Source organism: Camellia sinensis, chromosome 5, assembly GCF_055761805.1.
Source record: "Camellia sinensis isolate YWXY chromosome 5, ASM5576180v1, whole genome shotgun sequence".
NCBI classification, from domain to species: domain Eukaryota; kingdom Viridiplantae; phylum Streptophyta; class Magnoliopsida; order Ericales; family Theaceae; genus Camellia; species Camellia sinensis.
Genome location: NC_138965.1, coordinates 118,164,733 through 118,236,177, shown reverse-complemented (window position 1 = coordinate 118,236,177; position 71,445 = coordinate 118,164,733). Strand labels below are relative to the sequence as shown.

At 36.3% G+C, this 71,445-nt stretch overlaps 6 protein-coding genes across 8 annotated transcripts; 4 read left to right on the top strand and 2 right to left on the bottom strand.

The window, feature by feature from the left end:
• Positions 1-7,114: 7,114 nt before the first annotated feature.
• Positions 7,115-11,298, top strand: LOC145790825 (uncharacterized). The gene is made up of 2 exons (XM_082869660.1): positions 7,115-10,034; positions 10,116-11,298. The coding sequence occupies exons 1-2, from the start codon at positions 9,555-9,557 to the stop codon at positions 10,950-10,952; spliced, it is 1,317 nt and encodes a 438-aa protein (XP_082725786.1). The 5' UTR covers positions 7,115-9,554; the 3' UTR covers positions 10,953-11,298.
• Positions 11,299-20,241: 8,943 nt separating this feature from the next.
• LOC114270043 (RING-H2 finger protein ATL64) lies at positions 20,242-24,129 on the top strand. The gene is made up of 3 exons (XM_082869664.1): positions 20,242-21,416; positions 22,777-22,874; positions 23,616-24,129. The coding sequence occupies exons 1-3, from the start codon at positions 21,258-21,260 to the stop codon at positions 23,902-23,904; spliced, it is 546 nt and encodes a 181-aa protein (XP_082725790.1). The 5' UTR covers positions 20,242-21,257; the 3' UTR covers positions 23,905-24,129.
• A 7,482-nt stretch (positions 24,130-31,611) lies between these two features.
• LOC145791639 (uncharacterized) lies at positions 31,612-33,753 on the bottom strand. The gene is made up of 7 exons (XM_082872024.1): positions 33,648-33,753; positions 33,469-33,557; positions 33,166-33,409; positions 32,825-32,957; positions 32,679-32,730; positions 31,924-32,601; positions 31,612-31,881 (listed from the first exon to the last, which is right to left on the bottom strand). The coding sequence occupies exons 1-7, from the start codon at positions 33,751-33,753 to the stop codon at positions 31,612-31,614; spliced, it is 1,572 nt and encodes a 523-aa protein (XP_082728150.1).
• Positions 33,754-36,229: 2,476 nt separating this feature from the next.
• Positions 36,230-36,712, top strand: LOC114270042 (AP2-like ethylene-responsive transcription factor SNZ). Its single transcript, XM_028211432.2, has one exon. It carries the CDS (start codon positions 36,230-36,232, stop codon positions 36,710-36,712), a length of 483 nt encoding a protein of 160 aa, XP_028067233.2.
• A 1,224-nt stretch (positions 36,713-37,936) lies between these two features.
• Positions 37,937-50,474, bottom strand: PFC1 (Ribosomal RNA adenine dimethylase family protein). Its single transcript, XM_028211430.2, has 11 exons — positions 50,038-50,474; positions 49,204-49,353; positions 48,675-48,731; positions 47,402-47,500; positions 45,539-45,634; positions 41,544-41,628; positions 40,666-40,718; positions 39,091-39,174; positions 38,413-38,523; positions 38,263-38,322; positions 37,937-38,156 (listed from the first exon to the last, which is right to left on the bottom strand). The coding sequence occupies exons 1-11, from the start codon at positions 50,263-50,265 to the stop codon at positions 38,043-38,045; spliced, it is 1,137 nt and encodes a 378-aa protein (XP_028067231.2). The 5' UTR covers positions 50,266-50,474; the 3' UTR covers positions 37,937-38,042.
• Positions 50,475-52,374: 1,900 nt separating this feature from the next.
• LOC114270040 (5'-3' exonuclease family protein) lies at positions 52,375-60,601 on the top strand. Of its 3 annotated transcripts, XM_082869661.1 has the most exons (9): positions 52,375-52,440; positions 52,471-52,701; positions 52,923-53,099; positions 54,904-55,074; positions 56,375-56,556; positions 56,668-56,914; positions 57,038-57,173; positions 57,831-58,297; positions 60,024-60,601. In XM_082869661.1, the coding sequence occupies exons 2-9, from the start codon at positions 52,507-52,509 to the stop codon at positions 60,285-60,287; spliced, it is 1,839 nt and encodes a 612-aa protein (XP_082725787.1). In that variant the 5' UTR covers positions 52,375-52,440; positions 52,471-52,506; the 3' UTR covers positions 60,288-60,601. The 3 variants fall into 3 exon arrangements, with proteins under 3 accessions (XP_082725787.1, XP_028067228.2, XP_028067226.2); XM_028211427.2 differs by having other exon boundaries at positions 52,378-52,701; positions 57,834-58,297; XM_028211425.2 differs by having other exon boundaries at positions 52,378-52,701.
• The last annotated feature ends 10,844 nt before the right edge of the window (positions 60,602-71,445 follow it).

The following is a 71,445-nucleotide window of genomic DNA, read 5'->3' as shown; positions in this document are numbered from 1 at the left end:
CCATTAAGAAGTCTGTTATTCTGGCTTTACATCGGCTGCTGTATCTGTACGTCGGTTCAAAATTCAGCAGCTTGGCCCAACGTCTTTCTGGATATCGTAGTGCGGCGCGAAGTGTGTTTAGATTGGGGTAGCTGTACAGTGACTTGAGGTGGGCTGAATCTGCATAAAGAAGACAACTGTCAGTTCGGTTCAAGAACAGGAAACCAAAATAAAGGGAGGCATACAAAGAAGCCGAGGTAATTATACCGGGGGTTCCTTTCTTCCAGTTTATACTGTGGCCTGGAATCTGGGCTTGGTGGTCTTCAAAATTACCAGATACTTAGAAAAAATCGTTATCGTTTAAGTCTTTGTCCGGTTTGTCCTTTATTATTTTCTCATGCCGGCATCGTATTCTTAAATAATAAACCCACTCGTCTTCTTTTGAGCCTATAGAATATTGGTGAAAGAGTTCGGCTAAGCCGAGGTTAATACCAGCTCGGCGGTTTAGTTCGGCTATACCATTAATTATGCGGTATGAATTTGTGGAAAGTTGGGTGGGGCATATCCTAGTTTGCCTAAGGAATTCACAAAGTAAAGGCTGTACAGGGAATCTCAGTCGGTTTCTATAATGGACAGGAGGGTAAAAGGTACAAAACCTTGGTTTCCTCATGGTGTGATATCTTGTTCGACTAGGGTGAGATGAACATCGTCAGGAATGTTATACTCCCTTCGAAATTCGGCCAAGCCACCAGGTGTTTCTATTAAAAACCTATATTTACCCATTTACTCTTATGTATAATTTAACTGTGTTAGCTCAGTTAAAAAATGACGCTGAGTAGCTCGGTTGAGCGTGCGAAGGAGTGCCTGGCAGCCTAAGTCTGCAAAGTGAGAAAAGAAAGGGGTTATGCACAGATCGATGGACCGTGCTAAAAAGAAATCAAGGTAACATAAATGAAGTCCTATCTCAGTTATGTGAGGAACTACGGGTGTTAGCTCGGTTTCAGCAAGGGGTCTGTTAGCTTGGTTTCAGCAAGGCGTTTGTTAGCCCGGCTGAGCCTCAAGGGGCAGCCTTCTTAGTTCGGTCTGAACCTGGAAGGTTGGTTTAGCTCCTAGATGTAGCTCAGTCATAGTTAAGGTTTTCAAGATTTGACTTGTTAGAACTACAAACGTAGCAATAGAGAGTTAGTCGGTTGGTTGGTCCGGCTAGACTGACATCCACTACAAACAACTTCCTAGTTCAATTATATTGTGATTTTGGATCAAAACTAGTGTTTTTCATGTTATTTCTTAACTCAGAGGGGTTCTATTACTAAGTTTTTGCAGAAGATGCAAGACAAGGCAAAAAATGGAAGTAAAAAATGTTTTGCAAAAACACATAAAGCAAGTGTTATGGACTAAAAAAGTGCAAAAACCAGAAAAATAGAATAGATTTGTGTTACTCACCAAGGTAAGAAGAAGGAAAGGGAAGTAGAAAACAGCCACAAACGCAAGCTTCGCAGATGCAAAACAATGGAGACGTAGGCAAGAGAGAGAACAAGAGGAAGAAAAGGTGAGTAGTGTAGGAAGTGATTCGGAAAAAATGGGTTTCTACTTTGTGTAAGGCTTTTTTGGCGGGACTGTTCAAAGTGGTGAGGTACGAAGAACGGCGTGACAGCTGTGCTGGGCCAATAAGAGTCTGCCACGTGTCCATTGGGGATAAGAAGCGATTCAGTTGCTGTGATTGAAGAGACGTTTTGACCGAACAGGTGCAGCTCGGTATGGATTTAGTTCGGTTGGAAAAGCTGAAGAGTTTTAGCTCAACTGGAAAGGCTTAAGGATTTAGCTCGGTCATCAGGCTAAAATTGTTAGCTCGGCCGATAAACGGATAATCCTAATCATGCTACGCAGATGGAATTATGGGGCACTTGAGAGGGTAATTTATAAGAAAATTAGGCCAAGCTGGGCAATGGGCCGTTATGGGCCACAGTACGAAGGACTGAGTAAAATGGCCATGAAGTTATTCCGATCCAAATGAGGCTTGAAGTTATTCCGGTCCCAAAGAGCTACGGTTAGCTCGGTCACCATACTAAAAGTTATACCGGTCATAGCGCAGTGGTATTAGATCGGTCGGAACCATGCTAATTGTTAGTTCGGTCCAATCATGCTGTGGTTTGTACAGGAGGAACTGAGGTAGAGTTATCCCGGTCTGATTTGCGGCTTAGCATAGCTATGCTTACCTCGGTCATATTGGAGTCCGACCATGGAAAAACCATCTCACTTGGTTTAAGCAGTGAGGGGGGGTGTTGAAGGATAAGCATTATCTTTCAGGAGTGTGAATCCAATGAGGACTCTATATGGAGGAGTAAGAGTCCTACTAGGATTATGCCACGCGGAACCTATAAAAGCTCACAACATCACCTTTGGAGGGGTAACACACGACTTTGACTCCCGAATTCACAGAGTTTTTTGTCTGTTTGTCTATTTTGCTGACTTAGGCATTGGAGAGGTATCCGGCACACACCTGCCAGTTAGCTCATGCTTGTATTTTCAAGGAGTAAAGCGACGACGTACGGAGGAGCGCACACTTGATCAACAGGATTATACGGGAAGAATATTTCGTACCCGTACAGATCTAAACCCTTGATTCAAAATGTATCTCTCATACATTTTAAGACATTTTCAAAAAGCCTCTTGCCTTATTATATAGATATATAACTTTTTACTATTTTACTCTGACCAAACTCGACTTAAATTTTACCAAACATGACAACTAGGTTGTTAGGTGCGGTTTATTTGAACAGTTTACAACTTATTTTATTATAGGCGTTTGTATAAGATTATTTTGTATAGTTCCTGCTTCTAATTTATTAGGTAGAAATAGGGGGTTGTTTGTTATAACTTGAACGATTTACTTATAATTTATTTTAATTTGAGAGTATGTACCAAAGTATTTGGTATAATTTCTACTTATAATGTATTAGGCAAAAATAACTTAAATAAGTTTAAAAAATATATATTATCCAAAAGCTAGGGAGGTGTGCTTTTTGTTTTTGTTCTCTGACTATTAATTTTTAACTTAAAATAAACTAAAAATAATAATTATTTAAAAGCTGGAGAATGAGTGTTTTTGCTTTTATTTTTTAATTATCAATAAACTACACCAAATAAGCCCAATATTGGATGTAAAACATTCACAATATATACTATTATGAATAGGGATAGCAATGGCGGTTAATGGGGTGGATATTAATTCTCTATCCCCATTCCCCTATAATAAATTTTCTCCATTCTCCATTCTCCATTCTCCATTCTCCATGGGTACCACCCTCCGCATTTCTTAATGGGTTTGGATTTTCCTCAACCCACTTTAATCCCCATTTTTATTTATTTTTTATTTTTTATATTTAATGTTAACAACCACTTTTTTTTTTTTTTTTAAGGTTCACAACAAAAGCTAAATATACATTCAATCTTTTTTCTTTCTTTTTTAATATATTTAATGTTAACAACTTTTTTTTTTTTTTTAAAAGGTTTACAACAAATGCTAAATATACCTTCAATCTTTTTTCTTTCTTTTTTAATATATTTAATGTTAACAACTTTTCTTTTTTTCTTTTTTTTTTGTTCTTTTTTTTTTTTTAGCTAAATATACCTTAAATCTTTTTTCTTTCTTTTCTAATATATTTAATGTTAACAACTTATTATTTTATTTTATTTATTATTATTTTTTTTAAGGTTCACAACAAAAGCTAAATATACATTCAATCTTATTTTATTTTATTTGGTTCAACAACAAAATCAAATACACATTAATTAATTAATTAAAAAGTTTGTTTTATAATAATCAAATATATAATTTTGAGACAATCAAATAAGTTTTAGTAATTGAAAAAAAAATGTGGAAAAACGTGGAAGATTAAAAAAAAAAAATTACAACCATCTCTCTCTCTCTCACTCTCACTCTTTCCCCTACATGTTATAAGAACCTGTTTATAATATTATAAGAGCCTGTTTGAAGAAATAAAATGTGAAAGAACCTGTCTGAAGAAAGTGTTATAAGACCCATATTAAATTGCATCAGGGCATAAATTAGGAATTGTTTGTTGATCTCTTAGCCACGGACATTTTAGACGTTAAACCATCTTTCTCTTAGCAAATTTGAACCATTCATTTTAATTTATCCAAAATCTAATTATACCTTTTAACAAATCTGAACCACTCATTTTAAGACATCTATGCCTTACCACACCCAATCCATCCTCCATCTTCTTCCTTTAGTCCTCTACGAATTTTGTTGTTTGTTACTTTTAAAAAACAAAAAATATTTTTTCAATTAAATTTTTACTAATTTCACAACACCATCACCACTATTATCACCTTCACTATCACACTACCATCACTATAACCACTACCATCATCACTGCCGCCATCACCCTACCACTATGTCACAATCTCTACTTTCACTTTCGTTCCATCACCACCACCACCAAATATAAAAATATATATTTTTAATTTTTTTTATAAAAAATATTTTTCATTAAAAAATATTTTCTATCTAAATAAATGAATCATAGCATTGGGAAACAAGCTGATTTCAGTTAAATCTGTTCATAACTAAGAAAAATTCTTTTATTTTAAAAAAAATTATTTAGTAAGACTTTGTATTCCCTTTTTGTTTTTCTAGCAAATAAATCTTTATACCCATGCTTTCTAACCAATCACGACTCATGCTTATGTCGATTCTCTACAATTTCCTTATTTTCAAATACATTCATATATATATATATATATACTAGCGGTAATCCGTGCTATGCACGGGCTAGTAACAAAAAATGGTAAATAATGTTGAACATGTTAAAAATTAACAATTAAATATTATGATATTTATTTAGATGGGTATTGAAATAATATATTTAGTGATCTTACTATATTTAATTAAATAAATTTTAGAAGAAAAAAAAGTTGAACTGAAAATTAAGAGTAAGAGTGGATTCTGTAAATATAAGATATAGATAAAAACAAATTAAGTTTAAATTTGAAGATAAACTATAAATATATATATATATATATATATATATATATAAGAAAATTAGACAAATCCTAGAAAAATGAGGTAGAGAGAAATTCAGTAATTGAAAAAAAAAAAAAACAACAAAGTTGAAATTTAAAATTAAAAAATAAGATAAGACAAACTTGAAAAGAAAAATAAAATCTAATATAACTCTAATAACAGAAGAAATGGAGAGGGTAATAATTAAAAAATTAGATAAGAGTGAAATGCCACTTATAATTTTTTAAAATTTGTAAAAAAAAACTAAAATAAAATCGAGGTAGTATGTTAAAAATCAGATAAGATTAAAGTGCCAATTATAATTTTTTAAAATTTAAATTTTGTGTAGTTAAAAAATAAGCAATTATGTTATCTTATTATACAAATTTTAACTCTATTTTGTGTCTACTACCTATAATTTAATCAAATTTTGTCTTCTAAAGCTACTTAATTGAAATAAGAAAGAATAAAAAATTATAAGAATATAGAAAGTGAAAATCAGATAAAAATAGAATAAACTTAATTAAAAATCAAAAGTAAGAATCGATCCTGTAAATATAAGATAAAGATTTTTAAAAAAAATCAAATGCAAATTTGAAGATAAATTATACGAATATAGAAAGAGAAACTTAGATAAATTGCAAAAGTAAAAGAGAGCAAAAAACACAATATGAGATTTAAAACATGTGCTTCTTTTCACATAAGATGCTAAAAATCTTGCATAATTGGTTAAATCACCCGTTTAATTTCTTTAGAACGTTATTTTTGTTCTCCAATCTTTTTGCCTAATTTCATATTGTCATAGAAGTTAGGTTTTGAGATTTATAAATATTTATTTATTTATTTCAAATATCCTTGGGTAAGACATAAATTGATGAAGAAATTTGAATTAGAGTCAAACTCATCTTTTATTTTTAAATATTTTGAAAATCTTTTTTCTTTAAATATTTTGAAAATCTTTTATATCCATGCCATAAGTAATTAAAAAGTGAAATAAAAAATATAAAAAAGATAAGAAAAAAATAGGAAAATAGAATGAGAGAAGAATGGATGTGCCACGTAGGAAAGAGGGTCATGAGATGTTAGGATTGAGAGTTTTGATGAAGAAATTTGAATTAGAGTCAAACTCATCTTCTATTTTTAAATATTTTGAAAATCTTTTATCTTTAAATATTTTGAAAATCTTTTATATCCATGCCATAAGTATTTAAAAAGTGAAATAAAAAATATAAAAAAAGATAAGAAAAAATAGGAAAATAGAATGAGAGAAGAATGGATGTGCCACGTAGGAAAGAGGTTCATGAGATGTTAGGATTAAGAGTTTTGAATTTTTTAAGAGATCACTACATTTGCTTATATATATAGTATAGATATATATATATATATATATATATATATATATATGTTGTATAAATTGTATGATAATATAAAACAAATAGATTCATACTCGTTAATTGAAATTTCAAAACAAGCAAACCATTCTGAAAATTACAATACATAACAAAATAAAATAGCATAGAAAAGCAAATCGAAACCTGCACTAGACAGTGTCCTTAATTTTTTTAAATAAATTTAAAAAATTCTAGATATGTCTAAAATTTGACAAGAATAATGTGACAATGCTAATTAATGTGTATTTGATTTTATTGTTGAGCCAAATAAAATAAAATAAGATTGAATGTATATTTAGCTTTGGTTGTGAATCCTTAAAATAAAAAAAAAATAAAAAAAGGTTGTGAACCTTAAAAAACAAAATCAAAAGAAAAAAGATTAAACGTATATTTAGCTTTGGTTGTGAATCTTAAAAATTAAAAAAAAAATGATTGTGAACCTTAAAAATAAAAAATAAAAAAAAGATTGGATGTATATTTAGCTTTGGTTGTGGATCTTAAAAAAAAAAAAAAAAAGTTGGTTGTGAACCTGAATAAATAAATAAATAAATAAAAGAAAAAAGATTGAATGTATATTTAGTTTTGGTTGTGAATCCTTAAAAAAAAAAATAAATAAAATAAAGTAAAAAAACATATGGGGAAATTAATGGGTACCATCCCCAACCCATTCCCTGTGAATATTTAAAGAATATCACTTACCCTATCCAAATGATAAGAAAATGTGTGGGTAAAAATCTGACCACACTGCCCGTTTAGTGATCAGCAGCTAAGCACCGGCAGAATAGATGGCTCCAGCAACCTGTAACAGAAAAGAAAAGCTCCGGCGGTGGTTCTTCCACCCGGGGGCACTCCGACGATCAAGTCAGTATGATTCTCAAGGATAATCAAGTATTAAACTGAATACTCAAAGTATGAATTACATACCTTAGACCCACGGGGGTGCCTTTCTTTTATAATGTACTCAATCCAAGTCCAACTAGAAGTATGACTTCTATGAACTCCAATCTTAGTGCTTACTCTGGACTCTTTAAGAGATAGAGATAAACTCCCTAAGAGCTTTATCCTTATCTTAACTAAGTCCCCTCTTTGCCTTAGGACTCTTGTCCCTTATCTTCGGACTCCGACATCTTCGGAGATGACCTCGGCTTCTCCGAGATTACCTCGGCTTCTCCGAGATTACCTCGGCTTAACTACCAGGGCACGTGGCACCTCGGCTGACACGTCGGCGTCACCATGCCACGTGTTGGTATTCAAAAAATACGTCCCCACAACTGCCCCCTAGGTTCTATTACCTCGGCATTCTGAGGTGATGGAACCTATTCCGAATTCTTTGTCACTTCCTTTCTGAATAATGGCTCAAGAAGACTGCTTTCGCCAAGATTATCTTCTTTCAGCCGACGTGTTCTCTTCGGAGAACGTGGCTTCGGTCGTACTCCCCTATGCACATGAGCTGTCATTCATGTCTAACTGTTCCTTCCACGTGTTTCGTCTTTATTGGAGCGTGTTAGTGACGCGCCTGGAAGCTGTCTGTTCGTTTCGTCTGCGCCGTCTGACGCGTGCGTTACCCTAGGCGCAATAATTGCCCTATTTTTGCCGCCGTTTCAAAATTTTTGACAAAACTTCTTTTGCCTCTATCTTTTCTTCACTTTTTCTTTTCATCTTCTTTACTCTTTCTCTTCCGAAAGCTCGTTCTTCCTCTTCAAATCTACCATTGCTTCAATTTCTTCTCTGGAACTGTTCTTAGTCCCGTATTTCTTGCAAAGCCTTTTTTGCTGTCGCAACTGGTTTCTGGGTTCGACGAGTATTGCCTTGGCTTCACTTCTCCTGGTAAATCCCCTTCCTTTAATTTCTTTCATTCTCTTTATGCGCTATTGTCAGTCTGTTGCCATTACTGATCTCACTCGAGGTCTGGGATTTATTTGTATTTTGAATTTTGTGGCTATATTTTGAACCTCTGTGCTTTTCCATCATTCTTTTCGCCGCTGTTCTTGATTTTTTCCTGTACCTCTATTGTTTCTGAAAATTATACCTCTGTTCTTGAATCTGAAACCTCGTTTTTGTTTTCTCTTTTTTGTATCTGCCCCAGATCTGTGGCCTCGATCTTTATGTTAATAGTTCGTAGATTTGGGATTTGTCTGTAGAACCCTTAATCTTTAGGGAAACCTGAAAAACGCTCGTCTTTTGAAACACATTCCTCTTAATTTAGGCCGACACAATGGGTATGTGGAGGCACAGGGTAAATACCCCAACAAGTCTTGAATACTTTAGGCAAGAATTCTCTATCCCAGCCGACGTTCATCTTAAGCTGGCTGGGGATAATGACACTATCGTGCCTACAGACCATACAATGCCTTTTCCAGTAGTTGTTTTTATCGAATGTGGACTTCGGCTTCCACTTGATCCCCTTTTTCGTCAAGTTCTCTATTTCTATAAGCTAAACCCCATGCAACTTACTATCAATTCCTATAGGATAATTAATGGTATTATAGCCTTAGCTAGGCAAGAAAACCTCAGAATCACCCTCGCCGACCTTCAATATTGTTATACCATGTGCCCTCTTGATCTGAAGGATAGGGGTTTTGTATATTACCTTAAGCCGAGATCCACTCAGTACAAGATTATAGCCGACCTTCCAGACTCCAACAAGGGGGCTGGAGATGACTATCTTATTGCCTCTGGAAATTGGGAATTTGGCCCAGATGAAGATGTCCACCTTTACCCTCTTCCTCGAACACTTACAGAGGGCAAGAGTAAGAGCCCTGAGTCAACACTTAGTTGTTTTCATTCAACACTTAAATACTTTTGTTGTTTCTGACGTCTGATTCTTTGCAGATCTTCATCAACCTCCGAAAAATTTTCGTCAATCCTTCTTCCCAGGACCAGATCTGAGAACACTTCTTGGTCTTCCAATCCTTAAACGAAAAGCCCCAGTATTATTAAACTTTGTCCCCACACACAGATCCATTTTACCCGACGTCCCTCGAAAAAGGAAGAAGAGTCTCTCTCCACCAACAGCCACAACCTTAACTGCTTCTACATCTCGGACAGATCAAGAGTCCACATCTGACCCAGCCGATCTTCCATCAACTTCGGCCCCCTTCTTAATACCAATTCCTGAACGTAAACGCCGACGAAGGCTAGTAAAGACTGCCGAGATGGTTCGCCCGAGGCCTGTCGTCCAAGACCTTCTCGCCGATATTCCAACTGATGCCGAAGCCGCACCGGCGCAATCAACGCTCCCTCCCAAACAAAAGAGAGTAAAAAAGGCTCAGCCTAAGGCCAAGGCTACAAACGCCGAGGCTGAGGATGCTCTGCCGATTTCGAAGCTAGCTGAAAGCAAAAAATCAACCTCTACTGCAACCAAAAGGTCTGCTGAGGGCCAACCCTCAGGATCTACACAAACAAAGAGGCCAAGGTCATCGTCTGCGACGACCTCGGCTTCAAAGAAGCCTGACATCCCATGGGCCCCTGATCTTTCTCTGGAGGACAGGCCTATCATGGCTAGTGAAAGTGCTGATGATATCAACGTTGCTGTTGCCCTTAGCACTGCTCTTCTTCTACCGAATGACTTGGAGCGAAATGCCAAGTTCAGTGAGTATGAAAATTACGCTCTGATGCTCCAACACTCTGCTCAAGTAAGTATTTCTATTTGTATTTATGTTTCTTCCTTCTTTTTCTTTCTGAGAAATTTTTCTGATACTTCTGTTTGCATTCAGGCTATCCAACATGCCCACTCATTTTCAATGCAATCCTTTGAGAATCGTCAAAGATTGGTTGATATGAAGAGGGAAGCGACCTCAATGAAGAGAGAATTAAGGGCTCTTGAGGTAAAAATGAAGAAACTAGAGGATCAAGCCGAGGCTGCGACGAAGAACCAAACCTTAGCTCTTGAGAAGGCCGAAGCTGCTGAGGCCGTTAAAAAAGTAGCTGAGGCCGAGAAAAGGGAGGCCGAGGCTCAGAAGGTCCAAGCGCAAAAAGAACTTCAACAAGCTCTGGCCACCAAGGAGGCCGAAGTCAAGGAGGCCGATGAAAAGGCCTATGCTCAAGGCATGGCCGATGTTGCAGAAGAATACAAACTTCAAGTCAGGCAGGCATGCAACAGGGGATTTTCCCTTGGTTGGATGTCTCTGATAAAGAAGCTTGATCTCCCTGCTGACTCGCCATTGCGCCAGGTTGATGCTAATCTTTTACCATTTCTTCCTCCAAGTCAAGCTGAGGATGAATCAGAGACCGAGGTAGAAGCTGAGGGTGAAGACGAAGATGAAGGTGAAGCCTTGGTGAGAAAACCCAAGGGCGCTACTGAGGCCAAGTCCTTTCCAGCTGAGCAAATTTTAGACTTAACTCAAGATGAAGTGGGTGATGAGGCTGAGGAAGTGCCCAGGGAACCTGTTCAGGGGTGTCCATCATCTGATCTTCTTCTGACTGACAGAAGTCTTGACACAACTTTAGCAGAGATAGATGCCGAAATACGAGCGGAGAGGGTGGCCGAGGATATTCCAGCTGAATCATCCGAGGTTCCAGTTTCTGCTGCTGCTGATGTTCAAGAGTCTTGATTTTCCCTTCTTTCTTTTCTGGATTTTGGACTTTGTTCTTTCTTTTAATTCCCGAACAATGTACATTCCTTCTTATGGCCGATGTGCCTTTTTTCAGTATGTAATTGCAACTGTTCTTGCAAAGGATATTTTTGATCTTGTGATGTTCTGTTGCTTGCTTCTGCACAGTTCTATACTTAGAAATTTTTGCATGCTTTCTTTGTGCAGTCTTCTCGGGGTTACATACCTTGGGTATAACTGCAAGGCTTTTACTTCGGCAGGATACTGACCTGCAAACCTTGTATAAATTCTGTCAAGAAAACACATACTACTCAATGTATACTTTTGCCATCTTTTTTGTTTTTAATAAGTACTTAAACAATGATTTCGTTCTAACCTACTTGTAAATTGCTACAAATTTCAACAAGTGTTTAAATAATATACTTAACCTTTGCATCGACCCGTTAATTTTCTGTATACCTCAGTGGGTGATCATACGTCGGCTTAACATAACCTTGTAAATGGCTACAACTTTCAACAAGTGTTAAGCATCTTCTTCTAGGGTTCAGACAACCCACATATTGCTATGAGAACTTACGCAATAATCTCGGCCTATCTTCGACTTGTAAATTGCTACAAATTTCAACAAGTGAAGGTAGGGAATCAGCTTGATTCCAACTTGTAAATTGCTACAAATTTCAACAAGTGGATCAAGGAATAACATCGGCTTAACTTCAACTTGTAAATTGCTACAAATTTCAACAAGTGAAGATAAGGAATCAGCTTGATTCCAACTTGTAAATTGCTACAAATTTCAACAAGTGGATCAAGGAATTATATCGGCTTAACTTCAACTTGTAAATTGCTACAAATTTCAACAAGTGAAGATAAGGAATCAGCTTGATTCCAACTTGTAAATTGCTACAAATTTCAACAAGTGGATCAAGGAATTATATCGGCTTAACTTCAACTTGTAAATTGCTACAAATTTCAACAAGTGAAGATAAGGAATCAGCTTGATTCCAACTTGTAAATTGCTACAAATTTCAACAAGTGGATCAAGGAATTATATCGGCTTAACTTCAACTTGTAAATTGCTACAAATTTCAACAAGTGAAGATAAGGAATCAGCTTGATTCCAACTTGTAAATTGCTACAAATTTCAACAAGTGGATCAAGGAATTATATCGGCTTAGTTTGCCTGAGTTTGATATGTCTTCAATAACCATTAATCATACGTGTTGAGAGAATTCTGAAAAGACTTTATTGATAATATCGGCCAAACAATGATGTTTATCTAATGATAGAAGAATTTCAAGTTACAAGTATTCCAAGGTCTGGGTAGTGCTTTGCCCTCATTGTCTTCAAGCCGATATGCTCCATTGCCCAATACTGAAGTAACTCTGTAGGGTCCTTCCCAGTTCGGGCCAAGCTTGCCTTCCCTGGGATCCTTCTTGTTTCCGACGACTTTTCTTAGGACTAAGTCGCCAACTTGAAAATCCCTTGGATTAACCTTCTTGTTGTAAGCTCTGGCAAGCTGTTGCTGGTATACTGCAAGCTGAATTGCAGCCTTCTCTCTTCGTTCTTCCAGTAGATCCAGGTCTCGGGCTAAGAGTATGTCATTGGTGCCATTCTCTACTCCCTGGGTTCTGATCCCTGGGATGCCGATCTCCAATGGGATGACTGCTTCTGTGCCATAGGCCATGGCAAAAGGGGATTCTCCCGTTGATCTTCTCGGCGTGGTCCGATATGCCCAAAGTACGTTGGGCAGCTCGTCTACCCACTTTCCCTTTGCTGCTTGGAGCCTCTTCTTTATCCCATCCAGAATTACTTTGTTGGACGCCTCTGCTTGCCCATTACTTTGAGGAAAACTTGGAGTTGAGAAATAGTTTTTGATCTTGAATTTCGCACAGAAGTTTTTGATAAGTTTGCTGTCGAACTGTGTTCCGTTGTCGGCAACTATTGCTCTTGGAATCCCAAATCTGGTGATTATGTTTCGCCAAATAAAATTCTTGACATCCACATCTCGGATTTTGGCAAGAGGTTCTGCCTCTATCCATTTTGTGAAGTAGTCCGTTGCTACCAGTAAATATTTTCTTTGCCCAGTTGCCTGGGGAAGTTGTCCCACCAGATCCATGCCCCATTGGGCAAACGGCCAGGGGCTGGATACTGGGTTTAGGTCGGCAGCTGGCTGATGTATCAAAGGTGCAAACCTTTGACATTGCTCACATCTCTTTACATAGGCTTCGGCATCCTTTTGCATATAGGGCCACCAATACCCCTGGGTAATGGCCCTATGGGCTAACGATCTGCCCCCAGCATGGCTTCCACAAATTCCTTCATGGATCTCATAAAGAAAATCTTCAACCTGCAAAGGGTGTACGCACCTTAAAAGTGGTCCAGTGAAGGACCTCCTGTAAAGATGGCCTTCTGCTGTTAGGCTGAATCTGGCGGATTTCAGCCTAATTTTATGTGCTTCTTTGTGGTCTTCTGGCAGCTTCCCTTCTTTTAGGAACGCAATGATTGCATCCATCCAGCTTGGTCCAAGGCCCACGCACATTGTTTCTTGTTCGGTGCTCTGTTTATCTATACTCGGGGCCGACATGTAGTCGATCATAATTGTCCTTGTTTTTCCAGTTTGAATTGAACTGGCCAGGTTGGCTAATGCGTCGGCATGGGTGTTGTCATCTCGGCTGACTTGGAGTAATCTGCAGTTCTGAAATAGGGCCGCCAGTCGGATGACTTCCTTTGCATATGCCGACATTCTTTCGTCTCTGGCTGCAAATTCTCCTGTTGACTGGTTAACAATTAATTGCGAATCACAAAAAACAATTACCTCGTCTGCCTCTGCTGCTGCTGCTAGCTTTAGTCCTGCAATTAATGCCTCGTATTCTGCTTCGTTATTGGAGGCTTTGAACCCCAGTCGGATGGATTGTTCTACAATCTCTCCATCTGGAGATATCAGCAGTACTCCTGCTCCTGCTCCCTGGCGGTTTGAACTTCCATCGACATATAGTCTGAACGAATCGCCGATGTAGATGCTGCATGGTCTGAGCCTTTCTTTCTCTTGCTGTTTTGTCTTTGACTGGGTTTCTTTTTGTTTGTCGGGGTGATGCTCATCTCGGCTCGACGGAGCCTGAGGTGCGATGGCTTCAGGTGTGAGTTCTGCGACGAAGTCGGCCAAAACTTGGCCCTTTATTGCTGTTCTTGGCCTGAATTCTAGGTCAAACTGTCCCAGTGTTACTGCCCATTTTGCTATCCTTCCTGTTAAGTCTCCTTGATGTAATAAGGACTTCAATGGGTGCTCTGTTAGAACCACAATCTTGTGTGCCTGGAAGTAATGGCTTAGTTTCTTTGAGGCCATTACCAAGGCTAGCATTAATTTTTCCAGTGGTAGGTACCTTGTTTCTGCGTTAGCCAAAGTCTTGCTTACATAATAGACAGCTTTCTGCTCCCCTTTTTCCTCGCGGATTAGCACTGCACTGACTGCGTGTTCAGAGACTGCTAAGTACAAAAATAATTCTTCTCCTGGAACAGGGTTAGAAAGGACCGGGGTTGTGGTCAGGTACTTTTTCAGATCGGCTAAGGCTGCTTCACATTCTTCGGTCCACAGGAAGTCTGTGGATTTTTTTACCAGGTTAAAGAAGGGTCTGCACTTGTCCGAGCTTCTGCTGATGAATCGGTTCAGGGCTGCGGCCCTTCCAGTGAGCATTTGGACTTGCTTTGCCGATGTTGGGCTCTGTAGCTCCAGGATGGCTTTGATTTGGTCTGGGCTGGCCTCTATGCCCTTTCTTGTTACCAGATAGCCTAGGAATTTACCTGACCCAACTCCGAAGGCACACTTTGCGGCGTTGAGTCGGAGCCGATATCTTTTGAGTATGTCAAAGACCTCTTTTAGGTCGGCAAGATGACCTTTTGACTCCTTGGTCTTTACGACCATGTCATCAATGTAAACTTCTACTGTTTTGCCGATCAGATGTTTAAACATCTTTGTTACTAACCTCTGATAGGTTGCTCCTGCGTTTTTCAGCCCAAAAGGCATTACCTTATAACAGTACAGGCCTTTCGGGGTGATGAACGCGGTCTTCTCCTCATCTGGAGGGTACATAGCAATCTGGTGGTACCCTCTGTATGCGTCTAAAAAACTCATCCTTTCGTGTCCCGAAGTGGCGTCAACCAGTTGGTCGATTTTGGGCAGAGGGAAACTGTCCTTGGGGCAAGCTTTGTTGAGGCTGGTAAAATCCACACAAACCCTCCACTTGCCATTTTTCTTTTTTACTACTACTGTGTTGGACAGCCACGTTGGGTACTGGACTTCTCGGATTGCCCTGGCTTCAAGGAGTTTGTCTACCTCTTCCTCCACTGCTTCGACGTGTAATAACGTCGGCCTTCTGGCTCGTTGAATCACTGGTTTTGCCGATCTGTCGACATTCAAACTGTGGCAAGTGACCTCGGGGTCAATGCCAGGCATTTCATAGGGTGTCCAGGCAAATGCCTCTATGTTTGCCCTTAAAAAATCTTCTAGTTCTTTTTCTTCTTCTTTGGCTAGGCCGGAGCCGAGAAGAAAAAATCGTTCTTCGTCGCCCTCCTGGACGAAGATTTTCTTTAGTGCTTCTTCGCTTTTCTCGGTCGGTTCTTTCCCGACGTCTTCCAGGACTTCCATGTCTCCATCTTCAACTTCTGCTTTCTTTGGCTCCTGTATACTACAGGTGGACTTTATTGCTGCCATGGAGCAATTTTTGGCTTGTAGTTGATCCCCTCTGACTTCTTCAATCCCATGCTCCGTTGGGAACCGGAGTAGTTGATGCAACGTCGAGGGAACTGCCCCCATTGCATGCAACCACGGTCTTCCAAGGATGATGTTGTATGGTGAGGGTGTGTCAATGACCAGGAATTCTGTCCTGATCTTCTTAGTGCCGGCTTGTACCTCTAAGCTTGTTGCACCCAGTGGCCATGTTGGCGTTCCATTAAAGCCGACCATCGGGCCGCTGGATTGCTCTAGGTCATCGGGGTGAAGGCCTAGCTCTCTGTAACATCTGACGTACATGATGTCACAGGAGCTGCCTTGGTCTATTAGGATGCGTTTTACTTGGCATTCCCCAACCTGGAGGGATACTACCAAGGCATCATTATGCGGATGTTGGACCAGTTCTAGGTCGGCTTCGGTAAAGGCTATCATTGGCCCTTGGCATTCTTCTGGCCGATGTCTCTTGTCCCCAATTTGGTGGATATGCTGTAAATGTCTTACCCTCTGGGTTTCTCCTCTGACCTCGTTTTCGTTGACCCTTGAGTGGATCACATTGACCACCCTTGGTTCTCCTGCCTGTGGTCGCTGTGCTGGGGGAGGGGGTGCTGCTGGTGCTTGAGGCAACCTTGCCTGTTCTTCCCTTGTTCTGGCCTCATCGACCAGGTCCCTCAGAAGGCCTTGCCTTACTAGGTCCTCCAAGTGTGCTTTTAAGGCCCTGCAACCTTGAGTTGGATGCCCTCCTTCATTGTGGTAGGCACAACGTCTGCCGACGTTTTTTCCCATGAATTCCCCTGGTGCTCTTTCTGGAGCCCTGAAATATGGTTGATTCCGAATCCGATCCAAGATTTTATGGATGGGGATCCGGAATACCGTGGTTACCGCCTGTTTATTTCTTAATTCTATTTCTTGCCTGGTGAGTCCGTTGTTGACTCGGCCTCGCTTTGGCGAGCCGTTTCCCTTTTCTTGCTTCACCTCTTTGTTTCCCGACGTATCTTCCTCGGCCCTGGCGTATTTCTCAATTCGTGCCATGAGTTCTTCCATGCTCTTTGGCAGTGTTTTTGCCAAAGACTTCCGTAGTGGGCAGTCATCTTTCAGGCCGTTCTTGAAAGACACGACTGCTACTTCCTGGTTGCATTCAGGTATTCGGTTGAACACCTCGTAGTATCTCTTCGCATAGGCCCTAAGGCCTTCTTCCTTGGTTATTCTTAGAGCCATCAAAGCATCAACCCTCAGGGGTTGCAGCTTGTTGGTCACGAACCTGGCCACAAACATCTCGGCCAGGCCTTCCCATGTCTTTATACTTCCTTTCGGTAACTTGTGGAACCAATCAGATGCAATTTCCCCAAAGGATGAGGGGAATACCTTGCAGAGCAATGGTTCGTTCCCGCTATATAGTGCCATTGAATTTAGGTATAGCCCAACATGAAAGTTTGGATCTGATTTACCGTCATAGATTTGGAACCTCGGCATACTGAACCTCTTGGGTGGTTCGAATTTGTCCAGTTCTACCGAGAAGGCTGTCTTCGGTTTTACTGGGGAGTTTACCTCGGCCTCTGCATTTTGCTGCCTCCTCTTGAGGTAGTCCCTTAAGTCTTCTTTGCTCCTCCCTGGAGCTCGGCTGTCTTTTGATTTTAGTCTTTTTGGTATACTGCTCTCGGCCTCGAGGTGGGTCCGTTTGGGTCTCTCTTCATGGGTTGTGTCAAAGTGGAGTACTTGCCCCTGAACATGTCGATGTTCTTTGGGGTCTGGATTCTTCATGTGTTGCGTCCTTCGGGACTCTTCTTGCCTCGGCCTTTCTCGTCCGACTTCCCTGGAAGGCCGGTGAGAATGCCTTCCGCTCCTGGTATGTTGAGGGGCCTCGGGGATTGTTTTTCCTCCACCCTTCTGGGTGTTGGTTGCTGGCATTGGTGTATCTTGCAGCGGGTATGGTGGTTGCATAACATTGTTCTGCATCATGAAGTTGACGACCGACTGGAGGTCCGCCAACTTGTTTGCTAATTCCTTTACTTCCTCGTCTCTGCGTAGGCACCTGTCCCTCCATACCTGGAGGTTGTCTTCATTGTAGTATTTTCCTTGGTTTGATCTTTTTGTTGTGTCATCTTCCTGGATATCGTTGTTCTCCCTGTGACCCTGGTCACGGGCTTCTGTATTGTGATTGTCTCCTTCGGCGTCAAGGTTAATCGGTCTGCTGCTTCCAGAAGGAGCATCGTCCCCAGCGTTTCCTTGCTGTCCGTTACTGGCCATCTATTCTTCCTTCGTTCCCACAGACGGCGCCAAATTGTGTGGGTAAAAATCTGACCACACTGCCCGTTTAGTGATCAGCAGCTAAGCACCGGCAGAATAGATGGCTCCAGCAACCTGTAACAGAAAAGAAAAGCTCCGGCGGTGGTTCTTCCACCCGGGGGCACTCCGACGATCAAGTCAGTATGATTCTCAAGGATAATCAAGTATTAAACTGAATACTCAAAGTATGAATTACATACCTTAGACCCACGGGGGTGCCTTTCTTTTATAATGTACTCAATCCAAGTCCAACTAGAAGTATGACTTCTATGAACTCCAATCTTAGTGCTTACTCTGGACTCTTTAAGAGATAGAGATAAACTCCCTAAGAGCTTTATCCTTATCTTAACTAAGTCCCCTCTTTGCCTTAGGACTCTTGTCCCTTATCTTCGGACTCCGACATCTTCGGAGATGACCTCGGCTTCTCCGAGATTACCTCGGCTTCTCCGAGATTACCTCGGCTTAACTACCAGGGCACGTGGCACCTCGGCTGACACGTCGGCGTCACCATGCCACGTGTTGGTATTCAAAAAATACGTCCCCACAGAAAAAAAGAGAAAATTTCATGTATTTGGGTTGAGTCTCCATGAATACAAAGTAAATTATTCATTGCCATCCCTAATTATGAAATGAAGGCTGCTAGTCGTGTTGACACAAATGTACCTAAAATACTCGTATATTTGAAAGTTTTCGACTGATACTATTTGTCCACTGTTTTAGGCTTTTCTAAAATATTCTTATATTTAGAGTTTTTAGACCGTGGTGGTGTCGACACAAATGTGTCAACTATTTGTGCAGAGAGGAGAACAGGCTTTGAACTCATGACCATAGGTTTAATTATTAAGGCTCTTAACACACTATTATGCAAAGAGAAGAAGGATAACGGGTCGTGAACCCATGACCCTGGGTTTAAAATTCATGATCATGGATTTAATAATAAAAGTTCTTGATTGAGAAACACAGTATATGTAAAATTTTCTTTGTCATCATTCTTATAAATAAATTAACAAAAATAAAAATTTCAAACGGACTGCTAGTACTGTTAATATGTGACTGTTGTTGATGTTGTTGGCACACATTTGTTAAAAAAATTAATTTAATGAAGTGAATGGGGATTGAACCCTTGACATTGGATCTAAGAAAATTAAAATCAAAATCTATATTTTATATATTTAATAGCACACTAATCTGGGTAGTGTACACCATTTCGTTTAGATCGTGAGATGATATGAGAAAAAAAAATAATTGTGATTTTTCATTTATATGAGAAAAGAAATGAAATGATTATAATTTCTCATCATTATGTTTAGATGAATAAAAGATAAGAGAATGTGATTTTATTTATATTGTTTGAATAGAATAAATAAAATAATTTTTTTTTTTAAATAAATTTTTTTTTTTAAAAAAAAAAAGGAAAGATAAGAGTCATTTTGGTGTTTTAAAAAATTTCAATAAATCCAATTACTTTCTCAGTAAATCTTTTCACTTTTTGTAAGAAACAAAACAATAATTCGGTGAAAATTATTTTCTTACCATTTCTCATCATTATTTTTTTTTTTTATCAATTCTCACTTACTTTATCATCCATTCAAGAAAAAGAGTTTAATTGCACTATTCCTTATAGTTTGGGACTTGTGTCACTTTAATCTCTGACTTTTCAATTGTGACGCATTTGACCTTAAATTTTGAATTTTGTTCCAAATAAGGACAACCGAAAATATAATTAGATTTTTCAAGGGTAAAATCGTCAATTTGATAAAATATAAACTAATTTGACAAAAATAAATATTAAAAAAATATTTTTAATTTTTTTAAAATTATTTTTATCCACCAATGATAAAATTATGTAAAATTAATAAAAATTACATGATTAATTTTTTAAAATTAATTTTACATGATTATCATCCAAACACATAATAAAAATTAATTTGGTAAAAAAATAAATAAATATCTAAAAGATTTATCAATTTTATATAATTTTATTTTTAGTAGGTAGAAATAATTTTTAAAAATTCAAAAATATTTGTTTGACATTTATTTTTATCAAATTATTTTATATTTTATCAAATTGACAATTTTACCCTTGAAAAATTTAATTATATATTCAATTGTCTTTATTTGGAACAAAATTCAAAATTCATGGTTAAATATGTTACAATTGAAAAGTTAGGGACCAAAGTGACACAAACCCCAAACTGTAAGAACTATTTGTGTAATTTACCCAAAAGTTTCTATTATCATTATTTTTATTTTTATTTTTCTCGCCAAACTCCTCCATCTAAACAGAGTGTAGATGATCCATACATATGGATGGATGGATGGATGGAATTGTAGCTTCTTCCAACAAACTTTGTAAAAAATCAATCCACAAACGTTTCTCCAAAAACAATGACAACTTCAAATCAAGAAATTAAAGTGCTACAGAGACCCCCAAAAAGCTTAGGCCAAGCCTTACCCAAAAGAGGACAGATTGAAAATTGAAGCAAAACCATCCTCAGATTGTGTGTGTGTGTGTGTGTGTGTGTGTGTGTGTGTGTGTGTGTATGTAATCATAAAATTGTCGAATAACAGAACAATCTATTAAAGTAGAATCCCCCTTTTACCGTTGAATTGAATGACACTCTCATCTCCAATACCCAGAACCCATCTCAGCCGTCCGATTCCACAAGAAATTGGCGGGTCCCATGTTATGGTGGACCCTCACTCAGTACAAGCAATTCCAAAGACTCATCCAGACCGTCCATTTCACGGTTTGACTTTGAGTCCACCCTAACGGATTAGGATTCTTCAAGAGTCGTTTTGTTTTGTAATTGGTCTTCTTTCTCAGTTTTGCATTGATCAATCTTTGATCTGGGTCTTTGTTATTATACTAGTTTTCCTTTGTTCTTCAATTTGTGTTTATTGTTGAACCTGTTGAGTTCTAGTCTTTTCTTTCAATTGGGTTTTTTTCTCTGTGAGTAATTTTTACAAACACCCATTCACATCTTGCTGATTCTTGATGAATTTGGATCTGGGTTTGGGTTTTCGTTCTTGTTCTATCTGTTTTTAATCCTCTTCTTGCGATGCAGACTTGTAGGTAAGACCTTTCTTGTTTCTTTGACTTGGGTTCTGTGGCCATTGGTCTTCCAAACCTTCTATGGGAAAATTTTCCCATTCCTAGAAGGATCCTAATCTGGAGTTGTGTTACAATTCTGGTTTGTTTTGCTAATATACATGTATTGATATGTCTGGTTGTTGAATTTCGGTATGTTTGTTGATTTTGTGAATTTGGGTTGAGAGAGTGGTAATCTCTGGAGATGATTGGTTCAAGCATGAACTTGATTACAACAGTTATCGGGTTTGGGATGAGTGCCACTTTTATTGTGTTTGTCTGCGCCAGAATAATCTGTGGGAGGCTTCGCCGGGTGGATTCAAGGCAGATGTTTGAGATTGAGTCAAGGATTGATCTTGAACAGGTAGATTTGATCCTCAATACTGGTATTGGTTTGGTTTGTTTTGTTTGATCTGTTTGTGTTTGATTGGAGTTCCCAATGATCAATACTTCTCATACATCATATGTTTGTTGCTAGCATCAAAATGTAGAATTTCAATTCAAATTTTTTTTTTCTTTGCATTGCAAGTTATGATTTGTTTCATACAAGTCTTGATGGATTGCAAAAGCCATGTGTTAATTTTAGTTTATTTTGGTTGTATATGTCATTGTTGATGGATGGATGTGAAGAACAGCTTCAAAGTTCAAATTGGTAGAGAAGTAAGGATAAGAGAAAAAGAAAAAGTTGTAGCAAGGGACTAATGTCTGTAATAGAAAGTATGTAGTTGTCCAGGAGAACTAACTCAGCATACTAACATTGTGCTGCCGTACCAATAGATAGGTGGAACCGACCTAACTCATCTTTGTAAGTTGGGTGGGGCACAACATCTCAGTGATTGGAAGCACCACATTCATATATCACGGTAGCGCTCTGATGTTTTCAGAACAGTAAGAGCAATAGTTATGGGATGGGTGGAGCTGACCTGACTTTCCTTGGTCGGTTGGTGTGTGACAAGGTTAACCCATCCATCTTTTTTGTGACCTCATTGGTTGGAAGTACTACGTGCATATATCACTGTGGTGCTCCAAAGCTCCCGGACCAATAAGAACAATAGTTACAGGATGGGTAGAGCCGACTTAACCTACCTTGGTTGGCTAGATGGGGGACATGATTGATCCATCCGTCTCCATTTGCATAGCTTCATAGGTCAAAAGCATCACGTGCACATGTCAAAGTGGTGCTACAAGAGTACTGAATAATTTTCTCTAATTGTGAAGAGTAGATTAGTCTACCAAATACCAATCTCTGATTGTGGCTTCTTCATTATCACGATGTCTTAGTGTGTTAGTGTTCCTCCATTGCAGTGTACAAAATCAATCATTTCTAAAACTTCATCAAAACTGATTCACCCCAGCTACCATCTAGTAGTGGCTTCCTGGTCATGACCTGAACCCGGTCCTAGAGGTTTGGATCATAACTGGCCAGTAATCATGAGATTATGCACGGCCTCAAATAGACTACAGACATATTTAATAATATGGGGGCCAGAAGCGGAAACAGAATTATAGAAGTTTGTCCAATGAATTGTGCATAAATGGCATAAACAGAAACTCCATTTGTATTAATAACTCACGCCACACTTCTCTTGAGCACAAGACACGTGCACACACAATGCTTTCAGAGACTTGACTTTTAATTAATTTCCATTTTCTATTATTTTTATATCAAGAAGTTGAATACATTCCAGAGCTTCGACATTTAACTTTTCATCCTTTCCTGACAGCCAGAGCATCAGAATACTGGCCTTGAACCAGTTGTTGTTGCTGCAATTCCCACAATGAAGTTTAACCATGAGGCTTTCAGTTCCATGGGAGATGCACAGTAAGTGTATTCACCCATCTTCTTGGCACCTATGAAGCACAAACACTTCAAATTAATCATCGTAGCCATGTCCAATGCTTGTCAGACATGAAGACGCCTTTGACTTGCCATGACACGTGTCGGACACACCTCATGTATGCAATATTTTGTTCTCATTGGACACATTAGGCTCACTTCACAGACATGCGTGTCTTGCCTCCGGACACACCCTAAGACACTTGTGAATATTTATTTTTTTATGAATGATCTATCCATTATTAAGGGTTCGTTTGGGAATTGACTTTTTCTAGTGGCTTTTTGATTTTTACGAAATGACATGCAAAAAAGTAGAGAGAATGAGTGGCATTTTTGTATTGGTTTTTTTGGCTATCTTAGCCAATTGTCAAACATGGCCTAAATTAAGTACTTTTAACATTTGTGATGTAAATACAATTGACAAAATAGTAAATTGTATGTTGAATGATGTTTAAATTTATAGATTGAGTGATTTTTTTCATATTGAATTAGTTTTAGTTTTTTCATCATTTTTAGTTATTTGTTGGTTTAATATTCATATACATAGCAAATAAAAATAAAACTAACATATTTTTTATGTATCCTTGTTGTGTTCGTGCCATGATTTTTTAGAAATCGCTATGTCCTAGGTCCGTGTCCGTATTTGGATCCATGCTTCTTAGGTTGGCACTAATTGTACATGGACTTCCCATCATATGCTTTTTTTTTCGTTTTGTTTTTTTGTAGGTGCACAATATGTTTGGGAGAGTACCAAGAGAAGGAAGTATTGCGAATCATGCCCCAATGCGGCCACAATTTCCACCTCTCTTGCATCGATGTATGGCTAAGAAAGCAGTCAACCTGTCCAGTTTGCCGGTTGCCCTTACAGGACTCCTTCGAAACAAAGCACGCAAGACTAGCACCACTTGCTATGCCTCGGCCTGTTGATAGGCCCGAGATTTTGATCAATCATTCTCAGCAATGGCACAATGAATCCGCAAGTGAAAACCAGCCCGGAGAAGCAGAAATTAGATAATATAACAGAAGCAAAGCAGAAATTCTCTTCCGAAGCCAATTGTGTGGCTTTGCTCATGATGTCTAGACTTCTGATGTGGAGGAGTTCAGTCATGATGCTCAACTATTGAAATCGATCCCTTTTTTTTTTTTTTTTTTTTTTGAAGTTGAGAAAGTTGGATGATGAGATTGGTATATCTACTAGTTGTCCTTGTGATATATATTTTTTTATTTTTTATTTTTAAAATTTTGATTGCAAAATCATTTATTTACCATTAGAGTTTCAGTAAAAACAATTTATAATAAGCTGAAAAAAAAGAAGAAGATTATCCAGAGTGGCGGAGGAGTGCTTTAGATTCAATTTGTAGATTATCAAGTTTCAATGTTAAATGAACGGTAATAAACAAATTAATATAATATTAAATACACCTTAACAAGTATAGATTATCAAGTTTCAGGTTGCACATCATCTTGCCCGGATGGCCAAGGCATCTTGCTCGCTACGGTCTACAGACATGGATGGAAGAGGTCTCTGAGTCCCTTATGGGCTTGGTTTTGGTAGATACTTCTAGTTGAAATCTTTGTTTGATCAGCAACCTATCTAAAAACAAAAACAAAATAAAAAGGCGAGTATCCCTAAGACACTAATTAGTAATAAGTCAAATAGATCACTAAAGATGAGCATCTCTAACAAATTCTTTAAAACAGGCCAACTCATGCACTTCTTTATGTTAAACTCTAAAAATTTTTCTTATATTTTCAATAAATTATCACAAATCATTAAAAAATGGAACAATAGTAATATGTATACATTATTGAGTTTGTGAGGTGAAAAAAATAATGAAATTCACACCAAAATAGGTGTTTGGTTATATATAAAATAGGTCTTATATTTCTTGTAAAGAATTCCTAAATTATAACCCTATTCTTTTCTTATAATTTCTTTAGGCTTAACTTATCTCTTATGCCAAATCGGATTAAAGAGATACTATTAGACTAATTGGACCCACTTTTAGATCCTGTTTGGATGATTATGACAATTCACATTTTAGGATTCGTCGACTATATCATCTCTATAAAAAATTCAGTCAATCGGATCATGGAAACCACATGTTTAGATTAGTTTTGTATGAAAAGAATGGATGGTGAGAAAATAAACAATTCATATGAAATTGAATCAAACATGTAATTTCTGTTATCCAATTGACTTGATGTTTTGCAGAGATGATATACTCAACGAATCCTAAAATATGAATAGTTCAAATCATTGAAACGGAATCTAAAAGTGGAGTGCAATCTAGTCCCACTTCTTTATTATAAAGGTTTAAAACAATATGAATTTTGGAAATTTTGGCTCAACATAGGCCTTTGCAAAAAAGAATTCATCATAACTAGTTTTTCCTATTAATCGATTTGATAAACACCAAAAAGTAACACAAGGTTTCTAGCCCAAGTTGTACCAACACTCAATCATAGTTGAGACCCCTTTTTTTTTTTTCTTTTTTCTTTTTTCTTTTTTCCATAAATTGGGTGTTACCAATTTTTTTGGATAAGTAGTAGTGGTTGATTTTGTATTTATTTATCAAATTTGTGTTATTTTTTAAAGACATGGTTTCAAAAAGGGAGACTGATCCAAAGGTCCAGGCCCAACATATTTAGGCCCAAAACAAATTTAATACTCCATTAAGTCCTCAAATTATCAATCAGATGAACCCACAATATATCATTCAATTTACACGCGCGCAACCATCACCCACAATCATCTCAGTCTGATCAGTACACTATCACATCTCCGCCGCTCGAGATCGCATTCTCAGTCCTCCATCCCTCCTCCGTTCCACTCCATTCCCTCTGAAACCATACCCTAACCACAAAACGAAACCGTACATCTTCAACACAACACCAAGCCGTTCATATTCTCCAATCGGCGACTCTCAACAACACGAAGAACCATCCCCACTCTGAAGAAATTTCATAGTTCCTAACTTCCGATTCACAGAAATGGGGAAAAAAAGTAACATTTCTCTTCACCTATCCATTATTTTTCATTCAAGTTTGTACATTATTCTTTCATATTTCGTATATACCGTTTCAATAACACTTTCATAAAAAAAAACCCTTGTAAAACACATTTTACATACTTCAAAATGTATAAACCCTCTTTTATATATAATCCCCTATTTTAAAACATTCTAGTCTCTTGTTTTTAAACATTTTAATTCACTGTTTTTACACATAAATCTCTATTTTTACACATTCAACACCTTATTCTTATTCTTGTTGTTCAATATTGGCTTTTCTTCTTCGTATTGTTGCTACATTTCGTTGAATACTTAATCTTCTCGTTGTTATTGTTGCTGTTTACAAAATACAATGGGATATTCTTATTGTTGATACTGTTTATAAAAACTGCAACATCATACAGTTTCATTACATCACTCTACAAGTAACATATCTAAATTTATTCAAACTGCAAATGAAACTGCAAAATTACACAATTTAATCACTACTCAAAACAAATAGGTAACTTATTATAAAGTGCAAATCAAACTGTCAAATTATACAATTTCGTAACTCTTACCAACAAATAGATATAACTTCATATTAAACTGTATATAAAACTGTAAAATTATACAGTTTTGTCACTATATTACTCATACCATGCTGTCGCTTTCATTTTTTCAGAAATAGCTGTTGGAAGATATTGGAAGAAACAAACCCATATGCCCAAAAATCTAATCAGGGATTTAAGTATCTTCCCTTTTGAAAGTCCTTCTCATGTATCTATTGAAATGCCACCAACATCTCCCCCTCCACAAAAAACCCAACCACCACAACCAAAAACAACCAAACACCACAGACCCCACCAAAAAACCCACAAAACAACCACACTACCTACAAGAAAAAGCCCAAGAGCTACACCACAGACTCCACCCACACAACAAACACCAACCACACCTCCAACCACAACAAAAACAAACAAAAGGAAGTCAACAAAAAAACAAGAAGCTCCTCCAACCAAAAAAATAAAGCTTCAAGAAAGCCAATCAACTCCCAAAACAAAAACCAAGGCATCAAAAGGGAAAAAAGCAGTAGTCCCTGCAAAGAGAGTCCAACAGTTTAATTACCGTTTCAACATCGGAATAGTAATCAAACTGTTGAAGGGGGTCAAATTCACAAAAGCCCAACAGACAGAACTGGAAAAAAAACCCCTTTTTGACGCATTGTAAATGCTCTCTCCTCATCACAACTGAAGGCCTCTTGGTGCAGATGCTACAATTCCATTGTAGCAGAAATGACAACACTCTACAACAAGAGAAAAAGAGCATTTATACTTGGCAAAAAGGAAATGAAACTCAAAAACAGTGATGTCAAACTCTTTTTTGGTATCGACTGTGGAGAAGACAGCATCACCACCAAATTCTATGCAAGACCAAAGGATTTTGAGCTTGCATTTTACAAACGAAGATGCAAATCAGTAAAGAGATTGGATGGAAAGTATTTGACCAAAATGTTTCAACAAACAAAAAAAGAAAAATCAACCAATGATCGTTAAGATCTTGCAAGGGTCATCACCCTTTACTTGTGCTTTAAACTTCTCATGCCTACAACAGGCCATACACTCAGTTAGAGTTACCTCAACTATGTTGACAATCTCAACAACATCAAGAAGTACAATTGGGTTGAGGCAATAAAAGACACACTGATGAATTCAATGGCAAATGCAAACAACAACCCAAGGCATGCCACTGGATACGTCATATTACTCTTGGTAAACACACTACTCAACTGTTTCACACAAAAATATCAAACATCCACCTATTTCTAACTATCTAACATATTTTAATTTTTTTTACAGTATTAGTATTGTGAGCACAGTAAACTCCTCTGACCATCCAACAAAGAAGGCTTCCCAAGGTTTATGAAATGGAACCTTGGCAAAATGTACTCCAAGTGGAAACAAATCAGCCTCGTTCACTTTGAAAAGGTATTCAAACTCTTCTATACTATCATAGCACAAATCTATTCAACACTCATTTCACAGTCATTATAGTAAAAGTCATGTTATGAAACTGTCAAATTTTTTAGTTTCAAACAACACATATTTAGCACTTGACTCACATTATTCACAGTACAAATCATATTATGAAACTGTAAAAGTTTGCAGTTTCAAAGCACACATTTATTTAATATCACTCATGTTATGAAACTGTAAAATTTTACAATTTAAACACACAAATCTATTTCACATCACTCATATTATGAAACTGTAAAATTTTTCAGTTTCAAACAACATATTTCGACACTTAACCCACATTACTCACAGTACAACTCATCTTATGAAACTGACCAATTCTACAGTATTACTGATATATGCCACATTGTTCCAATGCAGGTTGACCAAGGTGCTTTAACCCCAACTGAACAAGAAATACAGTTATTGCATATCAATTAAAGCACATCAACAGACTCTTCAGCAAAAAACATGACCACAAAAAGGACAATAAGCGAAAAAAACAAATAAAAGCAACAAAAAAAAAAGACTTCTAGAGAGTGATGAGGATGACTTTCTTGAAGAAGAACATCAATTAGAATCAGAATCAGAACAAGAAGAACAACAACAAAAAAAAAAAAAAAGCAAAAACCACAAGAAAAACCAGAAAGTGATGAACAAGAAGAAGAGAGTGATGATGAAAAAAAACGAGTGACTAATGAAGAAAAATCTAATGATGAAGAAGAAGACAATGAACAAGACAATGATGAAGCAGAAGAAAGAGAAGAAGCAAAAGATGATCAACAAGCAGACACTGATGAAGAAGAAGACCAACAACAAGAATAAGAAGAACAACAAACAAACCAACAACAAAAAGTCAATGAATAAGAGCTGATAGACCAACAACAACAACATGAAAAAAGAGAACAAACAAAACAGCAAGAAGAACAAAGGACAGAACAACAAGAAGAACTCCAAGAGAAATCTGACGTATTTCATGCACAAGGTAAACTCTTGTCTAATACTGAAGCAAACTGCAAAATTTAATTAAACTAACCAAAACACAATCCAACATTTTTATAGGTCATGACCAAGCACAAACATCAATCAAAGAGGACGACAAGGACAAGCTCATATTAGCCATAAGAACAAAAATGCAAGAAATGGAACAAAAATTCATGGCTGAATTGCGTAAAAAAGAAGATCGATTGAAGCAAATGTCCGCCAAAAAAACCGGCAGTTCCCAACAAAGATTAATGGTCAAGAGAATCAAACAAAAGTCAAGAAAACAAGCACATGACCCAGATTTTGAATACCAACCAATGACAAAAGCCAAAGAAGATACAAGGAACAAGACACAAACTGCTGCTGATGTACCCAAACCAACAGAAGGTACCGATGAAGAAAAAGAGAAGAAGAATGAAAAGAAAAAACAAGAAATCGAAATGGAGACAGAACCTACTATTGAACCCGAGCAAAAAGAGGGTGCTCATGAAGCAAAACAACAGCAGAAAGAAAAGATGCAAGAAGATATTGGCCAAGAGAAAGAAGTTGCTGCTGAAACCAACTCAAAAGAGGATGCCAATCAAGAGAAGACATAACTTCAAGTATTGGAAAATGATGATGATTTCAAGGAAAAATCAATCCAAAACAAGCCACTCGCCATTTTATGCCGCAAAACAAACAAGGTTTGGCATAGCCTATCCAAAAAAGATCAAGACCAAATTCAACTCATCTACAACACACAATCAAGTGCTTGTGTCTGGTCTAGCAGCGAAGATGAAAATTGCGTATACTTTTCAGATATATGCAGATTGACTAACAGGGAACCCTTATATGGGAATATATGTCTCCAACTGCACAATTTTACAGTTTATGTTCATATTCAATAACCTATTCCACAAACCTAACACATTCTCATATATAACATGTTTCAGGTCATTGATGGCTTCTCAGAAATGAAATTGGCACTCCAACCATCCATTGAAGAATTTGAGAAAAATGATCTACCCTTTGCAAGAAATTCATATGCGGGAAGATCTTACGTTTTCTCAACACTCATCAATGTAAGCAAAACTTAACATACCTTTCAATATTATTCAAACTGCAAAATTTTCTACTTTCTTAACATGTCTTACTACATAGTTTTATAACATATTTCAAACATATATATAAATTACAAACTCCACTACAAAAGCAAGATCAAGCACTGAGAGAAAAAATCATGGACAACCATTTTCCAGAAGCAATGAAAAACAGATATATCCATTTTCCAATCAACCACAACAACCATTGGACAATTGTTGTCTTTGACAATGCTGATGGGATATGGAGGCACTATGACTCTTTGAGACCAACAAAAGATTGTCACAACAAGCGCTTTGAAATTGCAAAGGAAATTGTAAGTTAAATAAAATTTCTTACTTAGTTCCATTCCTTTCAAAACATCTCAACTCATCACTATAACTAACAAAAACACCCACTAACTATTTTGTAGCAACAACATCAACTGAGATGGAATAAAGTATTATTCAGCAATCAAGGAAACATGTTATCATCTCAAGAGTGCAAGACAGTAATTGCATCAATTGAGGAATGCCCATAACAAATCTCATACTCGTAAGATACAAAATCAATAAACTAATGTTCCAATATGCTAAATTTTGCAGTTTTACCTAACTAATTAACTTCATCTAAAACTTTGCAGGAATGATTGTGCAATCGCCATCCGCAATGTTATCAACCAATATATCAACTGGCAACCAGTGCAGAAATCACTTTGACCAACTAAGTGGGTCAAATTTCGAGCAGAAATCATTAGTTAATCCCTCAATGATGAGAACCGATCTTGGAAACTCGAGCACTACCAAATGTTGACAAAACACACCAAACCATAGAAACAATGAACAAACTTCTTGACAATACAAATATTCAAGTGAACATATTTTTGTACTTATTTATTTATTTATTTTTAACATGTGACAAGTAGTTTATATGCTTTTGGGAATGATTTTTATCTGGTTATTATGGTGAAAATGATTGTTGTCATCGATATTGTTGTTGCTCTTCTTCTTGTTATTATTATTATGGTTGTTATTCTGATTATTTGTGTACTTGTTTGTGGTTGCATATATTTTCATACAGTAAATGTTGTTTCTAATAATTCTTCAAATTGCAAAACTATGCAGTTTCATCAGGTTGTTTCTAATAATTCTTAAAATTGCAAAATTATGCAATTTTATTACTTAAACAAAAATTATGCTACACAATTATGCATCCAATTTCATGACTTAACAAATAGATGAACTGCATTTCAAAATTGAAAATAAAACTGCAAAATTTTACAGTTTTGTCACTACGAAATATGAAATAAATAAATCATGTAGTAAAACTGCATTTCAATATTATATAGTTTTAATAAGAAATTTTCAACAACCTTCTCAGCATTCCATAAAATAAAACCAACCAAATCCACAAAAAAAAATAAAAAATAAAAAACAAAACAAGACTCTTACAAAACAACTTTAATAACTAAAGAACACATCAAAAAACAAAAAACAATTCAACCAACTTTATTCATTACTTCCATAATACCAAGTATCACATTTTTTATTATTATAATCCCTCAAATTCAAATACAAGAATAGGTTGTGGCCTCAAATAGCAGCCTTGCACGTCTTCTTATTGTGATTCCTATATTTCAAGTACCTCCCACACTTGATTTGCTTCACATTCTCACCCCCTAGAAGGTATCTTTTTCTTCTTGTTCTGCCCGAGCTGCTTCTTCGTTATAGGAGGTTTGATAATCGACCTACCGGCATCATCAAAGTCAAATCTCTCACTTGAAGGCACTAGATAAACAGATTCCTTGTATGACTCTCTAAAACAATCTACATGAAAAAAAGGATCAATGAAATCATACACATCTCTACCACTACTACGCAAAGCATGCATAGGATGACAACAAGGAAAACCATTCAATTGCCATTCATGGCAAGAACAAGTCTGTCTACCAATATCAACATAAAAAGAAATAGAAGAATGAACCTCAAGCACAGCATCACTAGCAACAATCACATCCCAAGACTTAGCTACCTTCAAAGAGTCCACCAACTTTTTTTCCATAACTGGACACAATTTCGTAGTCCATCTTTTAGATTCAACTCTTCTATTAGACAATTGAGTCATGATTTGAACCCTAATCATATCAACCATACAAGTAATAGGCAACTCACGGGCCCCACCAATCCAATTATTGTAAGACTCGACAGCATTAGATGACATCTCACCATATCGTTTCCCTCTAAAAAATACATTGGCCCACTTATCATTTTGCAAACCATCCAACATACTATTAACTCTACCATTCCCAGCAATACGCCTCAATTTCTCCATATAATGTTGGAAAAAAACAACCGTTGGCGCATAAGCACATTTAACTAATATTTTTATCAAACTCAGCTTATAGTTAGTACAAAGTCCCATCAATTTGTCAATCAAATTTCTCTTCAAATGATTCAAGCAATATGCATGATGTGTATTGGAAAAAACCACTGAAAGAGCGTCTAGCAATCTATGTTGACGGTCCGACACAAAGGTCAATCTCCGTCCTGAACCAACAGCCTTTAACAACTGACTTAAGAACCACATCCAACTATCTTGATTTTTAGCGTCAACAATCACAAAAGCCAAAGGAAACAGACCTACAAACAAAATAACATGAAACTGCAAAAATTAGTAGACTCACAATACAATAACACACTGACAAACCAAACCTATACTAGCTGCAAATAAATACATACCTTAATTACCATCATTTGATGTTGCTGCAAGAAAATGCCCCTTTTAACGCCCCTTCAAGAATGTACCATCAACAAACAACAACGAACGACAAAATTGAAAGCCATACAAACATCCATGAAATGTCACAAACAACCTCCGAAAGCACCTACTACTTCCATCCACATCTAATTCAAACACACTTCCTGGATTCGTTCTTAGAGTTGTCTCAAGGTACCATCGAAGTTGGTCAAAAGAAGTTGCAAAATCACCAAACAACCCACCTCTTGCCTTATCAACTCCTAACCATGCAACCCGATAAGGAACATCTATACCATATTACTTTTTCAATTTTTTTTTTAACTTCAATAGAATGAGTCAACGGATTATCACTAATATCATTATGCACAATATCAGACACAAGTCTAGAACCAACCATTTTGCTACAAGATCTACGAGCGACAACCCCACAAGTATGCGCATTATCTAACTTCATTATAAAAAAAATACCGAAATTCATCAATACCCTTCCATGCATAAACCATTTACAACCCGTAGACGACATCATCATACATTCAGCAATAACTCTTGTTGCATCGTTCTTCAAATAATTCACTGCAAAACCACACTCAACTGCATACTTAGCCAATGCAATGCGAAACGATGGCACTCCACTTTCAAATTCATGACCAACACTATGCATAATCCCCTTCCAACTAGCAGACAACAAAACTCTCTCTAGTTCTGGATAAAACTAGGCAACAAACCACCAAAATCATCACAATCATTAACCAAAGAACTCTCACAAATTACAGAATCAATCCTAGAAGAATTATCATCATCAACCTCTACAATTCTCTTATCACCCACAACAACATCAACAACATGAGAACCGCTACAACCTACCATTGACAGCATATTTCTCAAATCATCATCACATTCAACAATACAATTAGAATATCCAGGAATAGAGAAAAACAAATAAAAGTTACCAACACTCAACTCCTTGAACTTCGCAGATATTTTCTCAACAATTTCATGATAACTACATCTCTCACTAATCTTAATAGTAGCATAACAATTATTGCATTTGCACATTAACATGAAACACCCCTCCATACTACAAAATCACAAACCAACAAACAATTGTTCACAGATTCTAAACTGCAAAATTATACAGTTACAACATATCAGTACCAACACTGCACAATTCACAATTCCAAACTGTAAAATTATACAGTTACAATATATCAGTATCAAAACATCAGAATTCACAATTCCAAACTACAACTTCAAAACACATTACACTATACAACAAACAAATTCAACAAAATCAAAATCATTACACTATATCATATACAAAAATCACAAAATAGGTATCAAACAAGCAAAATTTATCACAAAATAAAGAACTAAAACAACATTGCCAAACACAAACCAGATATCACGCAAATTTGCTTATCTATATATACATACATATATGTATCGACAGATACATACGTAGATACAAACCAGATACACACACATAGATATATAAATATATGTATGTATCGACAGATACAAGCCAGATACACAGAGAGAGAGATAGAGAGAACATACGCAGAGATCGCCTATACACAGAGATTCAGATCGCACAACTAGATCCACCTCACAGCACAATGAGATCGACCACACATCATAATGAGATCGCCATAACGAAGAGAAATCGAGATCGCAGAGGCAAAGATTTGATTTTCTTTTTTGAATGGAGCAAATATTTGATTTTTCACATATATATAGATCTCAAAACAAAAGGTAATACAGTCATTTACAAAATACGAAAATAAAAAATGGGACCTTTGGGTATAAAGCTTAAAAAACTGTGGCCCTATTAATCTATTAAAAATATATTGGGATTAGAAGGGAAATAGATCATCTACATAGGACTACATAGTAATTTTCCCTTTTAAAAATAAGTCTAAATAACTTCTATTTAAAAAAGAAAATTTAATTTGATGGGTTTCGGATCCAAGAGAAATGAATGTTTGCATAAATCGATTATTTAAATTTTATCCGTCTTTTTATTATTTAATATTGAATTTATAATTTTTTTTTTGGGTACCAACATTTCTAAATTAGTTGAAGGTTTGTTAACATGAACACCCCTTCAATTATTGAAACATATTACTTTGATTTTTTAAATTATGAAAACGTATAAATGGACCTTCTAAACTATTAAGAAATATCATTTTACTCTCTAAATTATAAAAGTGTACAAATGAACTCTCTAAACTATTGAGAGCCAATGGCGGTGTTTGGAAACTGGGTTTTTGGGTTTTTGGGTTTTTTTTTTTTTTTTTTTTCACTACAAGACAAATGTTTTACAAAATCAAAAAAAAATAAATCCAAACAAAATATCACATCAAACCCCATAATTATATCATTTTTTCTCTCACAAACATCACATCCAACACAAAAAAAGTCAACTATCTTCCCAAACACCAAAAAAAATTTCTCCAATAATATCCTACAACTAAAAAACTTACAAAAAAATCTACTTCCCAAACACCCACATTATTTTGTTCCCTAAACTATAAAAGTGTACAAATGGATTCCATTAATTATTCAGAAGCATCACTTTTCCCTTAAATTATAAAAATATACAAATAGACCCCTAAACTATAAAAGTGTATAAATTGAACCATTCCATTATGAAAAAAATGTACAAATTAGACTTCCTAACAGAAGTGGTCAAAGTAAAACACACCAATAATTTTAGAAGTTCATTTGTTTTTATAATTTAAGAATTTAAATAATACTTCTCAATAGTTTGGGAGATACTCGTATAAATAACCCAATCTAAACTATGAATTTAAAGGAGCATTCATTACATATTTAGTATTTTATTTTGGATTATTTATACGAAGACTCCTAAATTATTAAAAAATATCATATTGACCTACTAAACTACATAAGTTTACAAATAAACCACTTAAACTATTGAAAAGTATTATTTTGATCCTCTAAACTATAAAAACGTACAAATAAACTCCTAAACTATCCAAAAAAAAGAAAAAGAAGAAGATACGAATTAGACCCTTAAAGGAATGGGTCAAAATGAAATGTATTAATAATTTAAGAGTCTATTTATACACTTTTATAGTTTAAAAGGCAAAACAATACTTCTCAATAGTTTATGCAGTCTATTTGTGTGTTTTCATAGTTTAGGATGTAAAGCAATGCTTCTCAACAATTTAAGCGGTTAATTTATACATTTCCATAATTTAAGAGTTTCAAATTGATGCATTTTAATAGAGTTTAGGGGCTTTTACATAAATAATTTAAATGGAATTTTCTAGAAAATTCTAGAAGGAACACAAGTGCAAAATCTCAACACACAGGTCAAGTTTGGCTATCCTAAATAAGTACACACTTTTTATTTTTTTATCTTTTTTTTATCACATCATCTCTCTACTTTTCTGTATATCTTTTTATAAAAAGATAAAAAATACGCTTATTTAGGTCATCCCAAACAACCTCACAGTTTGTGAAAGAGGGGAGAGAGAGAGAGAGAGAGAGGGGAGAGAGAATGGAGATGGTGACAGAGGTTTCAGCATTGACAGAGCTAGTAGTATCTCTAGAGCAAGCAACCCTAATGGCGAAACAACTCCCTAACACCACCGACCCTTCCCAAATCCTCCAAATCTACTCCTCCCTCCACTCCGCCCACCTCCACCTCTCCTCCTTCCTCTCCCAATCTCCTCCCCAACCCTCCCTTCCTCTCCCTCCTCCTCCTCCTCCTCCCTCCGCCGCCGCCAACGACAACGACGAGCCGATGCAAGACGACGACGACGACGATGAAGAAATTGAAAACTCCAGCAAGACCGCAATCGACAGAGTTGAGGAGCGAATGAAAGATTGCTTCATTCAGAACAAGCGCCCGAAGAGGCCGCTCTCGCCGTCGTCGCGGCGGCGGCGGTATGGGGGAGAATCGGTGAGGGGTTCGGAGGGGTTTGAGTTTGATCCGCAGGGGACGAAGTTGAGAGCTTTGGATCTTGTTTATCAATTCCATGGTTGACAGAATAAGGAATTGGAATTTGAGTTTTTGTTGGAAATTGAAATCCAACAGTGATATAGATCGAGTGAGAGAGGATTTAACAAATTCCTCAAGTATTTTTGTGTTGTATAGTAAGCTATTTGACATGGGTTTTTGGGCCAATTTGGTTCATGTGTTTTGTGTTGTAATTTTTGTTTTTGTTTTTGCATTAGGAGCAAAATGGTTGGTTTGATTGAACAACATTAGGATTAGCAGGAACATTTGCAGCTTACTAGGTTTTTATTTTTTATTTATTAGGTGATGACAATTTATAAAGTCCAAATAATTTATATACATTGATCAATCAGATCAATAAATGGACAGAGTGCCGGTCAAGTTGAGTTGATAAAATGAGTAAAGCATTTTTATTGTAATTTAACTTATTAATTTATTAATATTTTTTTCAGCAAAAATAAAAATCTAACCAAAACTTCTTTTTTTTTTAATTTTAATTTTAATCTTAAATGAAATATAAGTATTTTATGCCTACCTAATCGATACGGTTGTGTTTGAATGACACCAACCAAACCAATCAATAAATGATAGATTTGAGTAACAATTTCAAAAGGAAGAGAAAACTATGAGTGAAATGTAAGTTAATTATTATTATTTTTTTCTATTTTTGTTTTTGTTTTTGTTTTTAAACTATTTTCTAAATTCATCATTCAAATATAACATAATTGAAATTGAGTAGTTGTGCTCTTGTGTGCAATTAGTGAAAACCAAGAAGAATATTTTTAGAATTTGTTTTCTAATTATCAATTCAGAATTTGTAAGAAGTCCCATCAAACAACCGTTGCTAAACTTGTTTGGTAAATTGTTTTTGGAATTCTATACATATTTTTAAGAATAATGCTTGGGATCCCCTTTTGGGGGTCACCCCCTCAACCCCCCTTGTCACGTGGCGGGGAGTGATTGGAGGAGCAGGAAAAAAAAGAAAAAGAAAAAGAAAAAGAAAATGTAACCAATGAGAGAGAGAGGGGGTCAAAGGGGGTAGGAGGGAAAGGGGGGATGAATCATTGTTGTATTTTTAAACAGTTCACATTTAAAAAATTATGGAAAAGTTATTTTTCAACTCAAAAAGTTTTATTCACATAAAAACAACAATCATATAAAAAAGTAATGGGTGTTTTTAAGCTTTTCAGTGTTACCATCTTTTGAAAACGAGAAAATTGAAAACCATGAAAACAAAAATGATACCAAATATGTTACAAATCTAAGTTGGCATAGTTATTGATCTAAAGTGATGAAACTACAAGTTTATATTCATTTACAGATACAGTATGACAAAAACATTATTGTCTGATACAACTCAATGATTAACAATGGAAGATTTGATTATTTCCAACTGAACACGGCGGTCTGAACCCAACTCGAAATGATAAGTTGTTGGAAGGATGAGAAGTTGCATCGCATAATGGTGAGACTTGAATCCAAAGAAGAAGAAAAAAATCACAATCTCAACTTGATCACATCTGGCGTGATGCTATTGGAGGCTATATGCAAAATGCTCATTCGAAGCAGAACTATACCTTTGTGATCAAGTTGTGCAACCTCACAAAATCATCCAATGTGAGCTCCTCTGGTCTCGACTGCATCGATAATCAAGAGAGGTAAAGATTAGTTGATAGATATGCTGCATATATGGAATAATCAGATATAAATTGGTCACTGAAACTTACTGTAGATGGAAGACCAACATTTCGAAGAGCGACTTCAATCTCCAGGGATGTGCAGATATGCTGGAGTGTACTCCGCAACATCTTTCGTTTACTATTGAATGCAGAATTGACCTAAATCCATTTCACAGCCAAGAGATTATTAACCAAACGACAGACTTGATGCATCATTGAATACATTATGGTATTTCACTTCTTGCTTGATGCATGGTTGGAAACATCGACAATAAAAATGTCCCAGGAGAGGCAGATGTATATAAATGTAATGAGAAAGGGCAGGTGTATCCCATTCGAAAGGGTACAAATATCTAAATGTGATGTTTTTAGATAACTTTTTCAGTCAAAAAGTAGCAGTAAAAAATTTGTATCCATTTTTTTTATGATATCATGCATTGATGGCGAATTCTTAAGAAAGCTATTTCTTCAGCGTCATATGCAAGTTGATAATATTTTTTTTTTTAAATTTTTTTGGAGAAGACAAAAAGGAGAAGAATTGTATGTCCAGGTAAATCTAAGACATCTACGAGTAATTTGGAAGCATATTGGTTATTGGTACTCAGGATAATCTTAATATAACAGAATTTTATCCAAAATTATAGCTATATACCAAGCAAAGCTTTTTGACAAATTTGTTTCTGTAAGTAAATTATGAAATACACAAAGGAAATCAGGAATATTAACCATTGAGAAGAAGCTTTTAATGGAGGAAACTTGGGGATAGTCTGCAGCTTGCTTCAGCCTAAATGTAACAACTGCTGCATCAACCTACAACAAAAATCAGAAGAAACAATAAAGTTGAATTTTCTTTTCATCAGATAAAACATAAGCCAGAGACAAAGCGAACACATTTGGATATTCATCAGTAAAATCTGGCTATATTTTACTCACATGCATTCCAAAAGGTATTAAAAAAAAATAGCATTAACTTCGGAAAAAAACGAGTTGTAAAGTTGTTAAGATATAGTATTGTGGTTTAAATCTTGGTGCATGGCAGGGCACCATATGTAACCATCGATCAAGCTAATGGCATAAGTTTAAAATGGGATGGTTGTTCTGGTACGAGGAACGGGAATTAGAGCATGGTACATCACATGCTCTAAAATGTGGTACAATAAGGGTAGATTTTTTAATTTGACATCCAATATATTAAAACTCACTCTATCTAGATTTTAGTTTATTATATTTGATTATTTCCCTATTTAAGTAGAACTTTTAATGAAAAAAAAAATTATGGAATCACTTTGGATTACTAAATTCAACGTTTTAGAACGTGTAACATATTTCGAAATATGCATTTCAAAATGTAAATCGCTAGGGTGTTAGCGTTTTCTGGTAACGCAATGCCCCAAGTGATAAGTTTGGGAAGTACCATATAACTGTGGTATTCGTGTTAGATTCATCCACAAACTAGATCAAGATATGCATAATGTCAATCAAAAAGAATCAGATAGATGATTAAAGCAGGGGAAACATTTAGTAATTTATCATTTATCATTCTTACTGAAAGAACCTTACCTTAGCTTGCTAACTCCTAATATTTTTTTGATATGTAATTTATGGAGAATCAAACTCAAGCCTTTTTATTGGGGGAATACAACCTAAGCCGCAGGGGGTGTCCCCTAGGGAACCTTGCTAACTCTTAATATTGCAATAACAATACTACAAACTTCAGTGCCTTGCAACGCGATTGCGGTTTTCTCCTAGCAAAGTCTAACCCCTGGCTAAACATATGCCCCATTTTCCAGAATTTTCAGAGGGCAAACCTTTTTTTTTTTTTTGGAGTTCTAATGTGTTGTTATCAGAGCATGTTCAAATGCCTAATTTTTTTTTTTTTTTTTTGGGTACATCGGAAGGGAAACTACAAACAAAGGGCTAAGCCCTCTCTCTAGACATCCCTATCATGTCTGAAACTAGCAGACTTCTAATCTCAGTCAGCGGGTCATTCATCACCAGCATGTCTTCTGGTTGGTTATCTCCCATTTTAGCTAAAGCATCAGCACATAAATTCCCTTCCTTCCAGACATGTTGGACAGTGCATAATGCCTAATGAAACTGAAAACTTTTATACAAAAAAGAAAAAAAAAAGAGAGAGAAAAAGATGCAACCATGGTTGATAGAAGAAAAGGAAGGCGCAGGAAGAACATAAACTATGATCAGAACCTAGTAGCAAATACAGCGTATTCAGTTAAATATGCAATATTTCAATGTTGCGCAATGCATGGAAAGCAATAATCTGAAAATAAATTTACTACTTACATTAGGTTGGGGGAAAAAATTCGATCTGGGGACTTTGAAGTTGTACTCAGGATCTGAGAAAGAAGTTGAATACATTATGCAAAGAAAATGGATTTTATCCTCTTCTTATTCTCTATTTGTTCGTAAGAATACAGTAAACACCAGAAGACAGAATCCAAATAACCCTAGAATTCAAATTTTTTTATAAAATTCCAAAATTTTCTATAGAATAGTGGCAAAGGTGTTGGCATCTAAAAGGGATGAATGAGCTAAAGTTTTATGTCCTTACCATTTGAAAAACATGCAACAAATTAGAAAAACAATCGAAAATGTGGACATCTAACCGAACTGTCGTACGTATATAACTAGTCATAACTACATATGCTCTTGTACATTTTGTATATGTTTCCAAACAGTATACATAAATATCTATTCTAAACCTTTGTGAGACATCATTATCAAAATTTAAAAAGTAAGTAAGAAGCATTTATCGGGCCAGGCCATCGATTGATTCATCGGTCAGAACTAAAGGTCATTGATTGCTTATCTGAGAGAAGAAACAACTCAATATTCTCTAACTGCTCATAGAGAATTCATCATTACTGCATAAATGTCATCTAATTGTTCTTGCATTTATGGCTGCTTTCTTACTAGGATGATTTCCGTCCAGAATAAAATGAAGCAACAACCCAGTTAGAATAATAGAACTCATTAAATATTTTCAATATGAGAAGATGTGAACCCTAAAGACTAGGACTTGGTTCTCAAAAATAAAAAATAAAAAGAATCCCTTCCAGTTACAAGCTCTGGACCTATACAAAGAAGACCCAGAACCTTGACACCAGGCACAGAATTTATCAACCAAAAGGCATTAAAGTGGTCTTTCATATTGCAGATACCTGAATAAAAATTTATGAAGATATTGATGGGTCGATATTCAGATGTCCTCAAAGTTGATTCTACCCAGCGCAAAGCTGTTTCCTCCTGAAAATATCAATGAAGATAGTCTGTCAGTAGTCTAGTCAAATCATATGAATTTTGACTGATTTTCTGACATCTTAACCAAGTTTAATTCATCAATTTGTTAACTGTTAAAATTGAAGTATTATTGATTGATGTATGTTGATTCATATTCTGTCTATTACAAATGGTTCCTTATATAGATGTAGGTGTAGTGGATGGTGTGTAGTGGATGGTGATAGTGGTGTAGTGGGTTAGGTTTAGTGGAGTAGGTGAGGTGGTAGTGGTGTAGTGGGTTAGGTTTAGTGGAGTAGGTGAGGTGGTAGTGGTGGTAGGTGATGGTAAATTCTAACAGCCCCCCGCAAACTCAAGGAGGATAGAAACTAACCAACTTGAGTTTGAAGAGAGGAACAAAACAAGAAAATACATAAAAAAAGGATAGGAGACACTGTATGGTCGTGTCAGACCGTTGGTGAAGACACTGTATGGTGGTGTCATAACGTTGTAGAGGACACTGTATGGGGGTGTCATAACGTTGTAGAGGACACTGTATGGTGGTGTCATAACGGTGTAGAGAACACTGGATGGCAGTGTCAGACCGATGTAGAAGACAGTTTATGGGGTCATGTCGGACCGTTGTAGCAGACAATGTTGTGACAGTTGTTGTGACAGTTTACGGAGTCTTGCTGGACCCTTGTAGAAACTAACCGGAATCAATGTCGGGACAGTTTACAGAGTCTTGTCGGACCCTTGTAGAAACTAACCGGAATCAATGTCGGGACAGTTTACAGAGTCTTGTCGGACCCTTGTAGAAACTAACCGGAATCTATGTCGGGACAGTTTACAGAGTCTTGTCGGACCCTTAAAAAGTCGCACCCTCAAAAGGTGTGCCCAATTCATAAAAAGGCGTGCCATCAAAAGGCGTGCCATCAAAAGGCGCGCCCAAGTTGTCGGCGAGCACCGAGAGGCGCATGATGCGCGTGTCTGCCTCTTCGTCAGGGTCTTTATAAACTGAGGCTAAGGCTTGGAAGCAGAGACAAAAAAACCTGCTAGAAAAACTCTGAAAAACGCTTCGTTTTCTGAGAGAGATTCCTGAGAGAGACACTCTGTTGCGAGAGATATTCTGTAACACTCTGAAAAACTCTTCGTTTTCTGAGAGAGATTCCTGAGAGAGTCTGTAACACTCTGTTGCGAGAGATATTCTGTAACACTCTGTTGCCCAGAAAATGGCTTCATCTTCCCGTGGTCTGCTCACTCTCTTTCCAGACCTTAACGAGTCCACAAGAGAAATAACTGGTGCGGTGGCCAGTGAACCTCAACCAAACACCTCTGTGTTTACTCCGTTGAACTTTCCGATGCGGTCGGTGGAGCAAAAAATGGCGGTGCAAACTGATATTGAGGCCAATCAGTATACTCTGAAGTCATGCGTGGAAACCATGACTGCGGTGACAAACTTGTCGAACCGGCTGCAGAGTAGGGCAAATGAGGTGCAGCAGTTAAACTCCCAGCTGGCTCTGCTCCAACGCATGTATAAGGATGCGTGAGCAGAGATAAGTGTGCTAAAGGCGGAAAACAGAGAGTTGAAGCGGAAGGCCACCGTGATGTTCCGATTTGGAGGGCCGCCATATGCTGTAGTGGAGGAGCAGGGTGGAGTGATCGTGCCCAGTGGAATAGGAAACACGGAGGCAACACCGTCAAGGGCCGCCCAGGACGGAGGCAAGAAGAAGAGACCGGCTGCAGAGTAAAGAAGAAAAATCCCACCTGTGAATGTGGGTGTTTGTTTGTATGTTTTTTTTTTTTTTTTTTTTTGTGTGTAAAATTGTGATCGGGGTTGATCCCTGAGATGAATAAAAATATGGTTTGGTGTGCAAAGCTATATGGTATGAATGCAATTGGAAAAAGATTAAAAATAATGTGAAAGAAAAATAAAGAAAGAAATAATAGGAAGAAAGTGGAAATCAAAACGGCAATGGTGGTTTTTTTTTTTTTGTTTTGGTTAAATAATAATAATAAGAATAATAATATATGTATAGATAGAAAAGAAAAGAAAAGAGAAAAAAGAAAAGAAATTGAATTCAATGTATATATATGTATATGTTTACATATTAAAATATAGATAGAATATATGATGATGAGTTTTTGGGTGGAAAAAATGATAAATTATTTTAAGAGATAGTGGGTGATAAGAAAAAGATGGAATGAATAGAAGGTGTTTTTTTTTTTTTTTAAAGATAAAAAGTGGGGCGGTGGAAGACAAAGAAAAAATGGATTAAAAATAAATAAAAAAGTGGGAATGAGTTCAAAAAAGGGGGCACAGTTAGTGGGAAATAGGAGTGGAGTGATTATTGGATATAATAAGAATAATAATAATAATAAAAAAAGAAAAAGTTAGACCACTTGTTAGGAACCTTGCAGCATGCGAGACAATGGGTTCTGCCACCTGTATTTGTACGGATAAGACATGAGTTCACTGATTGGTCTTCCAGTGAGGCATTGGAGCTTTTGAATTGCTTTGCCAGTTGCAGATAGCAAACTTCATCACCTCCGGGATGAGCATCCATGAATGGAGGGACAGCATACACCTTGCCAGCTATAAGGAGCCAGCAATCTTTGGTTTGGTTGTGCTTAGCGACCGCGTCAAACAGGTGAACTTGCGGATCTGAAAGTCGGGCGGCGGTCGGCTTGGAGAATAACGAGGTCGGCGGTCGGCTTGGAGAATAACGAAGTCGATGCCGAAGAAGCCGAGGAGGTAGATGACGATGTGAGTGTTCTTCTTGCGGAGGGCACGGAGGTTTTGCTTTGGCGAGGTATGTGTAAAAAAAAATCTTAGCGGACGAGGTTGAGGTCCGGCGGACGGCTAAGGTGAGGTTGCCGCCCGCCGGTGAAGCGAAAAATACTAGGTGCTAAACCAGCTCTGATACCATGTTAAAATTGAAGTATTATTGATTGATGTATGTTGATTCATATTCTGTCTATTACAAATGGTTCCTTATATAGATGTAGGTGTAGTGGATGGTGTGTAGTGGATGGTGATAGTGGTGTAGTGGGTTAGGTTTAGTGGAGTAGGTGAGGTGGTAGTGGTGTAGTGGGTTAGGTTTAGTGGAGTAGGTGAGGTGGTAGTGGTGGTAGGTGATGGTAAATTCTAACATTAACATTACAGCCATTACTCTCTCTCTCTCTCTCTCTCTCTCTCTCTCTTGTGGTGTGTGTGTGGTAAATATGTCCTAAATCACATCAGTAGTTGCTCCTTTCTGAAAACTCACCATGATATCTTCCTACGGACCCAATTTAGTTTTCTCAAAACCATTCTAACTTCACGTAATGTTAGAAGAACTTTTAAATCCTTATTTTTTTATTTTTTTTTTGGGAATAAAATCCATAATTTACTATTAAAAGTAAGTCCCTTGTGTGGTTTTCATTCAAATATTCAAATATTTACAGTCTTGATGAAAGATTCAAGAAACCATACTAGCCCATGGTTGCTCATAAATTTCTGAACACTAACTAAAAACCATTAAGTGGTCAATCCTTTACTACATTTATTTTTCTCTAAACCATTCTAATTTCACATAAGAACTTTTGAATCCATTATTCACTCTTAGTAGTAAGTCTCTTATATGGTTTTCATTCAAAATTTCATGGGATTAAGGCTATCTCATTTTTTTAATAGAGAGTAGATGCACCTTCTTTTTTTCTTTTTTTTGATAAGTAGAGTGTGGGTACACCTTTTATAGTAGTGACCGTCATTGAAACAAAAATGGCCCGTAGAAGGGGAAAAACAAATCACATAAAATTTTAAAAGGATATTTTAAAGTGTTTGAGCAACCACCAACTACTAGATAAGAGTGAAAACAAATGAATAGTCGTAACTTTTTACTCAATGATGAATTGAGATTCTATCAGAAAATTATAGCAGAGAGGTAGCAATTCGAACCTGGAGTAAGAGAACAACTTCAGAGAAAATGTCACCCATTGGAAGCAGCAGTTTAACTACATCTGTACTTATATTAAAAGGTATATTGGATACGACCTGAAAATAAGTCACTCAAATTAGGATATTATAATACGCTAAACAGAACACATTTTGACCTAAGGCATAGCTTTTATAGAATTTCACATCAAGATAGGATCAAAGGAGCATGCTTGATTAATAGTGTTATTGAAGGAAGGACCATTGTCTCATTATATCTAACTGCCAAAGCAAAGCAAAACAAAACAAAACAAAACAAAAAATGAAAGGAAAAAGGAAAAAGGAAAAAATCACACACAGACACACATCCATATCTAATTGAATGCTTAACATATTCACGAAAATGCAGAAAACATGTATGATCTACCGATTAATCATCTTGCACAACATAAGAAGGCCTATCTAGTCATGAGACACAAATTATCTACTTTTTAAATGTGTGTTTCAGAGAGAGAGAGAGAGAGATTAGTGACCCGTAATCTATGAAACATGGACACTCCAAAATCGGTGCCGTGGTGGTGTCTGACAAGCGGACACTCCGGGGACATGGAGACACGCCGGGGATACGTACAGGACATACCAGATGGCATGTTCCCTTTAATTTAATGATTTTTTTGTAGGGGACATGGCGGGGACACGTGTGTCCATATCGGGACACGGCATGGGACACAGCGGGGCTCACTTTTTTTTCTTTCTTTTTTTTTTTTCCCCCTGCTTTTGCCTCTCTTATTTAGTGCTTTTGTGAAGAATATTGTTGGATGTTGAATATTTTCCCCTTCTCGTCTTAGTTCTTGTTATCGTTTATTATAACTTTTTTATGAATGGATGATCTATTAATTTATTTAAATGTAGTGGTTATATTTATTGAATTAATGTTACTATGTTAGTGTTTGTTAATTTTGATTTAGGATGAATGTAATATGAATCTACGTAACACATAAAAATATATATAAAAAAAAAAAAAAATTAGCCGTGTCTCCCACCGTGTCCATGTCCCCATTTTTTGGAAATTGTTGTGTCTCGTGTCCGTGTCCGTGCTTCATAGCCTGTAATGAATCAGTTATGATATCACTAGAAAATTCTAAAGACGCAAAGAGTGCAATATTGCATGCCATTGGCTCAGACAACTTAAATCTTACGAACAAACTAAACGTGAGTATTGTTCGAAATAATTTTACAACACCAGAAATTAGAAAACTCTAGTCACAAAAAATCCTAAAGCTAGGAAAAAGTATGAATTCTTATTCTAAGCCAAATGGATGATAATTAACAAAATGAAATATTGGGGCCACAGAGTATACATCACTTCCAATTTGAGCATTAAGGAATAAACCTCCCAACACTTCAACTCATTCATATAACTAATATTTTTAGAGAGTTCGTCTAAAGAAAAAGAAAACATTTACCTTTCAAGGAGAAAGTACGTACGGACTAAAGAGTAAAACAAATTTTACATTATTCCAAGCTCAAAAAAATGCTTTTGTCACCATATATATATATATATATATATAATAAAAAGTAAAAAAAAAAAAAATGCACAAAAAAGACAAATACTTACATGAATGTGTGTGTCCAATATAAATATATGATTCATGCCATGCTCATGTTAGGTCTGCACAAATATATGACACATGCACCAATCACCACATGTTTGTACATACTAGATCCCGTTCTAGTGACAAGGATTGCTTCAAAGAGTAAGTGGTACATTTAACTGATTTAAGATGATGACAGTGAAGTAAAACTGCAATAGATAGTATATATACATGAGATAGAAATCTCACTTTGGCATATTTATCAACAAAAAAAAAGAGAAAGAGATCTCACTTTGGCATGTTGTGATTCTCCATCCAATGACTTTTTACATCCCAACAACGAGACCAAATGGGAGCGAATGTGACATTTTGTGAAATCCTCTTGCAAAACCTGCAGGATTTGGTAAAGATGTCAAGACATTATTCACCAGGCATTTGGCTGTAAGAACTACAAGAACAGTTGCAATACGCACACGTGAGCACACGCATACCACATGCATTGATGCTTCATGCTTGTGAGATAATGCTCAAAGTGAAAACACCACCAAGTACTAGAATCAATTTACATCAAGGAAAATGAAGCAGTGCCAAGTACTAGAATCAATTTACATTAAAGAAACAAAAGATCATGGCCAGACCAAGGACAGAAAGAAATAAGAAGATAAGTAATAAAATGCTCTAGACACAACACAAATTTTTCTGAGAAAATTTCTACAATAATACAAGGTAGCTTGAGTCATTACGCAAATGAGGCTTACAGTTAGATAATTGATAACAAATGCTTAACTTCAAAGGATCTTCTAGATGAACAATTTTGAAGCATGTGACCATTTTACTCCAGGTTCATCCACTCACGCTTCCACTATAGTCCTCATTCATACACTCACTACATTTATAGGTTCTAGAAGTATGCAATTCATGCAGCAGCCAATAAATCATCAAATTGAAACACCATCACTTCAATACTTTAAATGCATTTAATCTTAGTAGTTCATATGTTTTTTAGCCTTCCTCAAGTGTCACATCACAGATTATTAAAGCATGACTGTATTATCTCACAGCGTTGCCTTTGTGAAGTTCTCATTGTTTTTTTGGGTAAGTAAAAGTTCTCATTGTTGATCCATAATAACTCTAAATATTTTGTGCAACTTATGTAATGACTCATTAAGACCACTGCCTCATTAATTTAGTGACATGAATTGAAACACATAGATTTTGTACCATGTAATCAATTCTAACAATCAAGATGAGGAGGTTCTAACCTTCAAAAGTTAAGTCTTCAGTGAGCATTCTGGATATTATTTTCTTGCATTTGAGAGAAAATATAAAATCGATTTTGAACTGCTATTTCCTTTTGTAAAGCATTTTTTTTTTCTCTCTATAGAATGCAAGGAAAGTAATTCCAAGGTCAAAACTGGATGACACCTTAAAAGTATTAATTTTCAAACAGAGATGCTTCAGTTATAGTACTCAAAGGGAACTTCAAATAAAAGAGAATAAACAAACTACTCAAGATGTACAAATAATGTTTATAAACACAATTCATTACCAAAAGTATAGCTTACCTTCACCTGGTCTATACTAGCAAATCGTTCTCTCACAAGTGCAGCCATGTGTGCATCCTAAAGCTCATAGAAAATGCACAACATAAGTCCATATTAAGTAAACAGATAAGATGACAATAATAGACAGAGTTACAGTCATAGAGATAAACATAATGAAGCCTCAATGCTGTAGAAATTTTGGTGTTACATTTCAGCACTTCTTACATACTGACAGCGTGGGTCCCACTCAACATGTGAAAAAGTAGTAGTTCAATGTGTAAACATATAGGTGTCTATACCTTTTCCATTTTAGATACAAACAACTTCAAAATGCCATCTTATACAAAGAGAGTCGAAACTCAGGGATTGAGCGCTGATATTGGAGATAAAGAAACCAATTTCACAGTTGAGATTTTGAAACTTCAGTTGGGTACCAATGCATAGATATTTAAGGAACAAAACTAAAACCAATTATTCCATGTATGGGAACTGTCTGATAAATTGTCCAAATGAAATGAGAAATGTAATGCACCCCACACCATGATACTACCTTTTCGATCCCAAAAACTGTGGCACCGGCATTTACAAGAACACTAGTCAAAGAACCAGTTCCTGGTCCAATCTCAAGCACCACATCACCTTCCTTAACATCAGCCACATCCACAAGTTGCTCATTAACAGAAGAATTCAACATGTAATGCTGATTAAAATCAAAACAACACCTAGTCAGTGTTCCATAAAATGTCCCAAAGTGCCACTCTATATAACTAGGGAAAATTATACGTATGGTCTTGTAATTTGTCTCTTATGCTTATTTTTAGTCATTGTAGTTTCAAATTTCAATTATATCAATTCTACCCTTTATTTATTTATTTATTTATTTATTTTTATTTTTGTGTGTGTGCATATAGTGTCAACTTAGACCAATTGAAAACATACTAGAAGGAAATCAAAAGAGTCACAAAAACGCCTAGTCAGTGTTCGATAAAAAGCCCCAGAGAGCCACTCTACATATAGGGCAAATTATACCTGTGGTCCTGCAATTTGTCTCTTATGTCAATTTTTCCTGTATAATTTCAATTCTATCAATTTTTGCATGGTTTCAACTTAGTCCAATTGATAACTCTATTAAGAAATTAGACAAAAATCATAGGCAAAATGATTAATTCAAAAGGGAATGAAAAATTTCAAGATGCACTCAACCCCTCAATCATTTTGAAGAAAGTAAAAGGAATATTTGCATCTTGATTTAAGTCTAATTTTTAAACAAGTGTTATCAATTGCACTAAATTGACACAATTTTGAAACTTTTAAACCCAATTAACACAAACTATAGGATTAAGAGCAGTAATTTGAGCATGTATGTATGTAAATATAAATATACCTGGCCGAGGGATTTGCGAGGGAAGCGGCCTTTGGAGTTGAGAGCACGGAGGGTGGAGTGGTAATCGTCTTCGTTTATGGTTTTGGTGCTCGCTGCCACTACTACTAGTTGGGTGGTGGTGGTGGTGATGCTATTGTGCGCTGGGGGTGAAGAAGGTCGTGATCTGGTTCTGGAATAATAATGGGTGAAGGAGAGGTTTGGCGGGAGAGATTGCAGGAGCCAAGGCATTTTGTTTTGTTTTGTCGTTGTAAGATAACGGTCCAGTTCCGGTCCCAAATGGGTTCTCTCACCTCTCAATCTACTTGTTTGCAAAATGTAGATAATTTTTTTTTTTTTATTGCTATTAAAATAGCTTAATAAATCAAGGAGTTTGGTTGAAATTGAAGTCGATTTAAACTGTCTTTGTTGAAAGATTTGATGAAAAAAATAAAAAGAAAAAAGAAAACAGTCTTATTTTTTGTTCGGTTATAATGAAAAATACTAGGAAAGAGAAAATGAAAGGAAAATGTAAACTTACTTTTTATTTTTTGTGTTTATTTAGATTATTTTCTTTCTCAATTTCCTAACTTAACTAAAGGTTCGTTTGTGATGTGAATTGACTCGATGATTTTTTTGTTTTTTAGTTATTTAGCATATGACTAAAAAGTCTCGTTTCGTCTTATATAGGTTTTTTTACTTTTTTGATTTTTGTGAGAGAAAAAAATAAAATGATTATAGTTTGATATGACACTTTGTCTTATATGATTAAAATAGTCTATTTTGTCATATATTGTTATTTTAGCCTAAACTAGTATCCCAAGCGGGGGTTAAATATAATTTAAAATTCGAATCCCATCAACTCTTATTTCTTTTCTTCTATTTCCCTTTCCCACTTATTTTTCATTTTTCATATCAAATTTTTTAACCAAACGCAACCATAGAGCAATTTGAAAATAATTTGGAATTATATGATACTATTGGTTGGTAAGGAAATAGGTTATTTTAGTAATTTTTTGATTGAAATATAAAGTGAAAAAATTAATATGGTTGAGATGATTTTTTGATTTTTTTTAATGAAAAAAAGCATATAAAAAATAAAGAAAAAAGAGAAATTTTGATTGTTTAATTATTTGACTTTTTAATTTTTTTTAATGACTTTTTGTTTATTATTGTGACTTCTCAAAGTTGGCCTATGCATTATTTTAGCAATTGAATCGAGATGTTTATCAGCTTAATTCGGTTCATTAGGTAAATAAATAAATTTGAACTTAAATAAATTTCACTTATTTCTAAGTAACTTGTCATCGAGTTTCAATCCAGTTTGAACTTGATTGATAACAATGGCTCGAGTCAAACTTGAGTTAGATTTTCAAATTTAATAAATAAAACTCAGATCAATTTGGTTCATTTATAATCCTACGAAAGCCTAATAAGTAGTCAGCAAGATCCATAATTGGGATCCTCGTTATTGGATAGTGAAATTGATCTCCTAAATTAGTTTGTCTATTGAGTCGGATACCAAATTATTAAAAAATTAAATAAAAATTCTATTTAGGTATAGCATTACTCATATAATAAAGGGAAAATATCAAAAAATAGAAAAAGAAATGGGAAGTAGAAAAAATAATTATAAATTCATGAAAGTATAACACTCATTTACATAATTTAATGCATAAATCACTTGTATTTTCATGAGTTTGCAAATATTTTTTTATTTTCAAATTAATCAGTGTGTTTGGTTTGAATTTTCTAAATTAAATTTTTTTAAAACTGAATTTTTTGATTTTTGTGTTTTTTTGTTTTTAATGAATATTTTTTAAATTTTAAACATTTTTTTTTACTTGTTTAGATGCACCTTACTTAGATGTATCTAAAAAGTAAAGAATTTGTGAAAAAATATTTTAAAAATTAATAAATATATAAAAATACAAAAAATATACTAAATTATTGTATTTTTTTTTATATTTTTGATATTTAGTGAATTTTTAAAAGATTTTTTTCACAATTTTTTTACTTTTTAGGTATATTTATGTTAGGCATGTCTGAATTTTTTTTAAAAATTGCTTAAAATATTAAAAAAAAATCAGTAAAAATAAAAAAATTTGAAAAATAAAAAAATAAATTTTTTTGAAAAGTGTTTTTGAAAAACTCTAACCAAACAAAGTGTTTTCTTTATATTTTCCCTATGACAAGCTCATGGGTCCATTATGGGCTTCATGACTTCAACTCATGTATCCTACTCACAACAAACTCTACGGATTAGCCCATAAAGCCCATTTAAATATGGGCTTTCAAAAACACTACCGGCCCATCCAACAGAGCGACTAACGGTACAAAATCTGAGCTCTCTCAGTCTCTCTCTCTCTCTCTCTCTCTTCTCCACTTTCACTCCACTGCAAATCCATTGAAAACGGGTGATTGAACACGACCTCCATTGAAATTCCCAGAAAAAACCCTCTTCGTTCTTTCGAAAATCAAAGTCAAACAACAATGGGAGTGGGAGGGCACTTCTGGGATTTGCTCAAACCCTATTCTCGAACCGAAGGCTTCGATTTCCTCCGCAACAAACGTGTCGCTGTCGATCTTTCCTTTTGGATTGTTCAGCATGAAACCGCAATCAGAGCCTATACTCGAAACCCCCACCTCCGACTCACCTTTTTCCGTACCATCAATCTGTTTTCCAAGGTACCCATCACCCTTTTCTATCTTCACCCTTTGTTTGGCTTCCGAGAAATCAACGGAAAATGTGTGGGTTTTACGTGTTCTGTTGTTTTTTTGGTTGCAAAACCTGCAAATTTGGGGCTTTCCCAGATTTTGTGGTTGATGATTTTTGTGGGTTTTACATGTTCAGTTGTTTTCTGGACTATATTTGATGGATAATGTGTTCTATGATGATTTGTTTGCAGTTTGGGGCGCTCCCAGTTTTTGTGGTTGATGGAACGCCGTCGCCGTTGAAGTCTCAGGCTAGGATTTTGCGGTTCTTTCGGGCATCTGGCATGGATTTATCGAATTTGCCGGTGGCAGAGGAGGGGGTTTCGGTGGAAAGGAATGGGGCGTTTACGAAATGCGTTCAAGAGTGTGTGGTGAGTTGAATTTTTTAGCTTCTATTTTAGTATAAATCTATTAATGTGGTTCAAATTTGGGTTTGTAACGGCATTTGGTTTCAGTTTTCTCTGAAAATTGAGTTTTTTTTTGGTTTTTCGTGTTTTTTTTTAATAAATATTTTTAAAATCTAAGTATTTTTTTAAAAACTTTTTTAGATGTACTTAGATGTATTAAAAAAGTAAAATATTTGTAAAAAAATATTTCAAAAAATTAATGAACACATAAAAATACGAAAAATATACTGAATTTTTTTTCTTTGTATTTTTGGTATTTAGTGAATTTTTTAAAGTTTTTTTTCACGAAAATTATATTTTTAAGTGTGTTTATGGTAGGTGTATCTAAAAATTAAAACAATTGCTTAAAATATTAAAAAAATTTAGTAAAAACAAAAAAAAAACGAAAACAAGAAAGTAGAATTTTCTGAAAAGTGTTTTAGAAAACTCAAACCAAACAATTCATTCAATCTACAGTGTTTTTGTGCTTAATCTTTGTTCTTGTTGATCATTCTTTTATCTGTGGATATTGGTTTGATGGCCTTCCATGTTGTGCATAATGTGATTTTATGAATTGCAAAGCAGACTGAAAATACTGGTACAAATGTCCAAATGTACATGAGAAAAGTATTTGATTGCCAACTGTTAAATGAATTGTTTGTGGGAGTTGGGACCAAGGTTAAGGTATGTATTAAGTGTTAGGAGTTGATACATCTAACCAAGATCGGTGAGAAATGAAACACAAATATTTACGTGGTTCACCTTAGAATAGTGCTATGTCCACTGTTATTGTTGTTTCGCTATGTTTTGAAAAGAAATACAGAGAGATATGACACTTCAACTATAAATACATAGTATTAGGGCAATAGAGCAGAATTATGAAATATCAAAAATACCTTTACTTCAAAATTTAGGTTGAGGGCCAAGACCCCAGAAACCCCACCTTAGGGTATGGGGGCGCGCTGCCTTTTGCCTGCAACCTAGAGGTTAGTGTTTAGTACTTATCAAGATTCACACTACCCAACGGTAAGAAGATCGAGAATGTTGTGAAGGTTTATTTGGAGTAAGTACAAAAGCTCAAACTGAAGGTGTATAGTGTTTTGGTCCAAAAAGAGGCTCAGTCATTGTTTAGATGGCAGGGAAAACCGTCTCGTGTTTTCATATGTCATGGTGGCATTACATTTTCATAATGTTCTATACAATGCAGTGGAATGTCATTTTGTTTCTTGAAGATAAAAAAGTTACCAATCAACAATTCTTTAGGCTATATATTTAGTTAATGTGAGTTGAGTAAATAACTTCTTGTCAATCTCCTTGGAAGGTAGAAGGTAGATGTCTTGAAATTTGCACAAATCATTTGATCAGTGCAGGAAAAATTCTTCTAATTCTACATTTGAATTCTCCCAAAAAAAATTTGGTTCTTGCTATTAAATGCAAATAAAATTAGGGGTAATTGCACTCCGGTGGAATTTTGGGGGAAAAAAAATTACATATTCATGAAAAAGTTTATAATTTTAATTATTAATATTTATAAAGTTTCTCACTGATTTGTAATTATTTTTATAAAAGTACACTGATTTGGTATTTTCCCATAAAAATCTGTTACTGGAAACAAACAACTTCACCGTGTATTCCACTGCATTTTCATCCATACCCGTGGAGCCTGGATAAGTTTATGCTAGAGAACTCTGTTTCATTCATTTGTAAACTGTCACTAAATTCTTGTATTTGTGATTTTCAGCATGCTTATGAAATGTTATCTGATTATCAGTAATTTGTTTTCTGCTAGGAGCTGCTTGAACTTCTTGGGATGCCTGTTCTAAAAGCTAAAGGAGAAGCTGAAGCACTTTGTGCCCAGTTAAACAGCGAAGGTCACGTAGATGCTTGCATTACATCTGACAGCGATGCATTCCTCTTTGGGGCTCATTGTGTAATAAAACACATCCGACCCAACTCCAAAGTAAGTGCTAGTTCTTTGTAGGACCATTTTCCTTTAAAAAAATCCCGTGTGAATTAGTTGTTATCCTAATTCAGCTACAGTGATCTATCAACTTCTTTGTTCTTAATGCACCACATTCATGAACTGAATATGCCATTTTTCTTTTCTTTTCTTTGTTTCTTTGGGTTTGGTGGTGGCAGTTATAATTCACTGTCTCTCCTTTTTTCCCCCTTCTGTTTTATTTTTGTAATTGCTGCTCTTCCTTGAACAAAATATCAAATGTTAATGTCAGCTTAAGTTTTTTCCAACTAAACTTTTAAATTGCTATACTTATTTATTATCTTACAAAAATGAACAAAACCATGTCATTTTTTTTATATATTATTTTTAGTCTCTCTTATATATGCTAACAAAAACTTCTTTTATTAAGAAAAAGCAAAATTTATTTGTAAAATTTCTCTTTTATTCATACAAAGTTTAAAGAGGAAAATCAATGTTTAGTTTTTTGTTTTTGTTTTTTTCCCTTTTCTTTTCATTGTCTCTGTATCTGTTGGTTATAACTCAACTTAGCAAACCTCAATACTAGGGCTGCAAACGGACCATGAGCTCGAGCTCGTTTATTGAGCTCGAGCTCGGCTCAATAAGAAACTGGGTTCAAGCTCAACTCAGCTCGGCTCGTTAACATTAATGAAACTCGAGCTCGGCTCGATAATTTTTTTTTTAATATTATTTATATTATTTAAATAAAAAATATTATTTATATTATTTAATGTATAAATAATATATTTATTATATAATTTAAATAAACTTAACAAGCCGAGCTTATGCGAGCTCAAGCTTGGCTTGTTTACTAAACGAGCCTAATAGTAGAGCTCGTCTCATTTACTAAATGAACCGAGCCGAGCCGAGCCCTTAACGAGCCGAGCCGAGCCGAGCCGAACTTGTTCATGAACAGTTCGATTCATTTGCAGCCCTACTCAATACCAATCACTTGGAGTTTGTTACATGGATCCATTTTCCAAGCCATGCTCTTTTTTATTTTATTTTTCCATTAATGATGTAAATATTATTAGGAACAAGTCAATGTATGGTATCTTTTCCAGTTGTCAATATCTATCACATCATGATGCCTTGTTTGAAACTTCATGACCTAGATCTGGACTTTCCTGCTTTTTACTGCAAAATGCAATTTTCTATCATTTGCAATTTGCTTTAGCAATGCATTATTTTTTTCCTTTCCTATATTCCCCTTTGGGTTGATCATTTAGATTTTTAACTGATTTTTCCATCTTGGCAAACATGAGTATCTTACTTTACACAGGAACCATATGAATGCTACAATGCGTCAGATGTTGAATCTGGTCTTGGGTTGAAGAGAAAACACTTGATAGCCATCTCCCTTTTGGTTGGAAATGATCATGATTTAAAGGGAGTCCAAGGAATTGGGATTGATACGGCTCTTCGTTTTGTCAAATCTTTCAGTGAAGATGAGATTTTGACTAGGTTTGATTTTCTGAACTAGTCAAGTGATCGTTTCCTCGTCATATTATCAAAAGACTAGTGTTTACTGGGCTAACAATTTTACCTTGTCAATGGTATGGAATGATCATGTAGGTTAAGTGAAATAGGCAAAGGAGAGACATTGCAGTTCCAGGGTGGCATGAGATATATTGGTGATTCATTGCTAAATTTGGATGAGAACTCACCAAAGAAAAAATGTCCTCATTGTTCCTTCTGTGGGCATCCTGGCAGCAAGAGAGCTCATCTCAAGTTGCCTTGTGAATATTGCAGTTCTAGTACCAGCGCGGGTTGCGTGCAAAAACCTATGGGGTTCAAATGTAATTGCACTTCATGTGATTTGGTACATCTTTACACAGTGCTCTCAACTTCTTATCATTTATTGTATGTTGGTATAAGTTGGTATGGTTTAGAGAGCATTGGTGTTATCCTTAATAACAAGGGCATTCATGTTGTTTGATGGCAGGATAGGAGAGACAAGGAACAGAAGAAGAATGAAAATTGGCAGATAAAAGTTTGCCAGAGAATTGCTATGGAGCCAAATTTCCCAAATGTTGAGATTGTTGAAATGTATTTGAGCAACAACCATTGTTATTTTTCTGGTGAGAAAAATCTCATTCATAAGTGGTAACAATAATTTTTATCTGTTGATGCTGTGTGTTTCAATTTAAGTATTCGATGTATTGTGGACATTTCCATGATTAGTAATCTATATATTCTAATTCCATCTGTGTTCGTGCTTAATGTTTTATCTTTTACACAACCAGTCCCAAGCCCAGATAAGGAGTTAGGGTCGTGTGTCAAGTAGTCTGACAACCAACATGTAAAAATTTCCGTCAAATCCATTATGAATATGAATCTAATTGAGCACATGGTCATTGACAAAGCATAATAGCGAAAAAGGATTCCAGTAGTCGACTCCACTTGATTGGGATACAAAGCTAAGGCTTAGTTTGGTTTGGTTAGTCATCTAGATATTCTGGATAGAAATGGCTAAAGTTATATCGCTGTTGCTAGGATTGTTGAATTTGTGCTACTTAATTCTTGATTGTCTTTCCTTTGATTCTCCCCCATTTCATTTTTTCTTATCTCATGCAGTTAGATATTTTCTCTGTGGAATTAAGATTTTAATTTTTTTCATATTTTTCTCATTCTTTCTCGGAACAGTTGTCAACAATTTTCCTCAAACCTTGTTTTGTTGTTTGGTTATACATTACATTTAACCTGACCTAATAATTAAGTCAATTGATATTATACAGCAGATGATGGCCCTAATTTAACCTGGGAAAGCCCGAAAACTGAAATGCTGGTCGATTACTTGTCTTTTCATCAGCAATGGGAGCCCTCTTACACACGACAAAGAATGCTTCTGATGTTGTCAACCATTTTCCTTAGAGAAATGACCTCAAATCCAAAAAATGATTTGTTATACAATCAATATGAGTTTGATTCTATAAAGCGCGTGAAGATCAGATTTGGACATCAATGGTTTGTAGTTAATTGGAAGAAAGCTGCCCCTGCAACGGAAAACACTATCTGTACAGTTCCTTCCGAGGAGTCTGATATTCGACTGGACTCTAGCGAACTTAATGAATCCACCGATCCATTGGATGATGCCCCCCAGATTTGTCTCGATGATGGCTGCTGGTTTTTGTCGACTGATGAAAATATGGAGCTCGTTGAGGCTGCTTTTCCCGAGAAAGTTCATCAATTTTTGAAAGAAAAGGTATGTGTTCTCTGGCTTTTGTTTCACAGTATGTTGGTCAGTGTAATTAGTATCTTGCACAATTCAATATTTTATAGGTAAATTGATAGTTATGACCGATACGGATATGTATCTTATGTTAAATGTATTTTATTTATGATAGATATATGATAAGTGATACATGACTACTTAAACTTTCTTCTACATTTTTTTGAAAAAACTAAGACTAAGTGAACTTAGATTGTAATACTTAATCTTATTAGAAAGGGTAATTTTTAATTTATTTTGTGAAACTCTTTTACAAATATTTATGGGTAGTTGTAAGTATCTATACTATTAATTTACACCAATTATATCAGATAAAACTTGAAAGTTTCTACTAAGGATGAACTATTTGGGAACATAAAACTTATAAATTAAAACTTCCATAGTGATTAAGAGGACGTGCAAAACATATAATACAACTATTAAGAATGAAAAAAAGAATTACGATAATTTTCAAGATAAAATACTAATAGGTCCTAATAGTCTAACTTAATTCTCATCAAGTCTTATGAAAAATAAGTCCTAATACAATCGTCGTTAAAAATAATTTTTTGTGATGATTTTTTCCAGATGTTACTAAAAATTGATAATTAGCGATTTTTTTTTGTCACAATTCTTATAAATTGTCGCTAAAATTTACAATTAGCGACTTTTTTGTGGCAAATTTTTCAACTGTCGCTGAGAGTTAAAAATTAATGATACTTTTTTGTTACATTTTTTTAAAACTGTCACTAAAATTTATAATTAGTGAAATTTTGAAAATTAACAATTAGTGATTTTTTTAAAACAATGTATGATGAAAAATGTCAATAATTATCCTGACATATTAGATAATAAATTCACTTAATAGAATCTACACGTAAGTTCTCTTAAATTTTATTTGAGGATATAATCTCCATTCTGCAATGCATATCGTTAATTCTAGTTACTTTTATTATTATTATTATTATTATTATTATTATTATACATTGTTCAATACTTAAATGTTTTATTCTTGCACAATATTTTTATGTTTTTCTGTCAATGCAGATATTTTTTACTATAGTTTAAAGATGACAAAGAATCTTATGATACAAGATTCATAAAAATACAAAAAATGATGACGATTTGCATCTCGATTTGATAACTATGTACGTGACTTTTTTTTTTGTCTTGATTCTTATAAACTATCGCTAAAATTTATAATTAGTGACTTTTTTTGTGAAGAATTTTTCAACTGTTCAAAATTAGTGATCCTTTTTTGTTACATTTGTTAAAACTGTCGCTAAAATTTATAATTAGTGAAATTTTTTTTGACAATTTTCAAATTGTCGTTGAAAATTAACAATTAGTGATTTTTTTAAACAGTGTATGATGAAAAATGTCAATAATTATCCTATGACATATTAGACAATAAATTCACTTAATAGAATCTACACATAAGTTTTCTTAAGTTTTATTCGAGGATATAATCTCCATTTTGCCATGCATATCGGTAATTCTAGTCACTTTTATTATTATTAGTATTATACATTGTTCAATACTTAAATGTTTTATTCTTGCACAATATTTGTATGTTTTTTTGTCAATGTAGATATTTTTTACTAAAATTTAAAGATGATAAAGAATCTTATGATACAAGATTCATAAAAATACAAAAATGACAACGATTTGTATCTCGATTTGACAACTATGTACGTGTTTTTTTTTATAAAATTGTTAGGAACTGAAAGAAACGAATTCAAGAAAAAAGAAATCTGGTTTAGATTCCAGAGGGACATCTCAGAATTCCGAATCACCGACAACGAGAGGCGTGCAGCTCAGTATTACTGAATTTTACCGTTCATCTAAAGTGCGATGCCAGGAAAAAGCCGGGGGGAATTTAGCCGAGAATCCAAAGAGCAGTATCGGTTCTTCGAAAGGAAAAAGGAAAGCGTCAAGTCCAAATCTTTCCAAGTCTGCAAGGCGTCGGCTTTTGTTCGACTAGGGCATTTTGCGCGATTGGATCCTTGCGGCTTGTAATTAAAGGTAAAGTAGAAGTTTTTGTGTAAATTTTTATTTTTGGCTGGCCTTGATTGATAATTAGTTGTAGCTGGGCATTTGTAATTGAAATATCAGGTTTACATTGGCAGTCTCTTGGGTCTTCCTCCATTTGTTTAAAAAAAAACAATGGATGTCAAGTTGCATCACTGTTCATCTGTTCATCTCAAAATATGTTTATTTTTTTTTATTTATTAATAATTTTATTGTAGTCTCAGATATTTTTATTATGTCAACTTAATTCCTAATTTATCCAGTTTACATTCTGAGCCTATCACTTCAAATTTATAGGATTGTTAATTTTTACTTAAACTCTTACTAACAATCTTATTAAAAACATACATGTCTAAATATTATTGGATATTTATATACATATCATTACTTTTTTATGACCTAACACATTTGGCTTCTTATATTTTTAGTAAGATTTTTTGTAAGATTTTTAATGTGTAAAATTATTGACAAAATAGTAGTGTAGTGATGTTGTAAAATCAAAATTATGGTTCGGATTGATTCGTTTGGGGTAAAATCAAAATTAATTTGTTATCAACGGTTCTATAAAAATTAGAATCAAATTAATCCGTTTAAATCATGAAATCAATATGAACAAAATCATTTAAATACAGTTTGGATTAATTTGGAATCACGGTTTCACATATTCTCAACATGTACACAGAATATTTGTTAAAACTACTTTGAATTATAGACTTTCCTATCAAAAAATTGGAACAAAATAGTGATGTATTGAGCAAAAAAACAAAAATCTGGAAGTATAGCAAAATGAATAAATATTTTCACTCTACCTTACCAATCAAAAACTAAAGCAACAGGACTTAGCAGGAGATGTTAAAATCATGAAACTTATATCCCAAAATAAATCTTTTAAGCCACAAAAATATAGAATACATGACAAATGGTCCGGATTGGTTCTGATTTGGAATCATGAATTGAGAATTGAAACCAATCTATGAACTACGGTTCTGTTGGTAAAAAATTAGTTCAAGCCTAATCAACAATGATTTGATCGATAGACTTAAACCAATCTTTAAGTAAACACAAACAAAAATCAGACTTTGTGGTTGAGTTCTATACCTTAAACAAATTAAGGATTTCCCTGGAGGTAATTAGGCAAAGAAAAGATAGAATAGAAAAAAAATATATATATATATATATATGTATGTATTAATTCGAATGAATTATCACTTGTCACTAGTTACAAGAACAAAAGATTGAAGAAATACAATAATCGACAGAAGAAAATAAGAGAAATGGGGGTTGGAAAAATCTACTAGCTTAATCTACTCCTAAAATGACTAATTTAGAACTACTCTAAAAAAAACTCTTTGCGAGTGTGGTTAACGATTGATATGCCATTTTGTAACTATCAATCCATATTCTTCCTTGATCTTTACTCTATTCAACCATATCTTATATCTTCATAGAAACTATTTGCAAATTTTGTGTTTTGACTTGAAATTGATACCCCGATTTTAGCATATGATTTATAATTGATTTCCACAAATATCTTTATTGGCTTTATTTAATCTTTTCAAGCCACATCATCATCTCTTCCATGCCACGTTACTAGCATACTTGTCACGCTATGTCAGCATACCTGTCGACAGAAATAATAAAAACAAATGTGATCGAGATTATTCTTTAAAAATAGTTTATAATTTCAATCGACAGATCATAATCGAACTTGGCCATAACTTATAAGTCACAATCAACAAAAAAATAAAACGTGGTGTAAACAATGCCCCCTCATTTAAATGGATTGAAAGACAATTTATCACAATCGACAGAAATATTTTATGGTGCAAACAATGCCCCCGTCGGATTTACATCACTAGTATTTTCTAAGGCTTTATACTACTCATAAATGATGTACTCCAAGCCCTTTTGTATTTACTAAAGCAAGGCATATGCTTACACTTCAAACATTTACTCTTATTTCAAATTTTGAAACAAAAATAATAAATTGGCCTTCTGTCAATGCAAAGTATAACTAATTAGCCATTAGCTATTTAACTGGCATGTGTCGACACTAAACAATTAGCCATTTAAATTGGCCTTTCATTCAAAGTATAACCATTTGGCTGCTAGCCATTTGACAAAGAATTGGCTATTATATGGCATTTTTTTTATTCCATCAAACTTACTAGTATAAGATGTTTTTGTTAGCCAGTTCATCAAAATTAACTTTTGATGTGAACCACAAACCTATGGTGGTTGTTGGGTAGCAGAAACTGTGGAGATATATTTTCTGAGTCCCAACACGTGGCCAAGGTGACGCCGGCGTGTCAGCCGAGGTGCCACGTGTCCAGGACATGACGCCGAGGTGATCTCGGCAAGGTCGAGGTTATCTCCAAAGATATCGGAATCCAAGATAAGCGGATAAGGGACAAGAGTCCTAGAATGATAAAGGACTTTAGCATAGATAAGGATAACATTCTTAGGGAATTTATTTTTATCTATTAGAGAGTCCAGGATAAGCACTAAGCAAGAGTCCATTGAAGCTAGGCTTTTAATAGGACAAGGATTGAGTTAATTATAAAAGAGAGGCACCCCCATGGGTCTAAGGTACGCAATTTATATTCTGAATAGTGAATTTAGCACTATTGATTATCTTTGAGAGATATATTGACTTGATCGTCTGAGTGCCTCCGGGTGGACGAACCACCGCCAGAATCTTCTCTTTCTGTTGCAGGTCAACTAGATGTTATTTATTCTGCTAGTTCTCTCCAGCTGAATATTGAGTTGGGCAGTGTGATCGGAAAATCACTCATATAATTTGGCGCTGTCTGTGGGAAAGAAATGAGAATAGATGGCCAGTAACGGACAAAAGGAAAAGATTGGGAACGACACTCCTGCTAGGAGTGGGAGACCTATTGACCTTGATATCGAAGGGGACGAGTGCAACGCAGAAACTCGTGACCAGAATCACGGAGTGAAAGACGTCGGCCAAACTGGCGACGTACCAAAGAAACCAGATCGAAGTGGGTACTACAACGAGGACGACCTCCAGGTATGGAAGGATAGGTGCCTACAGAGGGACGAAGAGGTAAAAGAGATGGCAAACAAATCGACAGACCTGCAGTCGGTCGTCAATTTCATGATGCAAAATAACGTCATGCAGCCACCGTTCTCCCTATAGGACACGCTGATTCCAGCGGACAATGCACAAAAGGGAGGGAAGAAAACAATCACCGCAATCCCTCAGCACAACGGGAGCGAAAGATACTCTCATCGACCTTCTAGGGAGGTCGGACGAAGAAAGTCAAGAAGAGAAGAATCACGGAGGACGCATCGCACAAAGGAGGCAGATCCCAAAGGACATCGGAATGTTTAGGGGCAGGTGCTGTGCTTCGACACAACTCATGAAGAAGGGTCGAAGAGGACTCACCACGAAGTTAAAAGTAGTGCACCAAAAAGACTGAAAGCAAGAGATAGCCGAGCTCCTGGGCGGACAAAGAAAGACTTAAGAGATTACCTCAAGAGGAAGCAACAGAATGCCGACGCCGAGGTAACCTCCCTAGATAAGCCGAGGACACCATTCTCGGTGGAGTTGGACAGGTTTGAGGTGCCGAAGAGATTCAGTATGCCGAGATTCCAAATATACGATGGTAAGTCAGACTCCAACTTCCACGTTGGATTATACTTGAACTCAATGGCGTTTTATAGTAGGAACGAGCCGTTACTCTGTAAAGTGTTCCCCTAATCCTTCGGGGAGATTGCATCAGATTGGTTCCACAAATTACCAAAGGGAAGCGTGAAGACTTGGGAAAGCCTAGCCGAGATGTTTGTGGCCAGGTTCGTAACAAACAAACTGCAGCCATTGCGGGTGGACGCATTGATGGCTTTGAAGATCAGTAAGGATGAAGGCCTTAGGGCCTACGCAAAAAGATACTATGAGGTATTCAACCGAATACCAGAGTATAATCAAGAAGTGGCGATCGTGTCTTTCAAGAACGGCCTAAAAGACAACTGTCCACTACGGAAGTCTTTGGCAAAGACATTGCCAAAAAACATGAAAGAGCTCATGGCAAGAATCGAGAAGTATGCCAGAGCCGATGAAGACATGTCGGGGACCAGGGAAACAAAGCAGGAGAAAGGAAACGGCTCGCCGAAGCGAGGTTGAGGTAACAACGGATCCAGCAAGTAGGAGACAGAACTAAGGGCTACACAAGCAGTGACAATTGTGTTCCGAATCCCAATTCACAAAGTCCTGGACCAAATTCGGAATCAACCTTATTTCAGAACACCAGTAAGGGTACCAGGAGAGTTTATGGGAAGAAATCTTGGCAGACATTGTGCTTACCACAATGAAGATGGGCACATGACTCAGGGTTGTAGAGCCCTGAAAACACACTTGGAAGACCTTGTGAGGCAAGGTCATCTGAGAGACCTTATCGATGAGGCCAGGACAAGGAAAGAACATGCAAGATTGCCTCAGGCGACAACAGCTCCACCTCCCCTAGCACAGCAACCTCAAGCAGGAGGACCTCGGGTAATTAATGTAATTCACTCGAAGGTTACTGAGAACGAAATTAGAGAGGAGACTCAGAAGGTGAAGCACTTGCAGCATGTTTACCAAGTCAGGGAGAAGAGACATCGGGTAGAGGAGTGCCAAGGACCAATAGTGTCCTTTTCTGAAGCCGACCTTGAGATAGTACAGCACCCGCATAATGATGCCTTGGTAGTATCCCTCCAAGTTGGGGAATGCCAAGTAAAACGCATCCTGATTGACCAGGGCAGCTCTTATGACATTATGTACGTCCGATGTTACAAGGAGCTTGGCTTTCACCCAGACGATATGGAGCAATCCAATAGCCCAATAATTGGGTTCAATGGAACGCCGACATGGCCACTGGGAACAACCAGCTTGGAAGTACAGGCAGGCACCAGGAAGATAACAACAGAGTTCACCGTAATTGACCCACCCTCCCCTTACAACATCATTTTGGGAAGGCCATGGTTGCATGCAATGGGGATAGTTCCCTCAACATTGCATCAACTATTGCGGTTCCCAACAGAGCATGGGATTGAAGAGGTCAGAGGAGATCAGCTGCAGGCAAAGAATTGCTCCATGGCAGCAATGAAATCCACCTGCAGCATTCGAGAAACCAGAGAATGCAGAGATCGAAGGCGAGGACATGGAGATCCTAGAGGATGTCGGCAAGAAACCAGCTGAAAAGAGTGAAGAAACACTGAAGAAAATCCTCGTCCAGGAGGGGGATGAAGAACACCTCTTTCTTCTCGGCTTGAAGATAAAAGAGTTGCCAAGACCCTGGAAAACTTGTAATCTGAAATTTTTCTACCATTAGATTTTCCTTGTTATTTGCCGACGTAATGAATAAAATTTTAGCAGACTTCTTCTATACTTGTTGTTTCTGGAGTACATGCGTAATGAGACCCCAAGTGGAACTTAGGTTCACATTAGGGGGCAAAAAGAAGAAATGATGTTTAACACTTGTTGAAACTTGAGAAAAGTTTACAAGTTGAAGTTAAACCGATATGATGTTTAACACTTGTTGAAACTTGAGAAAAGTTTACAAGTTAAAGTTAAACCGATATGATGTTTAACACTTGTTGAAACTTGAGAAAAGTTTACAAGTTGAAGTTAAACCGAAATGATGTTTAACACTTGTTGAAACTTGAGAAAAGTTTACAAGCTGAAGTTAAACCGAGATAATGTTTAACACTTGTTGAAACTTGAGAAAAGTTTACAAGCTGAAATTAAACCGAGATGATGTTTAACACTTGTTGAAACTTAAGAAAAGTTTACAAGTTGAAGTTAAACCGATATGATGTTTAACACTTGTTAAAACTTAAGAAAAGTTTACAAGTTGAAGTTAAACCGATATGATGTTTAACACTTGTTGAAACTTGAGAAAAGTTTACAAGTTAAAGTTAAACGAAGTCTGTATGTTCGAGGTGTGTTATCCCGAGCAGATTGCACAAAGATTGAAGTGTATACTAAAGATATATTTTAAGTATGGAATCATACAAGAGTAATATAGAGAAGGCACGCATACAAGCATTCAGAAAAGAGAGTTATATTAAAAAAGTTGACATATCGGCCAAAGCCTACAATTGTTCCAAAAAGAAAAGTACAAAGCATAAAAGAAAGAGAAAAACATGAAATCAAGAGTCTTCAGCGGTAGGCTAGGTTTGGACCTCGGAGGACTGCTGAAAAGACATCTCGGCAACCTTCTCGGCCGCAACAGCATCAATTTCTTGAAGGGTCTCATCTATGCTCTTGTCGGCAAGAGGCACGTCCGATGACACCTTCTCTGGAGTGGCATCCTTGGGGACTCCCTCATCCTCCTCATCTTGAGTCAAGTCCAGGACTTGCTCATTTTGAGGAGGAGACTTGGCCCCAACAACATCTTTTGACTTCCTCACCAAAACCTCCTCCTCAGATTCAGAGTCGTCATCGGATTGAGTTGGAGTTAGAAGGAATGGAAGAAGAATGTCGTTAGCGTTCCTAAGAGGCGAGTCCTCGGGGACTTCAAGCTTTTTTAGAAGAGACATCCAACCAAGGGTGAAACCCTTGTTGCATGCCTGCTTCACTTGCTTTTCATAATCCGCCGTGACATCGGCCACCCCTTCGTTGTAGCCCTTCTCGTCGGCGGCCTTGACCTCGGCCTCTTTGGTGGCCAGGGCGTCGTGAAGCTCCCTTTGGGCCTCGGCTATCTTGTCCTCGGCCTTTTTCAGCTGGGCTTGAAGAACTTTGTTTATCGCCTCAGCAGCACCTGTTTTCTTTTCGGCGTCATGTTGAGCTTTGATAGCATCCTCAGCCTGATCTTCCAGGGTCTTCATCTTTGACTGCAAGTTCTTATTAGTCTTTTGAAGGGTGGAGACCTCCCTCTTCTTCTCAGCCAGTTTCTCCCGGTTCTCAAACGATTGTACTGAGAATGAATGGGCATGCTGGATGGCCTGAAAGTAAAACAGAACAGAAGTTATTAGAAAAAATTACAAGTATGGAATGAACAAAAAGAAAGAAAAAGTTACCAGATAAAGACATTTACTTGAACGGAGCGTTGAAGCATCAGGGCGTAGTTTTCATACTCGCTCAACTCGGCGTTTCGGTTGAGATCGCCGGGGAGAAGCAGAGCGATACTGAAGGCTACGCCAACGTTAATGTCATCGGCACTATCGTTGGCCATAACTGGCTTATCTTTCAAAGTGATTTTGGGGGCCCAAGGGGCATCATGTTTTTTGGACCCTGAGGTGGTTGTAGAGGATGACCTCGGCCTCTTTGATTTCGGAGAATCGGATGGTTAGACCTCGGCACGCCTCTTCTCCGTAGTAGGCTGGGACTTGTCACTTTCAGCCAGTTTGGAGATCGGCAAAGTGTCCTCTGTGCCAACCTGAGTCACCTTGGCCTTTGGTTAAGCCTTCTTAATTCTTTTTGCTTTGGTGGAGGCTGGGTTTACGTTGGCTGAGCGTCAACGTTGGAAGAGATGCTGGCTAAGAGGTCTTTTGCAACAACTTTTTAGTGGCCCATCTCGGAAGAAAACACAGTTCGTCGCCGACGATGTCGTTGAGATGGTGGGATCAGGTATGAAGCCGAGGTTGACGGCTGCTCAGCAGGATCAGAGGTTGATCCTTGGTCTGTCCGAGATGTGGACGCGACTTGTGGAGTTGTGGCAGAAGCTGGAGAAAGGCTTTTCTTCTTCTTCTTTGGGACGTCAGGAAGAGCCGACTTATAAGTGGGGATGAAGTTGAGGAGCAGAGGGCCCTTCCGCTTGTGGACTGGCAAATTCAGTAGTTTCTTTAAGTCTTTGTTGGGAAAGAAAGACTGACGGAAGCCCTTTGGTGGCTGAGGGAGAACTGCAAAAAAAAAAAAAAGCATAAACATTAGAGCAGAATGTTGAAAATTTTATGCAAGAAAGCAAGAAAATTTGTGAAGGGTGGCCCTTACCAGCTCCTTCCACGAAAACTGTTTGACTTAAGGGATAAAGATGGAGGCCATCGTTTGGCTGAAACTCTCAATTACCTGAAACGATGAAGTAATCATCCACAGCTCCCTTGTTGGAGTCAGTTGGAGTCAAGGAGGTCGGCAACAATTTTGTATTCCGTAGACCTTGGCTCGAGGTAATAGATGTGGTCTTTTTCTGATTTCAGGCGACACATGGTATAATAGAACTGGAAGTCGGCAAGAGTAATCCTAGCATTCTCTTGTTTGGCTAAGGCTATGGTACTATTAATAACTCGGTACGAATTGATTGCAAGTTGCATTGGGTTCAACCTATAGAAGTGGAGGATTTCACGGAAGAAAGGGTCAAGTGGAAACCTAAGTCCACACTCAATAAATGCTACTACTGGGAAAGGCATGAGGTTTACATCGAGCATGATAAAGTCGTCATCCCCAGCCAACCTCAGATGGACGTCGGCAGGAATGGAAAACTCTCGCCTGAAGTATTCTAATTTTGTCGGGGTGTCTACCCTATGCTTCCACATACCCATGATATCGACTTAACTCAAGGGGTTGGATTTCAGAAAGGTGTTTTAAAAGGGTTATTGGGACCTCGGCAAAAATCAAAACTGTGTGCTGGGTAAGAATTTGAGGAAATAGTTCCAGTTTTTCCTAAAAATCAAGGGTTCTACAAACAAATCCCAAGCCTAAATAAAATGGAGCAAGATTGGAGGCAGAAATCTGGAAAAGGCACAGAAAACAAAAAACAAGAACATGTTTCAGAATCAAGAACAAGGGTGAACTACCAAGAACACTGTGACAAAGTGTGTGAAAGGGTACAAGGTCAAGAACAGTTGCAAAATTGTAGAAAAATTGTGAGCAGTGCGAGTATTCAAGACATGGGCAAAGGGCAAAATCGTGAAATAAACACATTCAGATGCATGATTCATAAATCAAATGTTTAAGTAAAACAACAATGGCGACTAATGATAAAGTAAAATTTCTTGGAGCGTAACAAGAACTAAAAACCAGAAGGAACGATGACTTACCAGAGGGAAAAAAGCCGATGTTGAGATCGCCGAAGTCAGACAAACGGCAGTAGCGGAAAAAGAGCCTCGCCGGAAGAGGTGAAACAGCGGTGGTAGCAGAGCTTTAGAGCTTGGAACAATGGAAGATTAGAGAAGGCAAGAGAGAGAAAGAGTTTGAATAGAAACGATGTAAAGTGAAAAAATGAAAGGGGGAAAAGTTTTGTTAAAAACCTAAAACGGCAGCAACACAAAATTGATGAGCCTAGAAAAATGGATTTATCAGACGGCGCACGTAGGCGTGAGACGACTTACAAGCATGTAACAAGTACGATCCAGTGAGGGGAAGGCACGTGGCTTAAACGGTTTAGTTGTTATGTATAACAGCTCATACACGTGAAGAAGCCCTTGGGATTCTTAATCTTTAAGAAGACATATCAGCCTATGATGATGATCTCGGCTTACGCCGATGTACTGGCAGGAAGTACCGATATAGGTTCCATCACCTCAGGATGCCGAGGTAATAGAACCTAGGGGGCAGTTGTGGGGATATATTTTCTGAGTCCCAACACGTGGCCAAGGTGATGCCGACGTGTCAGCCGAGGTGCCACGTGTCCAGGACATGACGCCGAGGTGATCTCGGCAAGGCCGAGATTATCTCCGAAGATGTTGGAATTCGAGATAAGCGAATAAGGGACAAGAGTCCTAGAATGATGAAGGACTTTAGCATGGATAAGGATAACACTCTTAGGGAATTTATCTTTATCTATTAGAGAGTCCAGGATAAGCACTAAGCAAGAGTCCATTGAAGCTAGGCTTCTAATAGGACAATGATTGAGTTAATTATAAAAGAGAGGCACCCCCATGGGTCTAAGGTATGCAATTTATATTTTAAACAGTGAATTTAGCACTATTGATTATCTTTGAGAGATATACTGACTTGATCATCAGAGTGCCCCCGGATGGACGAACCACCGCCAGAATCTTCTCTTTCTATTGCAGGTCAGCTAGGTGTCATCTATTCTGCCAGTTCTCTCCAGCTGAATACTGAGTTGGACAATGTGATCGGAAAATCACTCACACAGAAACCATAATATCAAATGGTTTTAAAAATTAAAACTTTTAACAAATTCAACAATGTTAAAAAATTTAAATTCGACAAATGTGGTTTGTTCATAATTTTCAGCCATGTTTGACTTAAAATCATGCCTCCCACGTTCATAATTTTCAGCCATCTTCGGCTTAAAATTGTGCCCTCAAGTGGATCTTCACCATTACTTTGTGATGGATTTTTAACATTTTTTGAGAGACGGGGTTGTTCTTCTTTTTAAGCCACTAATGACCTATGCTAATTTTTCAAGGTCATATTGGCCCTGTTTGGTAGAGCTGTAGGAAAGTACTTATAGCTTATGCCTTAACAACTTATAACTTATAACTATGAACATAAGCTGATTTCTGACTTATAAATTAAGCATCTCCTGCCCCACTCAAAGAATAAGCTGATTTCTGACTTATAAAAAGTTATAAGCTGCATTGTTAAGCTAAACCAAACACATCAAAATAGCTTAAATTAAGCTGAAAGCTGAAATAAGCAGCTTTTAAGCTACACCAAACAGGCACATTATCTTCAAGACTTGGTGTGCTAACTCTTTGAGCCACATATCTTGGCTCTTCATGAATGATTGGCTCTTAAAAAATATGTGTGTTAACCCATGAGCCACATTATTTTCATATCTTAATTTTTCATTGGCTATTATACCTTCTAATTTTTTCTTCCAATATCGAATTTCTTCATCAATTAGAAAAATTTGGCCTTTAAGTCGATGAATTTTTTCATCACAGTAATTTAAATCTCTTTGTGTAAATTAATATGAAGATGACAAAATTATTTGAAATCTTTGCCTATAAAGATAATTAATTTCTTCTTTTAGGGTCAAAATTTCATTCCCTCACTAATAAATTTCATCATCACAATGCCAAATCATTCTTTTCACATCATTTTTTACGCCATTATGTTAGCAATAAACAGTAGAACTACCCCATAACACTGACAATTTTCAGAATATATTCCACTGATAATCTGTATCAATGGGAACATTGTCACTCCATTGACAGTTTGCATCCATGGGTTCGCAAGATGTAAACATACCCGTTGA

Bases quoted from the DNA above. Each gene is read 5' to 3' on its own strand.
- PFC1 (XM_028211430.2), bottom strand. From the start codon at position 50,265: ATGCCTTGGCTCCTGCAATCTCTCCCGCCAAACCTCTCCTTCACCCAT. The intron at 49,354-50,037 runs GTATATTTATAT...GATTTTAATCAG, and splicing joins CTCGCAAATCCCTCGGCCAG to CATTACATGTTGAATTCTTC. The intron at 40,719-41,543 runs GTATCTGCAATA...CTTCTTTCTCAG, and splicing joins CTTCATAAATTTTTATTCAG to ATCCTGAGTACAACTTCAAA.
- LOC145790825 (XM_082869660.1), top strand. From the start codon at position 9,555: ATGGTTCGCCCGAGGCCTGTCGTCCAAGACCTTCTCGCCGATATTCCA. The intron at 10,035-10,115 runs GTAAGTATTTCT...GTTTGCATTCAG, and splicing joins TGCTCCAACACTCTGCTCAA to GCTATCCAACATGCCCACTC.
- LOC114270043 (XM_082869664.1), top strand. From the start codon at position 21,258: ATGATTGGTTCAAGCATGAACTTGATTACAACAGTTATCGGGTTTGGG. The intron at 21,417-22,776 runs GTAGATTTGATC...CTTTCCTGACAG, and splicing joins CAAGGATTGATCTTGAACAG to CCAGAGCATCAGAATACTGG. The intron at 22,875-23,615 runs GTAAGTGTATTC...GTTTTTTTGTAG, and splicing joins AGTTCCATGGGAGATGCACA to GTGCACAATATGTTTGGGAG.
- LOC114270042 (XM_028211432.2), top strand. From the start codon at position 36,230: ATGGTGACAGAGGTTTCAGCATTGACAGAGCTAGTAGTATCTCTAGAG.
- LOC145791639 (XM_082872024.1), bottom strand. From the start codon at position 33,753: ATGTGCAAATGCAATAATTGTTATGCTACTATTAAGATTAGTGAGAGA. The intron at 33,410-33,468 runs GTAATTTGTGAG...TTTGTTGCCTAG, and splicing joins ATTCTTCTAGGATTGATTCT to TTTTATCCAGAACTAGAGAG. The intron at 32,602-32,678 runs GTATGTATTTAT...TAATTTTTGCAG, and splicing joins ATCAAATGATGGTAATTAAG to TTTCATGTTATTTTGTTTGT.
- LOC114270040 (XM_082869661.1), top strand. From the start codon at position 52,507: ATGGGAGTGGGAGGGCACTTCTGGGATTTGCTCAAACCCTATTCTCGA. The intron at 53,100-54,903 runs GTGAGTTGAATT...GTTTTCTGCTAG, and splicing joins AATGCGTTCAAGAGTGTGTG to GAGCTGCTTGAACTTCTTGG. The intron at 58,298-60,023 runs GTATGTGTTCTC...TAAAATTGTTAG, and splicing joins ATCAATTTTTGAAAGAAAAG to GAACTGAAAGAAACGAATTC.